General features: G+C 43.9%; 1 protein-coding gene and 1 pseudogene across 1 annotated transcript; one reads left to right on the top strand and one right to left on the bottom strand.

The window, feature by feature from the left end:
• Positions 1–11,492: 11,492 nt before the first annotated feature.
• Positions 11,493–13,520, bottom strand: LOC127343513 (E3 ubiquitin-protein ligase At4g11680). The gene is made up of 3 exons (XM_051369641.2): positions 12,909–13,520; positions 12,462–12,816; positions 11,493–11,961 (listed from the first exon to the last, which is right to left on the bottom strand). Exons 1-3 carry the CDS (start codon positions 13,337–13,339, stop codon positions 11,818–11,820), a joined length of 930 nt encoding a protein of 309 aa, XP_051225601.1. The 5' UTR covers positions 13,340–13,520; the 3' UTR covers positions 11,493–11,817.
• Positions 13,521–17,472: 3,952 nt separating this feature from the next.
• LOC127338551 (IQ domain-containing protein IQM1-like) lies at positions 17,473–32,767 on the top strand (annotated as a pseudogene).
• The last annotated feature ends 39,322 nt before the right edge of the window (positions 32,768–72,089 follow it).

Raw genomic sequence — 72,089 nt, 5'->3', positions numbered from 1 at the left:
GAACCAGATGAAGACCCCGATGCAAGCGAGCCTGGTGGGTAGAGAGGAGGGAGCAAATGAGGAACCGGATGAAGACTACTTTGTATCTCGAAATTGTGAAATTTGTATGAATTAAGAGTTGTATGCAAAACATTTGACACTTGCCACTATATATGTGTTGGGGTTCGTTGCATAGAAAACAAAAAATTTCCTACCGCAAAGACGAATAAATCCAAGATCTAATCTATGGAACACCCAAGATCTAATCTACAAGATCGGAGCAACGAGATTGATATGAGACTAACCCTCGAAGATTTCCAAACCCTACGAGATTAGATCTCGTTGTTGGTGTAGACGATCGTCCCCAGTGCTGCAATCCGGCAGCACTTCCGTACTCGGTCGCGCGTACGGTGTCGATGAAGCCCTTCCTCTCCCCATTCCAGCGTGTAGCAGAGGTGTGGTAGATCCCCTCAGAATCCCAGCAGCACGACGGCGTGGTGGTGGAGGTGGAGGAGAAATTCCTGCAGGGCTTCACCAAGCCTGCGCAGGAAGAAGGAGGAGGGAGAGAGGGGCATCTAGGGCTTGGGGGGATGATGTGCTGCGCCCCAGCCCTCCCCTCCCTCTTATATAGGCGTGGGGGGGCTGCCTTGGCCCCTCCTCCAAGCCCAAGGGTCGGCCAAAACAAGGGGGGGAACTTCCCCCCAAGTTAAGTCCCTATTTTCAAGGGATTTGATCTTATCCACTTGGTACAGCCACATGGGCCATGGGGGGCTGGTGTGCATGGCCCATGTGGGCCTATGCGACCCCTCCGGTCCATGTTGGTCGTCCGGGATAGGTGGGCCCCACTATGGTACCGTCCGGAACCTTCTAGAACCTCCGGTACAATACCGAAAAATCCTGAACTTTTCCGGTAACCCTGAAAATGACTTCCCATATATGAATCTTATTCTCCGGACCATTACGGACCTCCTCGTGATGTCCTGGATCCCATCCGATACTCCGAACAAACTTCAGTTTCCATCTCATATTCCGAATCTACTTATGCGACATCGAACCTTAAGCGTGTCACCCTACGGTTCGCGAACTATGCAGACATGGTCGAGACTCCTCTCCGAGCAATAACCAATAGCGGGATCTGGAGATCCATAATGGCTCCCACATATTCAACGATGACTTAGTGATCGATTGAACCATTTACATACGATGCCAATTCCCTTTGTCACGCGATATTTTACTTGTCCGAGGTTTGATCATCGGTATCTCCATACCTTGTTCAACCTCGTTACCGACAAGTACTCTTTACTCGTACCGTGGTATGTCATCTCTTATGATCCAATCATATGCTTGCAAGCTAATCAGACGACATTCCACCGAGAGGGCCCAGAGTATATCTATCCGCCATCAGGATGGACAAATCCCACTATTGATCCATATGCTTCAACTCACACTTTCCGAATACTTAATCCCATCTTTATAACCACCCATTTACGCAATGGCGTTTGATGTAATCAAAGTACCCTTCCGGTGTAAGTGATTTACATGATCTCATGGTCGAAGGACTTAGGCAACTATGTATCGAAAGCTTATAGCAAATTGAACTTAATGACTTGATCTTATGCTACGCTCATTTGGGTGTGTGTCCATTATATCATTCACCTAATGACATAACCTTGTTATTAATAACATCCAATGTTCATGATCACGAAACCATGATCATCCATTAATCAACAAGCTAGTTATACAAGAGGCTTACTAGGGACTCCTTGTTGTTTACATAACACACATGTATCAATGTTTCGGTTAATACAATTATAGCATGGGATGTAAACATTTATCATGAACACTAAGATATAACAATAACTAATTTATTATTGCCTCTTGGGCATATCTCCAACAGTCTCCCACTTGCACTAGAGTCAATAATCTAGTTTACATTTGAAAAGATATAACACCTTGGCCTTCTGGTGCTTATCATGTTTTGCTCACGGGAGAGGTTTGTAGTCAACGGATCTGACTGTTCAGAAACGTATGTATCTTGCAATTCATTTGCGTCTCTACGCATCACTCATTTTCCAAATGAGTCGGCATTAATTGTATATGCTTAGTCCTCTGGTGGAACCTTAATTCCGTGGTCTGAAAATAAGTCACTAATATTGTCATACACAATATAGCTTCAAAGTTCTGACACTATCGGAACTACACCAAGTTCTCAAAGAACTCCTCGACTTAACATCCCCAGTCATTGTCAAAACAATGACATACTCTGCCTTTGTTTGTAGAATCCGTCACAATATTTAGAACTGATCTAAATCTAGCATAGACTTCTTCTAGCTCATTGTGCTACCTTTTAAACAACATTTAGCCTAATTGAGATTGAAAATTTATTTTTATATGTGATCAAACTAATATCGGTGCAACACCTTACAGTGATTTGTTTGTCATTACCCCATACAAAAACTATATATATATATCCTTGGTTCTTCTAAAGCACTCATGGATATTCTTGCTGTTGTCCAATGATCATTACATGAATCATTCTGGTATATGCTCATAACACTTTAGAGCACAGGACATCTGACTTTGTACATATTATTCGTGATCTAAAGTCACTCATGTGTTTTTACTCATTGAGTGTCAAATACACTCAAGTCTTGTTAAGCCTTCACATGAAAAAGAACACCTTCTTAATATTTTTATATTGAACTACTTCAATATTCATTCTATGTACTTTGACTTAAACTTATTATGTGTTTCAATCTATCTTCATAGGTCTTGACACTAAATATGTTTCAGTCCATATCCTTTCATTGAAGTTAATTCTCAATGAAACCTTTTATTCACATCAAGTATATAATTACATCATTTATAATCAACGATATGTCATCTACATAAAGTATTATAAATATGTCTCAGCGCTCCCACTTAATTTCTTGCAAATGCAAGCATCTTCATCGTTTCTGATGAAATCAAAAACTCTTTGACTATTTCATCCGGTGAAGATTCCAACTCCGCGATACTCACTTCATCCATTTGAAGTTCGTATACCTATCTAGTATTCCACGGACTAGCAAAAACTCTTGGTTGTATCTTGTATACACCTTTAATACACACTTCTGTTAAGTAATGTATTTTTGCCATCCTACTAGCATATCTCATAAAAGAAATATGTAACGATTACTAGAATAATCCACGTAGACTATAAGCATCGCTACGGAAGATCTAATCTTATCGTAGTCAACTCTTTGAACTTTGTCGTAAACAACTTTTCGACAAGTCGAGCTTATTCAAGGATATTCCATCCAAGTTCATCAATTTTATAGATCCATTTACTTTCAAAAAGTATTCATCTATCTTGGATTTCATGGCGCATAGCCATTTTAACGGAGTCAGGGCCCATCATAATTTCTTTTTATGTAGTTGGATTATCATTGTTCAAAATCAATCCTTTGTCCACAAATCATTTATTTGATCATAAAGTAAACCATACCTACAAGGTTCAATAGGTACTTCAATCTCCATGTCTAAAACACTTTGTAGTCATGGGAGCCATGATCGTCGTGGCCGCTTCCGGAACCAATTCCGATGCTGCGCTACTCTGATCATTATGCTCAGGTTCATAAACCTTATCAAGTTCTATTGTCCTCCCACTCAAATACTTTGCTAGAAAACAATTTCTTGGAAATAAGCAAGTAACATTAACAAATACTTTTGTCTTTTACTTCACAGTGGAAAGAAATCCCAATCCATTCTCTTGGGATAACCAACAAAGACATTCATCCGATTTTGGTTGTAAATTCATTTACTTATACCAAAATTTTAAGAAAGGACTATTAGGGTTTATACCCATGCCATAACTTATATGGTGTCATTTCAACGGATCATGATGATGCTCTATTCAGTGTAAAAGCGGTAGTCTCTAAAGCATAATCCATAAAAATATAATGGCATCAATATTTTATCTCATCTTTGATCCAACAAGGTTTGGATACGTATCTCGAATACTTCATCATCACTATGATACTCCAAGAAACGTGAGTTGTAGAACAACTTCATAACTCTCTTAGATGTTCGCTAAAACTCGTAATTCAAATATTTCCACTATGATCCAATCATAGATATTTGACTTTTCTATTACGATGATTTCCACTTCATGCTGAAATTTATTTGAATCCATTCAAATGTTCCAAACTTCTTTCTTATCGAATATATCCACATATATATACTCAATTCATTGTTGGAAGTTTTCATGGAGTAGAAGAATCTCCCGCACACAACTATGCCCAGTGAACCATATACATCACCATGTATGTTTCCACTAAGTTAGTTGCCGTTCAACTCTTGGCCTATGAACGGTATTTAGTCATTCTCTTTAGAAAAGATTTGCAAGCGCCAAACGATTCAAAAATCAAATGACTCCAAAAATCCATTTGCATGGAGTTCCTTCATGCGTTCCTCTCTAACATGACCTAAATGGCGGTTCCACAAATAAGTGGAATTCAAATCATTTGCCTTATGGCATTTTAGCGTCAGTGTTATGTATGTGTGTTTCACCATTAAGATTTATAATAACTTATCCATCGTACATGGAGTAATGTCATAATTTGAACAACTCATTGTTTTCATTTGACCAGAGCAAAATAACATTTATTAAGTTCTTTATTATAAATTCTAAGGGCTAGATAGAATGCCAACGACGTACATAATAACACTTTATTTTTGTTCTAGACGTGCATTCCTATCATATTCCTTGTCAGTCACTTAGGCCATTGTATTCTTCTATTGCGTTGTTTTGTATGACACTTCATACCAACCAATATGGTACAGATACCCAAGAATTTCATTATGTGACCAAGCAAGGAATACATCCATAACATGTATATCATCTATATACACCTGAGCTAGACTTTCTAGTCTTTTTCTTTCTTTCTGCCAAAATATCTTTTGTAGTTTCTCTTTTAGCTTTCCCAATTCTCAGAAAACACTTCACCTTCAATAACTTTTAGGTCCATTGGTCAAATATCAATAACCTCGAGGTTCTTACTTTGAAGTTGATCATCACATGACAAGTGTTCCAGATTTCACTATTAGTTACCTTTTAATGTGATGAACAATTTCACTCATAATTTTATCCATCAAATCATGACGACTTTCCGAGACCATGTCTGTACATGCTAGGCTCGTAAAGTTTAACCTTAGTATTCGCATGTGCAAATCTGGCTTGCACCCGTTGTATGCACACATAGAATCTATAACACCCGATCATCACGTGATGCTTCGAAACGACGAGTCTTAGCAACGGTGCATACTAAGGACGATCACTTCATGGATATGCGAATATCGTTAGTGCCCAACTAGTTGGAGGATCGGGACGCCTAGCGTCTTCAACCTTCGTACATTCCCATAAAACTTATGAGTTTATGTAGTCTCACTAGATTATATTCTATCATCTTGCAATAGGGTCTTAGATATCACACATATCTCATACCTTGCTTATTTCTGAAAACAAAATTTCCAGCTCCTTACTTTTCAAACGGATTTGAACTTCAAGTTTCACGGAGACAAGATGATTTGGTACTAATTGAAACCATTGCTCTTTGAATCATCAATGTGAGGTTTACTAAAAGTTTGCATTAGGACTTAATCATATCTTGATTCTTTAACAATACGGTACCAGTCCGTAAAGTTACTTGTCAGACTTAACAATATTTCTATCTCAATTACAAGACTAGCGCATGGTAGAAAACGGATGCCAATTCTATAAACTTTAATTCAAAATACTATTCAGACTATGTTCATGATAATTAGTTCATGTTTTAATCTAATTACTAATGAACTCCCACTTAATACAACATCCCTCATGGTTGTTAAGTGGTACACGATCCAAATCCACTACACCAAAACCGATCATCACGTGAGATGATGTAGCTTCAATGGTGAACATCAACATGTTGATCATATCATCCATATGACTCGTGTTCAACCTTTCGGTTTCCTGTGTCCCGAGGCCATGTCTGTACATGCTAGGCTCGCCAAGCAAACCCAAGTATTCCGCGTGTGCAAACATGGCTTACACCCGTTGTATGTGAACGTAGAATCTATCACATCCGATCATCACGAGATGCTTCAAAACGATGAACTGTAGCAACGGTGCATACGAGGGGAGAACACTTAATTATCTTGATATTAATGTGAGGGATCATCTTATAATGCTACCGTCGCGATCTAAGCAAGATAAGATGCATAAAGGATTAACATCACATGCAATTCATAATATGTGATATGATATGGCCTTTCTTCTTGTGCTTTTGATCTCCATCTCCAAAGCACATGAGCATGATCTCCATCATCACCAGCATTGCACCAAGGTCCATGGCACCGCTTCATGGTTGTCCATCACTTATAGCTACTATAACAACTACTTTAAATAAAGCTATTACATGATGAATAGACACGCAGGTCTTAACAAATTTAAAGACAACCATTAGGCTCCTGTCGGTTGCCATAATACAATAATGAACATCTCATACATCAAATATAATCATCATCACATCATGGCCATATCACATCACCAAACCCTGCAAAAACAAGTTAGACGCCTCTAATTTGGTTTGCATATTTTACGTGGTTTAGGGTTTTCGAGTAACATCCAATCTACCTACGAACATGAACCACAACGGTGATACTAGTGTTGTCAATAGAAAGAGTAAATTGGATCTTCACTATGGTGGGAGAGACAGACACCCGCAAAGCCACTTATGCAATACAAGTTGCATGTCAAGCGTGGAGCAAGTCTCATGAGACGCGGTCATGTAAAGTTAGCCCGGGCCGCTTCATCCCACCATCCCGCAAGATGCAAAGTACACAAACTAAAGCAACAAAAGCATCAACTCCCACAAAACCATTGTGTTCTACTCGTGCAACAGATCTATGCATAGACATGGCTCTGATACCACTGTTGGGGTTCGTTGCATAGAAAACAAAATTTTTCCTACCGCAAAGACGAATAAATCCAAGATCTAATCTATGGAACACCCAAGATCTAATCTACAAGATCGGAGCAACGAGATTGATATGAGACTAACCCTCGAAGATTTCCAAAGCCTACGAGATTAGATCTCGTTGTTGGTGTAGACGATCGTCGGCAGCACTTCCGTACTCGGTCGCGCGTACGTTGTCGATGAAGCCCTTCCTCTCCCCGTTCCAGCGGGCAGCGGAGGTGTGGTAGATCCCCTCAGAATCCCAGCAGCACGACGGCGTGGTGGTGGAGGTGGAGGAGAAATTCCTGCAGGGCTTCGCCAAGCCTGCGCAGGAAGAAGGAGGAGGGAGAGAGGGGCGTCTAGGGCTTGGGGGGATGATGTGCTGCGCCCCAGCCCTCCCCTCCCTCTTATATAGGCGTGGGGGGGCTGCCTTGGCCCCTCCTCCAAGCCCAAGGGTCGGCCAAAACAAGGGTGGAACTTCCCCCCAAGTTAAGTCCCTATTTTCAAGGGATTTGATCTTATCCACTTGGTACAGCCACATGGGCCTTGGGGGGCTGGTGTGCATGGCCCATGTGGGCCTATGCGACCCCTCCGGTCCATGTTGGTCGTCCGGGATAGGTGGGCCCCACTATGGTACCGTCCGGAACCTTCTAGAACCTCCGGTACAATACCGAAAAATCCTGAACTTTTCCGGTAACCCTGAAAATGACTTCCCATATATGAATCTTATTCTCCGGACCATTCCGGACCTCCTCGTGATGTCCTGGATCCCATCCGAGACTCCGAACAAACTTCGGTTTCCATCTCATATTTCGAATCTACTTATGCGACATCGAACCTTAAGCGCGTCACCCTACGGTTCGCGAACTATGCAGACATGGTCGAGACTCCTCTCCGAGCAATAACCAATAGCGGGATCTGGAGATCCATAATGGCTCCCACATATTCAACGATGACTTAGTGATCGATTGAACCATTTACATACGATGCCAATTCCCTTTGTCACGCGATATTTTACTTGTCCGAGGTTCGATCATCGGTATCTCCATACCTTGTTCAACCTCGTTACCGAGAAGTACTCTTTACTCGTACCGTGGTATGTCATCTCTTATGATCCAATCATATGCTTGCAAGCTAATCAGACGACATTCCACCGAGAGGGCCCAGAGTATATCTATCCGCCATCAGGATGGACAAATCCCACTATTGATCCATATGCTTCAACTCACACTTTCCGAATACTTAATCCCATCTTTATAACCACCCATTTACGCAATGGCGTTTGATGTAATCAAAGTACCCTTCCGGTGTAAGTGATTTACATGATCTCATGGTCGAAGGACTTAGGCAACTATGTATCGAAAGCTTATAGCAAATTGAACTTAATGACTTGATCTTATGCTACGCTCATTTGGGTGTGTGTCCATTATATCATTCACCTAATGACATAACCTTGTTATTAATAACATCCAATGTTCATGATCACGAAACCATGATCATCCATTAATCAACAAGCTAGTTATACGAGAGGCTTACTAGGGACTCCTTGTTGTTTACATAACACACATGTATCAATGTTTCGGTTAATACAATTATAGCATGGGATGTAAACATTTATCATGAACACTAAGATATAACAATAACTAATTTATTATTGCCTCTTGGGCATATCTCCAACAATATGTATCTCGATCGGGCTCTAAGTACTGTGATGATGATGTATAATGTTGCTATGTTATATGTGTACATATTATATCGGTCTATCTGTCTATATTATACCTGTATACTGTGTACAAAACCTGTATAATACACCAGAGAGCACAAAATCGAGTATACCTGTACATTGTTCTGTGGCGCACCAAAATAGAATTCAGTGACACACCTATTTCTGTGGTGCAGCTGGTCCATATGCGCCACAGAACACCTTAATTCTGTGGCGCATGGTTGGGTGCGCCACAGAAACCTTATTTTTGTGGCGAAGTTTCTGTGGCGCACTGCCCATGCGCCACAGAATCATTTTTTCGTGCGCCACTGATGAGGCTTTTCCTACTAGTGATGTCTCGCAACACTTTATAAGCAATGCTCGATAGGATAGGTCGCAAAAGGAAGAGGGGCTACACGGCAATGCAAGTTATACCTAGGTGGTTTGTAGGCGGTGATGATCACACAACTTGCGAAGATGGTGGTGGAGGCAAATGTACGTTTGCTAGTTTGGGGTGCCGAGGTTGTCGTCGCTTGCTTCGGAGCTGCGGGGTAGTGTTACAAACAAAGGCACTCAAACCAGAACAACAAACACAAGTTAAGCGGAGACGAAATTGGGAACGTGCTCTTCTTGCCAGGGGTGGCAGTGCCGGCTCAACTCGACGGTAGTGTCAGTGCTGGCTTCCAGGGGCGGCAATGCAGGTCTCTGGCGGCGGCAGTGCCGGTGCAGGCTTCCAGGAGCGGCAGTGCTGGTCTCTGGCGGCGGCAGTGCCGCTGGCTGACGAACTGGTCTGCTGTTCTTGAGGTGTTCTTGAGCAAAATCGTCCCAAATTCGATGGAAAATAAAAATTTGAGGCTAAAAGTGAGGGAAATAGTAGATCAACACTAGGAACACGAAGTCAATGGACCAAAACCACTCAAACTCAACCAAATCACAGATCCATCAAGAGGCAATTTAGGGCTATTTTTGGGAATTTTCAAATTTCTTCTAGAGATGAAATTGGGGGTGGTGGGGGTCAAAATCGTGGCAACCAAGAGCTGTTGATACCATTTGATGAGACCTTAGGTCTAGGGGTGGCCCAAATCCCACGAATTTGACCAAGTATGTGGATGAAGAGGGATGGGGAAGAGGAAGAACACACACAAATCCAACTCAAACACACACACACCCAACACAAACCAATTATACTCCCTTGGTAGGTTAGACCAAGCCAATAGAATCACTTCTTGGAAAGACCCTTAGGTAGAATCCAAGAGGCGAAAGATTGGTGAAGGGGATCCACACTAGAACTTGAATGAGAGAGGGGTAGCTCTTGAATCATCCATGAAGAGTATGAGATCCTCAAGAGTGCCTTGATACAAAGAACATTGGTTCTAGGGAGACAAAGCTCAAGTCTAATCTCAAATCTTGTCTAACCCTAATCTGGGTGGGTAAAGAGATACATATAGTTCAGATTCGAAGTGAGGGCAAAAGGGTAATTTGGCACACATAAACAGAGCCACCGATGGGCAGATGAACGGTTCAGATCGAGCGTTGACTTGTTGGGGCGGCAGTGCCGAGCTTCACAGGCGGCAGTGCCGGCCTGGGCGTCGAGCCGGGGAGTTGGGCGGTAGTGCCGCTCCCTTGGGCGGCAGTGTCGGTGGCACTGGCGGTTGTACCGGGCTCCAGGGCGGTAGTGCCGCTGAGGCTGGCGGCAGTGCCACTGAAGCGGGCGGCAGTGCCGGTCCTCCTGGCGGTAGTGCCGCTCGGCCTGGGTTGCTGGGCAGGTCCTTTGCATCCTGGAGTAGCAAGGCGTGTTGACGATGTCCTTCTTCCACCTCGTGGTCCGGCCTTTCCTGAGCGCTCTCCCATGTCTTCTCCACGAGGTTTGTACCTTATCACACAAAGAGTTTCGGAATGAAGTAGTAAACCATTCAAGGGTGTTTCAAGGTTGAGTGTAGAGAGGATTGCATTCATCTTGTCATGTAGAGTTTTCACTCAGGCTCGAGTCATTGGTCCACTTGGGGAACTAGTTGGCCTTGGTGTAGTGTCATCCTTGGGCGGGGCTACATCAGGGTCTCAATATGCTTCGTGTTCCCATGGAGCACTGGGTTGTAGGCGATCTTGATAGTGCTCTCGTTGTAACATAGAAGAGGCACTTGCTATAATTGAGTCCATAGTCTTCCAAAGTTTGCCTCATCCACAACACTTGAGCACAACAATTCGCCACGGCAATGTACTCAGCCTCAACGGTAGAGATAGAGACGCAGTTTTGCTTCTTCGACGACAAACACTCCAATGAGCGCCAAAGAAAGTGATATGCACGGGTGGTAGACTTCCTATCAAGTATGCAAGTCTTGCATTGTAAAATATAGGAAAGAATTGAATGATCGTGAATCAGTCAGAGTGCGGGTATTATCTACATCGACGCACGTCGGACATTCCCCCAAATATCTTGTACATGGACCATGACTCCCGTTGACGCACTTTCCTTTGCCTGCAGGTTGCAGCGGCGAATCTAGGGAAATGGTGTTACACGAAACGCATGGTATGATGTGTACACAAAGTTTTGCCTCATGAATGGACTGGAGTCAAAGGGCAATCAATAGTTTTACCAGAAAGTATGTGAGAAATAGGAAATGTGTGTCAATAATGTATATGTGCTAGGTTTTCAGTTGCCTATGTGATCTGCATGTCTAATATGCGTATGCTAGTTAATCTTGGAAATTGCTATGTCATGTTTTATGCTTGTATTAAATTAATGCGAAAACTGCTAATTATTTTAACAATATAGGATAACCTGACACCAATATCTAACAATTCTATTTTGGCATTATACCATTGTTTAGTTGAGGTTCATGAAAATTTGATGATAAGCGTCTGTAACATGGGTTGCTATTCAGAAACTAGACGTGCGGAGTAAAAAATAACAAAAGGAAACAACAATATCTGTACACATTTTCTACCTGCCCAAGATGGCTAATTAACCTATCTCTGGCTTCAACTGCAGTGTATCCATCGCTTGTCAGCGTCTCGAGTTAGTACAGGGTTGGCGAAAGAGGTCAGTAAGGTGTGGTGCATGCATCCGACTGTGCCGCGCCATCCGATCGACGCATCTCTGGCTTAGAATGCAAGCTCCACTGATCAATCACAGTTCCACCGTATATATGCAGAAATCGATCAGCTGAGCTCTTGCTTGCAGAGAGGGCAAGAGGAGATGATCCTCAGCCACCTATCCACGCATTTCAGGTGGAACATGTGTGTGCACGGCAGCTGCCTCACCTCCTCCTTCTCCCTGTATTGCGCCAGGCATATGCAGCATTCCTGCAAGAAGTTGCCGTTGAATCAATCGATTTTAAGAAGAAGATAATAGAGAACATTTTGTTGTTGCTGTGAAGTGTGAACTGGCACAATTTCCAGAGAATGCTACACAATGTATTACTGAACAAGTAGGTATGCCGAATGTTCAGCTAATCTAGGATGAGAGAAAAAAAAAACACTCCATGTTTGCTATGTTGCTAAATAACAGGGAGATGCTTGTGATCTTAGGCACCATACCAAAAGGCAAAGTTAGCACTTCTTATCTTAGTATCGCCCAAAAAGGAAGCATGTACGAGTTGCTCGCGCACGTTTATCACTTTTTGGGATACCATTATAAGTTTAGGTCGCCAATGTTTGGTGAATTCCGGCTACCCTCTTTTACTCCATTTCCCGTCATGCATCACCTAAAATGAACGCTGCTATCTTTGCTTCTACTTATCCAAATCAGGACATGTGCCTGAAAATCTGCAGAGAAAATGTGCGTAAAATTGACATGAACTCACTTGATCGTCGTGCTCGCGATCTCTGGGCGCGTCCATCTCCTTGAACCGCCACCGCGGCAGCTCGTCCAGCTGCTCGTCGGAGGCGCCCCGGCCGACGGAGGCGGAATTCATGTTGTACCCGAGCGCGTACCCGACGGCCGGGACGAAGCAGCAGAGTAGGAGGAAGAGGAGGAATGGGAGCGAGTATACGACGGCGTTCCACGCTAGCAGGCCGATGCAGAGCGCGTACAGCCTCGGCGCGCGGTGGAACGACCCGAGCCGCGCGTCGAACACCCACACGTTGCCCATCACGAACCACATCGCGAAGAAGAGCTCCAGGAACGCCCTAGCCTTGTTCATCAGATACGAGCTGTTCCTGCAATTGGTGCACAAGAATTCGTCAAGAGACTTAAATCTGTACTGTTAAATTTGGGAGCTATGCGGAAAATTAAGGTGTCAAGCCTGAACCTTAGAGCGTCACTGGCACCGTGCATCTCAGGGTCGTCGCCACGGCCGGCGGCAGCCGAGGAATGCCGGTGTCGCCAATAGAGAAGCGGGAGACTAAGCACGTTACCAACGTTGTACGCGGCGACCCAGAGCCTGAGCGGCCACGCGGGGCGCTCCTTGGGGGAGGTGGCCACGATGGCTGTGGTGATGACCATCTGAGCGACGATCACACCGAGCTCGAAGGCGAGCCAGCCGGCGGAGTTGAACGGGTTCGATCCCAGGTCGGACCTCGGGCCGTTCTGGTACTGGTACACCCGCCTCAGGAAGATGAACCACCGCGCCCTCGACATGCGCGCCACCGCCCGCATGGTGAAAGCGGAGACCCTACTGCCGCCGCCGCCACGGCTCGTTCCGGACGTCGCCAACGAGGACGAGGACGAAGTGGACGGCATGATGGTGGTCGGTCGTGGGGAGGAGGGGCATTGGCATGGTTGGTTTCGCGCCTAAATGGGCGGGGAGGGAAGAGCCGAGTTGGGTTCGAGATGGTGACCAATAATCTAACGGCTTTGCTTTGGCGCCAAGAGTGGAGGGGGTGAACGAAGAAAAAACGGTTGGCCTAACCGTCTTCTTCCCGCCATATGCTTCCCCCTGGCTCCTGTGAGGCACTAGCTTGTGTCTGGTTTTGTGTAGGCAGAAAGCAAGCAGAGCAATCTGGTTACGGTGGGTGGATGACTTGGCTCCCTCGACCAAGATTAACTCCTAATTAAATCCTGCAAAAGATATCCTACTTAGTTGACTGTTTTCTTTTTGATAATGATTATATGACTATAGGTCAATCAATTTAGACCCTTCCCAGACCCATCTCGTTCTCAGCGGCACCCCACCCTCCCAGCCCTAACCGCCGCCGCCGGTAGCGCCGCCGGGGCAAAGACCCACGGGGCGTGGCGGCGGCGGGGGCCCTTCCTCGTCGATGCGTGGTGGACGGTGGCCGGATCTCTCCTCCTTGACGCATCGCGGACCGACAGGCGCGAATGGGATGGGCGGCAGCGGCCTGCGCTGCGCCCCTTCTCCCGTCGGTTCTCCCCTGGTGGGCCGGCCAGCGCGGATGGGATGGGCGGCGGCGGCCTGCGCTGCGGTCTCCCTCCTCTCGTCGGCTCTCCGGAGCACTCCGGCAGGGGCTGGTGGTGGTCGGCGGCTAGACCCATGGCCTGCGCCAATTCCCCCCCCCCCCCCCCGCCTCTCGTCGGTGAGTGGAGACGATCTCGGGCTTCACCCGGGACACGAGGTCGCTCGGGGCAGCAGCCTTGGGTACGACGGTGGAGGTGGCCCTCTTCTTCGCCGGAGAGGGTCGGCCTGCGGTTCGTGGTGGTGGATCTATCGATCTATCACCGCGTTCCGGCGGCGAGATGGAGGAGCATGGAAGCCGGCGACAGTGTCGCCGGTGGAGGGGTGGAGTGGCAAGCCCGGGATGGTCGCCGATGTGGGGGTCCGACCTGTATAAAGGCGGTGGTCCTAGGGTCTCTCTTGCGTGAAAAGGAAGACCTACCGGAGGCCTGGACTCGTGATCTGGCCGGACTGTTGAGTTCCGGAAGGCTCCGCCGACGAATGTAACAGTGCTTTTTGCCTGAAGTTTGCTGGATCGGTGGTATTCGACCGTGCGCACCCATGCTTTTATTCCGACCGATTGGTTCTGGAGGGAGCGGCGCGAAGCTCTTTTTCTGTGTTGACATCAAGTGACTATGGATCCATGATGAAAGTCGGAAGAAGAGAAGTTCATGAAGGCCGGAGGGGAGGACTAGCTAAGGGAGGTTCAAGTCTCCGCTCTGTTGAGTGACTTGCTTGGTGTTCCGGGCTTCACAGCAGCGGTATGAAAGTGGGGGCAACAACACATGTGAAGTTCAGAGTCCTACCTTTCAGGGTGAAAACCCAAGGTCCGGCCTTAGCTGGTTGTGCCTGGCAATGACCTTGTTGGAGATATTGTTTTGAGAGCGGGGACTATCTTCAGGGTAAAAACCTAAGATCGTTGATCGGGCGATGACGGTGTTAGAGCACTGTTCCATTCTTGGAGGCGTCATTTTTGGAGAGTCTGTATTTCAGGTGTTGTCTTGGCGGTGGATGTATTGCTGTTGTTAGGCCCGAGATACTGTAGCGGGACTTTGTTTCTTAGTTTTCTTTTCCGTTTTTTGGTTGTGTGCATCCGTAGTGCCATTAGGGTGGTGCGTTGTCGCAGAGGCTGGGTGTAATTGATATCTTTTTAATATTAATATATTCCCTTTATCGAAAAAGGTCAATCCATTTAGCAATATATATTTCTCAGTCAAAATCAGTAAGGTTTCATCAAGTTTTGCTCATCCTTTTGTACCTGTACAGATCCTGGTATTGACCATACATTTATTAGCATTGACTTAGCCAAAACTATTTCTAGACACAACAAAACCATTTCTTTGGGATACTACTACTAGTGGGCTTGTTTCTAAACGTCGAAGTTACTAGGGGTTGTAAGCCGTCAACCGTGGACTCCATCACCTTCTTGCTATCCCTGCTCACACATTTCCTATCGTGCTGCCACCTCACCAATTGTGAGGAAGATTGTACGCACATCCACAATCTTTTGGAGTTTTCTGATACTCCCTCCGTCCGTTAATAGATGTCCAGTGGTTCGTTTAAATTTGGATGTATCTATGCCTACAAAATGTCTAGATACATTCGAATTTAGACAAATTTTTGGCATCTAAAAATGGACAGAGGTAGTATTATTGTTTGGCCTCTAGCTTCAGACTTACGGGTTGGAAAATGATAACACAAGAGTCGAAAGCTGCTACTGCATGAACTGATAATCCGATTTTTTGATTTGTAGTTAAATTATCTATATACAAGTTTGTGCTATTTTGCTGTAAAACATGCCATTCTTTGGTTGGAACCAATGGTTTTATGGATTGGAAGTAGAAATAGGAGGAGTAAAAAGTTATACATCAATAATAGGGAGATACACAATCTTGCAGGCGGTGGTTCTATCGACCCAATTATCGCCGAGGTCCAGACCTTACTACAATACAAATTAGAAGGGTGACTGCACAAATCAGCACTTCTCCGTTTTGATTTTTTTCTTCTAAATGGCTATTTTTCTGATAGTCTGACACTGGCTGCAGAAGATTTCATGGAATTGGCAGTCTCAGAGCCTCTCTTCACGTGAAAACACTGGCTGCACAAGATTTCACTTGTTATGTTTTGGGCCAGGAAATAACCCACATAGTTCAGAAAAATAAACGGCGAATGCTTCGATCAAGTATGCTTTAGAAAATTTCTAGGCCCAAGACGACATTTGGTAGTTGGGATCATTTGTTTGTATAATGGAGAGCCCTCCTTTTACATATTTGGGTCTCCCATTGGGCACCAACAGGCCATCATTCAATGATCTTATGCATATGGTTTCAATATTGGACAAAAGATTTTCTTCTATTTCCTCTCTTATGTCATACACTAGAAGACTGACCCTACTAAACTCTGTTATATCAACACTACCAATCTATGCAATGTGCTCTTTCGAAGTGCCAACACCATCTTTGTTCACTTTGAAAAAAGTGACAGACAATTTTTATGGGCTGGCAAAGAGAAAAATAAGCATGGAAAATGCCTTGCTAGTTGGGTCTAGTTTGTACACCAAAAGAGGAAGGAGGATTAGGTGTATTAAATCTAAGAGTTCAGACCAAAGCTCTCTTAGTGAAAATATCCAAAAATTCTATAATCATCTGAATATTCCTTGGGTCAACTTACTATGGAAGTCTAACTACAATGAGAAAGCACCCCATGCCATATCTCCAAAAGGTTCATTCTGGTGGCGTGACTACCTATGTCTGATCGACACCTATAGAGAAATGATAGATTTCTTTGTTAAAAATGGTAAATCAATTCTTCTCTGGAAAGATTCCAAGGGCAATATAATCTCTACTACTTAAAAAAAAGGAACGTGTTCCCCCTTCTCCCCCTATTTTCGTCGTCATGGTCGATTTTTTTGGTCGCGCCCGTTCGGCCCGCATGCCCGAATGGGCCAAGCCCAGCGAAATGCTAGCCTCATTCTACTTCCTCCTGCTTTGCCCATGACCGTGAGTGCCCCCCAAACCCTATCCCGTGCTCCTCTCCATGATAGTGGCGGCGGCAACAGGCTCACCGGTGGTAGGAGATGGCACAACCAGGAACGGTCGGCGGAGGGCCGGCGGTACATCGTCTTTCCAGACCATCCTCCGCCGTCGCCCAACGTCGCCCCATTGGTCTCTCCCTCAATCATCTACCTCCCCAGCTTCGAGTCCTGCCCTCGATGAACCATCCACTGCGCCGCCGTTCTCCAACGTCTCCCTCGAGGCGTTGTGCGCCGGCGAGCGGCGGCGAGCGTTGTTCCCTTGTGGCCACGCGTTCCACGCCGCCTGCATCGACAATTCACCGCCATGTCGCGCGTGTACCCTGTCTGTAGGGCTCTCGACGCCAGGGTGTTTGCTAACACCTGCATCATTGTTGGTTTCGTCTAGCTATGTGCAGAGTTGTGTGTCATGGAGGAGCACGAAAGGTGTTCGACTGTATGATGCTGAGATATGTGATGTGGAATGTTCTCTGGAGTGTGGTATGAGGTCTGGTAATGTAGGATCATGTATCCATGAGTTTCTTAGAGTGATCAGCAATGAGGTTCGGCCTGACAAGTTCATCTTACCTTTGCAACTGCCAACTACCCTAAATGGTTTAGCTGAGCAGTTTACTGGTCCTAGGCAATGTGGGTACACTACACTCTAGAGAAGTTGGTTTTTGCTCTTCCGTCTCAGTTCTGACCATGTCTCGGGAGCAGAATTGTCTTCAAGGTTTTCAGCGTTTCACTTGACACTGACTTCGTATGTCTGAAATTTTTCAGCACAAGGTTCAGTTTATGGAATTGTATCATCGCGCATGGTTTGAAGTACTTTCCGTAGAGATCTCCAGCCCAGGGACACACGAAATTAACATAGTGAACAAAATCTCTGCTCCTTGGGATGAAAAAGAGAAGAACATCACAGCGAAAGCAATCTCCATGGGCAGGCTGATGCACTCGCTGAGCTTCAAAGAATGGCAAAGAGGAGTGGACGCCACAGGTTCAGTGGAGCTTAAGAGCATGCCGACTGCGATAAGCATTGTCGATGACCGGAGAAATTCAGATCTTTCCATGGCGGTGAGCCCCAATGTTTCATCCAGCCCAAAGTGTGAACTTGATGTTGCGTCTGTGAAGGTTCAAAAGGTTTACAAGAGTTACCGCACTAGGCGACACCTTGCTGATTGCGTGGTCGTCATAGAAGAGCTATGGTACGCGTCTATTTTCTTTAGTTGTTGAACATTGGAACTGTAAGCTAGCCTTGGTGTTGAAAGATTCAGTAACTTTTGTTTCAGAAAAGAAAGAATCAGAAACTAAGTTTTGACTCATTTCAGGTGGAAAGTACTAGACTTTGCATCACTTAAGCACAGCTCGATATCATTCTTCAACAACAAAATATTGTTTACTGATGTTACCTTTATACGTTTGGACATATATATCCGAGGCATCGATATGAGCACAATTTGCATATCTATTATGATGTATGGTTGACAAGGGATTAACTTATCAATGCCTACAGATTGTAGACTAGGGTTTTAGTCGGAAGTAGAGGGCAAGTAGATCACGAAGGTTTCAGCCGAAAAGTACTCGACGATGTGAAAACTAGGGTTGCGTGAGACAATGAATCGATGCTATCTTTGTCCCTCGATCCCCCCTTATATAGGAGGTGGAGTCGAGGGATTCATAATACACAAGTTACAGAGTCCGGGAGGGTTTCCAACCCGTCCCGCAAGATTACAAGTAGTATTTCCTAATACAACTCTAGTTTTTCTTAATAATAAATTGGGCTTCCGAATCTTCTTATTCTTCGAGTCATGGGCCTTCAGTAAATCCCGGGTACCATCTTCGGCATGCCCATTGGGGTTGCCTATGTCAGTAGCCCCCGAGATTTTGCTTGAATCGAAGAATCAGGAAAAATCTCCAACTTTAATCATTCAATAACTCTGTCGAATTTATCACATATCTTTGGATATGCAATTATATATTGTATAGGGATAATGGTAGTTGGGGCTAGTTCATCTGATGGATCAGGTACTAGTTAACTGCTCTAGTGGCAATCCGCAAAAACCTACTTCAAGATCACGTCCCTGGACATGATCTCGGGATACTGGTGTAAATTTCGACAGGTGCCACTTAAGGTCTTACCATTCTGTCGAGTCCCAGTCATATTTTATCGGGTACCTAACGCGTCCGTTAGGATTTTTCTTCGTATCTGTTGATACGGAAAAAAGTAGCAAACCGACGTCAGAGACGGCGCCATGCCGCTCAGAACGGATCTGGGGTCTTACCTTCGCAAAGTTTTGCGGCATTCAGAGATTATTCGCATTTTGGCGCTCTGAGAATATATTGCTGAGTGCTTTTTCGGCTGTTGGAATAGCACATTTTATTGAATCAACGGATGACTTATCTTTCCTTCCCGATGGGAGTATATGCAGAGTTATTTGTATAACTCGAAATATTTCTCATTTCTTTTTTTTTATAATTTTATCGGGCACGCGAACAGCGTTCCTGATGGGAGTAGCCCCCGAGGCTACAGCCAAGGACTTGTACTTGGTTGTAGGCTCAACGCCTTATGTTGCTATATTTTCCTTCTTTCTCGAGGTTTTCATATCTATCGGGTGCGCGACCAGCGCTCCCGATGGGAGTAGCCCCCGAGGCTATGAACAAATGCTTGTATTTGGTCATAGGCTCTCGCCATTTATATTTTGTCATACTCAACTTTTCTTTTTTACAAAGTAGCCCCCGAGCGTTTGGGCAAAAACTTGTATTTGATCAAAGGCTCAATAGTCTTTGTCTGCCGCCAGTTGCAGTAATCTTTATAGCCAAGATTTTTCTTTAAAAAGGTGACATCACTACTGACGATAGCCACGATCCTTGTATTGGGAAGACGCGAGAGCTGTCCGTTCACTGACCTGCGGGCCCAAAATCTGCGTCCTGTTGACACGTTATGCAAGTGGGGGACACACGTCCTCCGTTTTTTCTGCTGCACGCACTGTAGCGCCTGTCCAGTTCCCTCATGGTAAAAGTACCATTGTACCCTTTGATCCACGTGTAAAGCATCAAGTCTATTTGGAGAACATCCAACGGTGCGGCGTTCCGACTGAGCTTACTATAAGTACTCTCCTTCTTCCTCGCGTATTCCCCTTCACCGCACCTGTGCTCATACCTCCTCTGCTCCATATCTTCGGGAGATACAAAAGGTCTCTGAAACCTTGGTCCACTATTTTGCCTGTTATTCCGAGAGTCATCTCTATCGTCGACTCGCTGCTCATTACTCCTCTGATATTCATCTCTATTGTTTCCTCCGGCGCTTCCCCGAAACCCAGCCGATATTTGGCCGGGAGCATCGTAGCTCGAGAATTGCCGAGGAAATCGCCGTCTATTTTGAAAATTTCGACCGCGGTCCTCCTCAGGTGACCTGTGTCGCTTATTATGAACAGCATCTTCTCTGTCTGCCCACCTGTTCGCTATCTCCATCAGTGCTGACACTGTCCTTGGGTTGGTTCTCCCCAAGTCTTCAACAAAATCTCCTCGTCGAATTCCTGCCACGAACGCATCTATCGCTCTCTCGTCAGATATATTCTATGTCGAGTTTTAATGATGAACCACCTCTGGATGTACTTTCTCATTGATTCATCATGCTTTTGTCGACACGATCTTAACTCTTCTAGTGATGCGGGTTTTTTGCAGGTAGATCGGAAATTCTTGACGAACACGTCCTCAAAATTGTCTCAGCTGTCGATGGAACCTGGCGGAAGCTTCTTTATCCAAGATCGCGTGGCTCCACTCAGATGTACTTGAATGCTCTGCATGGCTGCTGCTCTGGTTCCTCCTATCAACTTCACCGTCTCGAGATAATCAACTAGCCAGTCCTCTAGATCTTGCAGGCCGTCAAATTTTTTGAAATTGTCGGGTAACTTAAACCCTGAAGGAACTCGAGTCTTCCGGACCCTCCTTGTGAAGCACGGCAGCCCACACATATCTATCTCTTGCTCCACTTGTTCTCTCAGGCCCTGGCGCTGCTGCGGCAGGTCGTGGACTATTTTTTCTTGCTGATCCTTCGGGAGGCGAAGTTACAAACACCGTTCCCATGGCTCCAACTCCTGCCATGGCCATATTGTACAATGCTTCTCTTGGATCTCCGGGAGGTGACTTGGATGCGAGGATAAAAGCTTGCGTTTCCATATACCCAGCTTCCGGTGTCTTAGGGGTAATATTCCCCCTCGTGTCTATCGACATAAAGGACATGTCGAGATTTTGAACTAGATTTTCTCTGTCAGCCTCAGGTATGTTTTGCAGCCGAGATCTTGCTCTATTTCGAGCTTCTCTGTGACTATCTCCCGAAGTTCCTGAATGTCGGCTTAACTCCGCCCTTCGCCTACTTGACACAGAAGCTGCCTCCCTCCTTCTATTTAGAGCAGCTGTCTGTTTTTCCAATTCTCTTCCAACGCGGCGAGTCTGTATTGGTATGCTTGCAATTCTTCCGACGTAACAGTTGTAGTCATTGGTTCTGTGCCATCCATAGCTCGTGCGGTTCTATCTCACGCTGCTTGTGGAAGTTGGACCCTTAGACGTGGTGCAGACCCGACATATTTAGTTCCTAAACCTCGCCTAAGGTCAGCGGGATCAACGTATGGATTTCCCACATCATCGAAAGCCTCTCATGTCTCCTCCTGATCGCAACTTGGTTCTCCAATGGCATAAATCTGACGATATTTTGGATTCTGAACCTTGCTGGGTTTGGTGACACCATCATAGAGATTGGTGAAGACCTTTCTGAAGGAGATATGCCCTAGAGGAAATAATAAAGTGGTTATTATTTATATCTTTATGTTTATGATAAATGTTTATATATCATGCTAGAATTGTATTAACCGAAACATTAGTACATGTGTGATATGTAGACAAACAAGAAGTCCCTAGTATGCCTCTTAAACTAGCTTGTTGATTAATGGATGATTAGTTTCATAATCATGAACATTGGATGTTATTAATAACAAGGTTATGTCATTGTGTGAATGATATAATGGACACACCCAATTAAGCGTAGCATAAGATCTCGTCATTAAGTTATTTGCTATAAGCTTTCGATACATAGTTACCTAGTCCTTATGACCATGAGATCATGTAAATCACTTATACCGGAAAGGTACTTTGATTACACCAAACACCACTGCGTAAATGGGTGGCTATAAAGGTGGGATTAAGTATCCGGAAAGTATGAGTTGAGGCATATGGATCAACAAAGGATTTGTCCATCCCGATGACGGATAGATATACTGGGGCCCTCTCGGTGGAATGTCGTCTAATGTCTTGCAAGCATATGAATGAGTTCATAAGAGACCACATACCACGGTACGAGTAAAGAGTACTTGTCAGGAGACGAGGTTGAACAAGGTATAGAGTGATACCGAAGATCAAACCTCGGACAAGTAAAATATCGCGAGACAAAGGGAATTGGTAATATATGTGTATGGTTCATTCGATCACTAAAGTCATCGTTGAATATGTGGGAGCCATTATGGATCTCCAGATCCCGCTATTGGTTATTGGTCGGAGTGAGTACTCAACCATGTCCGCATAGTTCTCGAACCGTAGGGTGACACACTTAAAGTTGGATGTTGAAATGGTAGCACTTGAATTATGGAATGGAGTTCGAATATTTGTTCGGAGTCCCGGATGAGATCCCGGACATCACGAGGAGTTCCGGAATGGTCCGGAGAATAAGATTCATATATAGGATGTCATTTTATGTGAAATAAAATGTCGCGGAAGGTTCTATGGAAGGTTCTAGAAGGTTCTAGAAAAGTCCGGAAGAAACCACCAAGGAAGGTGGAGTCCACAAGGGACTCCACCTCCATGGCCGGCCAGCCCTAGATGGGGTGGAGTCCCAAGTGGACTCCACCATAGGGGGCCGGCCACCCCCACATGGGAGGTGGGAATCCCACCTTTGGGTGGGAGTCCTAGTTGGGCTAGGTTTCCCCCTCCTATGGAAGGTTTTGGTTTCGGGTCTTATTCGAAGACTTGGACACCAACACTTGGGATCCACCTATATAATGAGGGGCCAAGGGAGGGGGCCGGCCACCCCAAGACCACAAGCTGGCCGCCCCCCATAGAGTGGCCGGCCACCCTCCCAAACCCTAGCCGCCCCCCTCTCCTCCATATTGCCCGCGTAGCTTAGCGAAGCTCCGCCGGACTTCTTCACCGCCACCGACACCACGCCGTCGTGCTGTCGGATTCAAGAGGAGCTACTACTTCCGCTGCCCGCTGGAACGGGGAGGTGGACGTCGTCTTCATCAACAACCGAACGTGTGACCGAGCACGGAGGTGCTGCCCGTTCGTGGCGCCGGAACCGATCGTGATCAAGATCTTCTACGCGCTTTTGCAAGCGGCAAGTGATCGTCTACCGCAACAACAAGAGCCTCATCTTGTAGGCTTTGGAATCTCTTCAAGGGTGAGACTCGATACCCCCTCGTTGCTACCGTCTTCTAGATTGCATCTTGGCTTGGATTGCGTGTTCGCCGTAGGAAAATTTTTGTTTTCTATGCAACGTTATCCTACAGTGGTATCAGAGCCGTGTCTATGCATAGATGGTTGCACGAGTAGAACACAATGGTTTGTGGGCGTTGATGCTCTTGTTATCTTTAGTTTGAGTACTTTGCATCTTTATGGCATAGTGGGATGAAGCGGCTCGGACTAACTTTACATGACCGCGTTCATGAGACTTGTTCCTCGTTCGACATGCAACTTGTATTGCATAAGAGGCTTTGCGGGTGTCTGTCTCTCCTACTATAGTAAAGATTCAATTTACTCTTCTATTGAAAACATTAGTATCAACGTTGTGGTTCATGTTCGTAGGTAGATTAGAGCTCTCGAAAACCCTAAACCACGTAAAATATGCAAACCAAATTAGAGACGTCTAACTTGTTTTTGCAGGGTTTGGTGATGTGATATGGCCATAATGTGATGATGAATATGTATGAGATGATCATTATTGTATTGTGGCAACCGGCAGAGCCTTATGGTTGTCTTTAAATTTCATGTTGAGTAGTATTTCAAAGTAGTTGTAATAGTTGCTACATGGAGGACAATCATGAAGACGGCGCCATTGACCTTGACGCTACGCCGACGATGATGGAGATCATGCCCGAAGATGATGGAGATCATATCCGTGCTTTGGAGATGAAGATCAAAGGCGCAAGAACAAAAGGGCCATATCATATCACATATGAACTGCATGTGATGTTAATCCTTTTTATGCATCTTATTTTGCTTAGATCGCGACGGTAGCATTATAAGATGATCCCTCACTAAAATCTCAAGATAATAAAGTGTTCATCCTTAGTAGCACCGTTGCCAAGTCTTGTCGTTTCGAAGCACCTCGTGATGATCGGGTGTGATAGATTCAATAAGTACATATAACGGGTGCAAGACAGTTTTGCACATGCGGATACTAAGGTGGCCTTGACGAGCCTAGCATGTACGTACATGGTCTCGGAACACATGATACCGAAAGGTAGAGCATGAATCATATGGTTGATATGATGAACACTTTGAGTGTTCGCCATTAAAATCACACCTTTTCTCGTGATGATCGGGTTTAGGTGCGGTGGATTTGGTTCGTGTGATCACTAAGACAATGCGAGGGATATTGTTTTGAGTGGGAGTTCACTTAGGTTTTTAATTATGTTGAATTAAAATTTGAACTCAATTTGTCATAAACTTAGTCTAAACTATTGCAAATATATGTTGTAGAGATGGCGTCCCCAATCAATTTTAATCAGTTCCTAGAAAAAGAGAAACTTAAGAGCAACGGTAGCAACTTCACCGACTGGTTCCGTCATGTGAGGATCTTCCTCTCTGGCGGAAATCTGCAATTTGTGCTTGATGCACCGCTAGGTGACCCTCCTGCAGAAGATGAATCCGATGAAGTAAAAGCCGTTTACGCGACTCGGAAAACTCGGTACTCTCAAGTTCAGTGTGCCATCCTGTGCAGTCTGGAATCCGATCTTCAAAAACGTTTTGAGCACCATGATCCTCATGAGTTGATGAATGAGCTGAAAGCTATATTCGAGACTCATGCGGCCATGGAATGCTATGAAGCATCGAAACATTTCTTCAGCTGTATGATGGAAGAAGGCAGCTCCGTTAGTGAGCACATGCTCGCCATGACCGGGCATGCGAAGAAACTCAGTGACTTGGGAATAGTGATTCCTAACAGACCGGGATTAATCGTGTCCTTCAATCATCGCCACCAAGTTACAAGAACTTTGTGATGAACTACAATATGCAGAACATGAACAAGGAGTTACCTGAACTTTTTGGCATGCTAAAAGCTGCTGAGATTGAGATCAAGAAAGAGCACCAAGTGTTGATGGTCAACAAGACCACCAGTTTCAAGAAACAGGGCAAGTCTAAGGGAAAATTCAAGAAGGGTGGCAAGAAAGCTGCCACGCCTCCTATGAAACCTAAGAACGGCCCTAAGCCTGATGCTGAGTGCTATTACTGCAAGGAGAAGGGACACTGGAAGCGTAATTGCTCCAAGTATCTCGGCTGATCTGAAGAGCGGCCTTGTCAAGAAGAAGAAAGAAGGTATATTTGATATACATGTTATAGATGTTCATTTCACTGGTTCTCGTTCTAGTACCTGGTATTTGATACTGGTTCGGTTGCTCATATTTGTAACTCGAAACAGAACTAAAGAATAAACGACAACCGCTGAAAGATGAAGTGACGATGCGCGTTGGAAACGGATCCAAGGTCAATGTGATCGCAATCGGCACACTTCCTCTACATCTACCTTCGGGATTAGTTTTAAGCCTAAATAATTGCTATTATGTACTGCGTTGAGCATGAACATTATATCCGGATCTTGTTTAATGCAAGACGGTTATTCATTCAAGTCTCGAGAATAATGGTTGTTCTATTTTTATGAATAATATCTTTTATGGTCGAGCACCACAAAAGAATGGCTTATTTCTATTAGATCTCGATAGTAGTGATACGCATATACATAACATTGATGCTAAGCGAATTAAACTTAATGATAATTCTACTTATATGTGGCACTGTCGTCTTGGTCATATTGGAGTGAAACGCATGAAGAAACTCCATACCGATGGATTACTTGAATCACTTGACTTTGAGTCACTTGATAGATGCGAAGCATGTCTAATGGGTAAAATGACTAAGACTCCATTTTCTGGTATGATGGAGCGAGCTGCGACTTATTGGAAATCATACATACAGATGTATGTGGACCAATGAGCGTAGCATCACGCGGTGGTTATCGTTATGTTCTAACCTTCACAGATGATCTGAGTAGATATGGGTATATCTATTTCATGAAACATAAATCCGAAACTTTCGAGAAGTTTAAGGAATTTCAAAGTGAAGTAGAAAATCAACGTAACAAGAAGATCAAATTTCTACGATCTGATCGTGGAGGTGAATATCTGAGTTATGAGTTTGGCATGCATTTAAAGAAATGCGGAATACTTTCACAATTGACACCGCCGGGAACACCTCAACGAAACGGTGTGTCCGAACGTCGTAATCGAACTCTCTTAGATATGGTTCGTAGTATGATGTCTCTTACTGATTTGCCGTTATCATTTTGGAGTTATGCATTAGAGACAGCCGCATTCACTTTAAATAGAGCACCATCAAAATCCGTAGAAACGACACCGTATGAATTATGGTTTAATAAGAAACCTAAGCTGTCGTTCCTGAAAGTTTGGGGTTGCGAAGCCTATGTAAAGAAGTTACAACCGGACAAGCTAGAACCCAAAGCGGAGAAATGCGTCTTCATAGGATACCCTAAGGAAACTATAGGGTACACTTTCTATCACAAATCCGAAGGCAAAATCTTTGTTGCTAAGAACGGAACCTTTCTTGAGAAAGAATTTCTCACTAAAGAAGTGACTGGAAGAAAAGTAGAACTCGATGAGATTGATGAATCTATACTCGTTGATCGAGTAGCGCGGTACGGAAGTTGTACCTGTACCGCCTACACCGGCAACAGAGGAAGCTAATGATAATGATCATGAAACTTCGAACGAGGAAACTACTGAACCTCGCAGATCGACAAGGGAACGTGCCACTCCTGATTGGTATGATCCTTGTTTAAATGTCATGATTGTAGATAACAATGATGAGGACCCTGCGACGTATGAAGAAGCGATGATGAGCCCAGATTCCAACAAATGGCAAGAAGCCATGAAATCCGAAATGGGATCCATGTATGATAACAAAGTATGGACTTTGGTAGACTTACCAGATAGCCGAAAGGCTGTCGAGAATAAATGGATCTTCAAGAGAAAAACAGATGCTGATGGTAATATTACTGTCTATAAAGCTCGACTTGTCGCAAAGGGTTTCCGACAAATTCAAGGAGTTGACTACGATGAGACTTTCTCACCTGTAGCGAAGCTAAAATCTGTGAGGATTTTGTTAGCAATAGCTGCATTTTTCGATTATGAGATTTGGCAGATGGATGTCAAAACGGCGTTCCTTAATGGAGATATTGAGGAAGAGTTGTATATGGTACAACCCAAAGGTTTTGTCGATCCTAAAAATGCTGACAAAGTATGCAAACTTCAGCGTTCAATCTATGGACTGAAGCAAGCATCAAGAAGTTGGAACCGACGCTTTGATAAGGTGATCAAAGACTTCGGGTTTATACAAAGGTCATGGAGAGGCCTGTATTTACAAGAAAGTGAGTGGGTGCTCTGTAGCATTCCTGATATTATATGTAGATGACATATTATTGATCGGGAATGATATAGAACTATTAAGCGATGTTAAGGGTTATTTGAATAATAGTTTTTCAATGAAAGACCTTGGTGAAGCATCGTATATATTAGGCATCAAGATTTATAGAGATAGATCAAGACGCCTAATAGGGCTATCACAGAGTACATATCTGGACAAGATTCTAAAGAAGTTTAGAATGGACGAAAGTAAGAAAGGGTTCTTACCTATGTTACTGTGCTAGGTATTGAGTAAAACTCAAGGACCGGCTACGGCAGAAGAAAGAGAAAGGATGTGTAACATCCCCTATGCCTCGGCAGTAGGATCTATCAGGTCTGCCATGCTATGTACTAGACCGGATATGGCTGATGCGGTTAGTTTGACTAGCTTGAGATATCAAAGTGATCCAGGAATGGAACACTGGACAGCGATCAAGAATATCCTGAAGTACTTGAAAAGAACTAAGGATATGTTTCTTTGTTATGGAGGTGACCAAGAGCTCGTTGTAAACGGTTACACCGATGCAAGTTGGAACACTGATCCTGATGACTCTAAGTCACAGTCTGGGTACGTGTTTATATTGAATGGTGCTGCAGTAAGCTGGGCAAGCTCGAAGCAGTGCACGGTGGCGAAGTCTTCAACAGAATCAGAGTACATAGCGGCTTTCCGTAGGCTTCATCGGAAGCGGTATGGATGAAGAGGTTCATTGTAGAGCTCGGTGTGGTTCCTAGTGCATTGGACCCATTAATCATTTACTGTGATAACATGGGTGCCATCGCCAATGCACAAGAGCCAAGGTCACACAAGAGGCTGAAGCATATCAAGCTGCGTTACCACTCGATTCGCGAGTACATCGAAGATGGAGAAGTAAAGATTTGCAAAGTACACACTGATCTGAATGTAGCAGATCCGTTGACTAAAGCTCTCCCTAGGGCAAAGCATGACCAACACCAGAATGCCATGGGTGTTAGGTATATTACAATGTAATCTAGATTATTGACTCTAGTGCAAGTGGGAGACTGAAGGAGATATGCCCTAGAGGAAATAATAAAGTGGTTATTATTTATATCTTTATGTTTATGATAAATGTTTATATATCATGCTAGAATTGTATTAACCGAAACATTAGTACATGTGTGATATGTAGACAAACAAGAAGTCCCTAGTATGCCTCTTAAACTAGCTTGTTGATTAATGGATGATTAGTTTCATAATCATGAACATTGGATGTTATTAATAACAAGGTTATGTCATTGTGTGAATGATATAATGGACACACCCAATTAAGCGTAGCATAAGATCTCGTCATTAAGTTATTTGCTATAAGCTTTCGATACATAGTTACCTAGTCCTTATGACCATGAGATCATGTAAATCACTTATACCAGAAAGGTACTTTGATTACACCAAACACCACTGCGTAAATGGGTGGCTATAAAGGTGGGATTAAGTATCCGGAAAGTATGAGTTGAGGCATATGGATCAACAGTGGGATTTGTCCATCCCGATGACGGATAGATATACTCTGGGCCCTCTCGGTGGAATGTCGTCTAATGTCTTGCAAGCATATGAATGAGTTCATAAGAGACCACATACCACGGTACGAGTAAAGAGTACTTGTCAGGAGACGAGGTTGAACAAGGTATAGAGTGATACCGAAGATCAAACCTCGGACAAGTAAAATATCGCGAGACAAAGGGAATTGGTAATATATGTGTATGGTTCATTCGATCACTAAAGTCATCGTTGAATATGTGGGAGCCATTATGGATCTCCAGATCCCGCTATTGGTTATTGGTCGGAGTGAGTACTCAACCATGTCCGCATAGTTCTCGAACCGTAGGGTGACACACTTAAAGTTGGATGTTGAAATGGTAGCACTTGAATTATGGAATGGAGTTCGAATATTTGTTCGGAGTCCCGGATGAGATCCCGGACATCACGAGGAGTTCCGGAATGGTCCGGAGAATAAGATTCATATATAGGATGTCATTTTATGTGAAATAAAATGTCGCGGAAGGTTCTATGGAAGGTTCTAGAAGGTTCTAGAAAAGTCCGGAAGAAACCACCAAGGAAGGTGGAGTCCACAAGGGACTCCACCTCCATGGCCGGCCAGCCCTAGATGGGGTGGAGTCCCAAGTGGACTCCACCATAGGGGGCCGGCCACCCCCCACATGGGAGGTGGGAATCCCACCTTTGGGTGGGAGTCCTAGTTGGGCTAGGTTTCCCCCTCCTATGGAAGGTTTTGGTTTCGGGTCTTATTCGAAGACTTGGACACCAACACTTGGGATCCACCTATATAATGAGGGGCCAAGGGAGGGGGCCGGCCACCCCAAGACCACAAGCTGGCCGCCCCCCATAGAGTGGCCGGCCACCCCTCCCAAACCCTAGCCGCCCCCCTCTCCTCCATATTGCCCGCGTAGCTTAGCGAAGCTCCGCCGGACTTCTTCACCGCCACCGACACCACGCCGTCGTGCTGTCGGATTCAAGAGGAGCTACTACTTCCGCTGCCCGCTGGAACGGGGAGGTGGACGTCGTCTTCATCAACAACCGAACGTGTGACCGAGTACGGAGGTGCTGCCCGTTCGTGGCGCCGGAACCGATCGTGATCAAGATCTTCTACGCGCTTTTGCAAGCGGCAAGTGATCGTCTACCGCAGCAACAAGAGCCTCATCTTGTAGGCTTTGGAATCTCTTCAAGGGTGAGACTCGATACCCCCTCGTTGCTACCGTCTTCTAGATTGCATCTTGGCTTGGATTGCGTGTTCGCCGTAGGAAATTTTTTGTTTTCTATGCAACGTTATCCTACACTTTCCAACAGTAGTGGATCTGTCGATGAAGTTGAAGCTGTCGATGTTTCTCGAGTCATTGCATATATCGGAGTCCGCAGATGACTCGAAAGACATTTCGCTGAAGATCTTGGCGAGTTTTTCACTTGCCCTGGTGCTGATGAAGCGTGGCGACGAAATCTCCTCGTCGCCTGATTCGATTGACGATGCTGAACTCGAAAAATTAGGATCGACCGCTGATAATCCCGACGAGATCAGAATCTCGATACGATATGCTCCTTCTTTCTCGACGCGGAAGTGGAACTTTCCGAACGTCGTCTCCATGGGCTCCTCCAGATACGCATATGCATCCAAACGGGAGGGCGGGTGAGGAACAAAATCAACTAGACCAGTTTTGATCTGTTTACCTCTGTCCATCATGTTGCTTGCAGTTGACGAAGTCGACGATCTTGAACGTGCCATCGAGATAAGATCCTTGACACCTCTAATCCCCACGGTCGGCGCCAATTGATAAGGGATTAACTTATCAATGCCTACAGATTGTAGACTAGGGTTTTAGTCGGAAGTAGAGGGCAAGTAGATCTCGAAGGTTTCAACCGAAAAGTACTAGACGATGTGAAAACTAGGGTTGCGTGAGACAATGAATCGATGCTATCTTTGTCCCTCGACCCCCCTTATATAGGAGGTGGAGTCGAGGGATTCATAATACACAAGTTACAGAGTCCGGGAGGGTTTCCAACCCGTCCCACAAGATTACAAGTAGTATTTCCTAATACAACTCTAGTTTTCCTTAATAATAAATTGGGCTTCCGAATCTTCTTATTCTTCGAGTCATGGGCCTTCAGTAAACCCCGGGTACCATCTTCGGTATGCCCATTGGGGATGCCTATGTCAATGGTCCATGAGTGAGAGTACAGAACCATTTTTCTATTGGTATGTAGAATTGACCTTATTATACCTATTTTATAGGCTTTAAATTAGTGGCAATTTAAGAACCTATAACTAATGATGTGTTATTATCTAACATAATCAACATGTTATACATTGGGGAGAGGCAAAGAAATAAATCTTGAGAAGTGCCCTAGGAGTAAACTTCATAGCTAGTGCATCAAGTACCTTGGACCAGTATGTTCCTCAACTCTAATATGAAAAAAAGAGTTCTTAGCACAAGTTTATTCAAAACATCATCTGATCATTACTTATGTGTCTCCTGTACTGAATTATAGCAAGAAAGGCAACTGTATGAAGTAGTTGTGGAGAGTGGTAAACTTGTCTTCAAACAAACTGACAAGATGACCCCAAGTGGATTTTTGTCCTCAGCACCACCAAGGCATTCTATGTTGGCAGGTAGGATTTTTTTTCTTCTTTTCACTATCCTGGAATCTATAGTACCAACTGGAGAGGGATGCGCATGACGTTTATTGAATGGTCGATACAATTCTCTTCCTTCCTTCTGAAGTTTTCGTGAAGAAAGGATCGTTTCAACACTCCAGTTTTCTAGCTGGTGGAGCAATAACGACTGCTGGAAGATTAATGGTAAAAGACGGAATTTTAAAGGTATGTTCACATCGAGAAAAATAATGCATCTGGTTTTTTATAGTACCATAACAAGCAACATTAGGGTTGGACCGACTTTTGCCAGGTGTAACAGATGCCTGATGTTGTCCTATTTCTTCAGGCAATATGGCCATACAGTGGCCACTACCTTCCGATGGAAGAGAACTTCATAGACTTCGTCCGCTACCTTTAGCAGAACAACGTTGACCTCACTGCTGTCAAGGTAAAATGCAAGACCATGCCCAAGTCACTAGCTACATAGTTCGCCTGGTCGGCCTCTACAACGCCGTCTCCAGTCTCAAGGCCCTGTCTGAGCTGGAGCTGCTCGCCCGCGTCAAGCATCTCCCGGCTGTCTGCACCAAGACAAGGCAGGTCGAGGCTGGACCACCCCTTGCCGGGAGATCAGCTCCCACCTCGCCATGGAGGGCACTCAATCTGGGCCTACAGATTGTTTGGCACCTCGAGTCAGGTAAGAGTATGGTAAAGGGGATGCCCAAGTCAAGACTATCAAAGTGGCGTCCGAGGTTGTCTTGGACCCTTCGGTCTCTGGCACCGTAGACCCCGCTGCGCCGAGGTGCTCTCATTGACCAGCGAGTACCACCAATTCATGGTTTGTCCTTGTGTATCCTCGCAGCTTCTTTGAGAATTTTGTGGAGCACGTATGTTCTGAGGCATCCTTAGGTCCGATAGTCTTTCAAATATGTACATGGAGAAATTCACCAACATGTCAAGGTCTACGCGCCTAACATTGATATTGAGAAGTTGTTGAAAGATGCCGATCTATTCAGTAATTATTTTATACTGCATTCTAAGCTGTTGTTACCATGTTCCAACTGTCAGTGTTGAGGTATCTTTCTTTCTACTAAATCCATCGACTTGATTTTGAGAATTTGACATAGGATACTTTGTCAAAGAGCAGCTTTTGCTTTGGCTTACAGCTATATGATGATTCAATGGTGGATACTATGCAACTCAATCTATCGTAGTTGTGAAGCAAAATCCTAGCTACTCCCGCGAATTTCCTAAGACACTATCTTGTGGAGTTTGGTTGGAGGAAAGTATAGTTAGATAATGTCAGAATGTAATTCTTTTCACTAGATGTGTCTACATGTTATAGAAACATTGTTGCATTTTGTTGCTTTTTATATTTTGGGTTTGAAGAACAGCAAATTTGTTTCTGAAATGATTTTGAACTACATTTGTGTTCTTGTAGATGCTTCAGAAGTAATATAATTGTGACCTCAAATAATTGAGCTTCTTTAACTTATGAGTTCTTATTATTTACCATTTTATATATCTGTAGATATTTTTGTTTAAAAATGTAAGTTCCTCTATCAATGTACACAATTTTTATTATTTTGGAGTTTTTATTCAGGTACATTCACTTTGTGTTGTTTTCAGGTGCCTCTACATGGAAGGACCAGAAGCAAATATAGAATTCCGAAGTAGTTGAACCGGGTGGAAAGGTAATCCTTGTTTCTACGGTGCATCATCTCCGCATCTTTCATTTGTCTGCAATAGGCCATCAAGAAGCAGCATACACCGTTATCTGTAGCAAGGTCAACTATGAAGAATCATTCGAAAAGGGAGCAAAATTAAATTGAAGAGGTATGGCACTTAATCACTACAATCTTGGGTACCTTTGGTATTTCTCAAGTTCAATGCAATATATAATGGATGTTGAGGATTTTAACTATCTTGGATATGACATATGGTGCAATCAATTTTGGAAAATTATACAATGAAGGAAGCTGCTCGTGATGAGGACAGACATGCAGTCATGACATAATTGGGCTGTTTAGGTTGACCATTTGGTTGGGTATGCTTGCCATTAATCAGATTAGTACATGGCCAGTGGAGAAGAACATCACAATGGAGAAAAACTTAGTTCGTTGCTTCTGTACAGTGATGCCAAACAAATAGTGCACAGCTGCTGCTAATTTCTCTTATTATTAACTCAAATCCTCGCAGAATTAGTTCAGATGCAATTGAGAAATCATTATCAGTTTATACTACTGTTCTATTGCCGAAAAACATACTTACTCCACTGCGAGAAATTTTGATGGTCAGTTCTCTTGATATATTGGGTGACGGGACGCCTCGAAGAAGAAGCCGTTCTCTGCATGCCTTAAGCAACTTACGCCATGAAGTTTGTGGGGATATCCAACTCTATGTTCCTAATACCACCTGGCACGAGCTATGCCATGCTATTTCACAATTTATTTCACAATTTTTCTTCATGGATATGTCCTGGATGGATACGGATGGGTTGTACCTGTGTTTTTACTGATTGGTTATTCATAGATATGTATTGGTTGTGAATGGATGCATGACGTGCTGCAACTCAACTGAATCCAACACCTCCTCATTTTCTTCTTCTGAACTTCTGAATTTCCCCCTACTTCTGATTGTGATCCATTTTCTGAACGAATTACTAAAAAATTCCCAGAATTGCACATACTTCTAAAAAAATCCCCCTTTTCTTTGTAAAGATATGAAATTAAGCTAAATACAGTTGTAGTTATCCCTCTTACTTGTTACCAGAAAAGATTTCCTTATTGTATTTAGATATTTAAAGAAGGGTGCTGAGCATATGGTCGGCGGAGGCAGCGACTACTTGTATCAAGGGGGCGTAGAGAGGAGGCTTCGTCTGGGGAACGTGTGAACGTGATTATATGTTTTGGGTGATGCATTCTCAGAATTGCCCCGATGATGGTAAATTGGCTTGGAATTTCTGAACTTTGGTATTGATTGATGTTCGAGTAGTGCTCGAAAGAAAGCGATAAATTGTATGGAACCACGTGGAGGGCAAAAATTATTGTATGGAACCACATGGAGGACAAAAGTTTATTGACTTATACATATGATTATCGTTCTTTTTTCTCTCGAATAGATCAAAGTTATTTTTATTATTTTTATAGTGAGTTCTGAATTATATATGTGCGAAATGAAATTTGAGAACCCGAGTTAGAGAAGAAGTCTACCCGCACCTTCATTCCTTCTCAAAGGATGAACACATCAATGTGGAGAAAGCTACACAATATTCAACAACTGATATCTATTCAATGGTCAACTTACCTTTATTCGACTATTGCACATTAGGAACTTCATCAAATGCAAGCTGAATTATTTGCCTTTGAGATGACTGGGGAATATGACACATGGAACATCCTCAACAACACCAAATACTATACCAAAACGTTATACAGTGAACTCATGGCAAGGCGCCAAAGCCAATCCTGGAAATATGGAAATCATGTTGTATACCTAGACACAAAGTTCTTTGCATGGCTACTTCTGTACAACCGACTCAATACCAAGGAAATGATGAAAAAGAAGAATTTTTATCTGGAATACAATGACTGCATCCTTTGTGACACATGCCATGAGGAAACCATGACACACCTTTTCTTTGAATATAGTTTCAGCCAAAGCTTCTGGTGGGGTATTGGAATGGAATGGAATTCTGATTATGACATATATAATATGATCCTAGCACTAGTAGAAAAAGGGGTCTTTCGTCCAACCCTTTAGTACCGGTTTCCTTACGAACCGGTACTAAAGGGTGCATTAGTACCGGTTGCACTGCACAGACCTTTAATACCGGTTCGTGACAGGAACCGGTACTAAAGGGTCCCTGCTGCCCACGCACCTCCACACCCCCCCCCCCCCCGTGGATCGCCTTTTTTTGCTTTGTAAAATACAAATGAAAATGATAGAAAATTCAAAAAAATAAAATGTTTTCAGATTCTTGTATGTTATGCAACCTAGTATTGGGGAAAATTAACAAATTTGAATTTTCACTTTTTTTGCAAAAAAGTTTTGGAAAATGGTAAAACCGCAAGAACTTTTGCGTACGACGTCGAAAAAAAAACGTATAATATATCAAAATCATCGTGGGAAAAAGTTACATCCGAATTCACCCGGGTTTACCCGGTTAGCCAAATTTTAGATTCTCAAAATTCCAAATCAAAATATGAAAGCAGGAAGATTTTAGGTTTTTTCCAAAACTTTTATATATTTTTAATTTTTTAAAAATTAAAATTAATAATTATAAGATTTTTTGATTCCCAGAATAACTATTACTTTTATCAAATTATAAGATTTTCAAATTTTCAGGTTTAAAGTTTGGCAAAAAAATATTAAAAGTTTAAAAAATATATAAAAATAATACAAATTAAAAAGTTAATTTTATTTATTTATTCAACATTATTATTACATCATTACTTTTGTTTATTAAAGAAATTATTTGCAATACAAATAATAAATAAGTGTCACATTGACCAACATGTTAATAGGATTGATATGATACTACTATCAACAACATGCGCGCAAAGCACTTGGAAGTGGGACGGAAAGGAACCCGGAAGTTAAGCGTGCTAGTGTTGGAGTAGTGTGAGGATGGGTGACCGACCGGGAAGTTTGACCAAGGGTAAGTAATTGACTAGAGATTAAGTGTAGTTAGAGACTAACGGAAATATTAGAAATTATGAAAAAAAGGGAGTGAAAAATAATTAGAAAAAAAATGGATAAAAAAAATTAAACGAAATAGCCTTTTTGTGAAAAAAAAATAAAAAAAAGATCTCCAGCCCCGCGGGCACCTTTAGTACCGGTTCGTAAGGAACCGGTACTAAAGGATGGAGGCCTTTAGTGCCGGATCTTTAGTACCGGTTCCAAAACCGGTACTAAAGGCCCTTTCAAACCGGTACAAAAGGGGGGTTTCTCTACTAGTGTAGATGCTAAACATAGGTATTTGTGTCCATTCCATATGGAGATTCGTATCACTAGTTATTGGAGGTTATGGGGTATCAGAGGTGACTTCTGGCTGCCATTGACCGCCATCGACGATGAAATGGGTGGGATGCGATGGCGTAGAGGGTCTAGTGTGAAGGAGGGGAATGTGGGATTTTTGCAAAGGGAGAGGAAAGTGACTCACTTTTTGGTCCGTGGCAGTCAAATTTGAGGTAGGACCATTGCAAATCCTAGTGTGACTAGAGAAAACCTTGCAGGAACACCGAAAACCATGGTGGGACCCTCGTATACAAGCTTTGCAGCGCATTTAGTCACCAAAAATGACAAGATGGTGGCGATTTACGAAGCGTCATCCTTGTTCGGCGCGGGGAATGCTCATCTGCCGGACAACTTTTTTTTGGCATGCGACTACAACTTGTGCCATCCAAAAAGTCCGTCGGATAAGGGGAGATTTTTGTTAGTGTCATGAAGAGTTGCTTGATGGAGGGATCGGCATATCTACCGGTTCTTCAGAAGCGAGTTCAACCTCAAAATCCTTCGCGGCAGCGTTATATTATTATTCTTTGACTGGTTCGCTATTCGAGTCACCGCGCCCTAAGAATAGATTCGCTCCTGTGTTCGATGGAGCCGGATCCCGAACAAGATCCAACGTAGCAAACCATGTGGAACCTATGTGTCTCTAACACTAGGGAAACTCAAGCGGATATGCATGAGTCTTCCATCGTTATGTCCTGCACTGGAGCAGTTTGGGTGTGCCTTGTTTCCAGGAGATCTAAGCTAGAAAAGACATCAAAGAGATCTTGCTCAGATCGGTCTCCTATGATCGTGTCCATCCCTAAGCCGCGCTCCGTGTATGTCTATTTTTAGGGAACACTCCGTGTAGGTCTTGACTTCAAGCCGGGATGTCGTGGGTCAGATCCCGTGCCGGTTGCTTGCGAAGGCGGATCGCACCCAGATCCGCGCTCCAGGCTCCTCAGGCCCCACGGTAGGCGCCAACTGTAGTTGTATTGTGGATGAATACACCACGAGGGGCACCTCATAACGTGGGGGGACAGAGAGTAAGGCGTGTGGCGGGGAGCCACCGAGAAGGGAAGGCACAAGTTACGTAGTTCAGACCTCACAACGCCGACGAGATCCTATTTCCTGCTATAAATATCTATAAGGGCAGCAAGTGTGTGAGTACAGTGATGTTATTACGATGCACTAAAGTCTCATGTAGGCCACCTTATAAAGGCACTCGGGCATAGGGTTACATGGGAGAATCCAAGTTGGATCTAACACAAAGATTTAGACTAGCACAACGACACATTGTCTTGTTTTTCAAGGAACTTCCTTGCCTAAGGCGGTTTGAATACCGCCTGGCATATTCCATGTTGGACTTCCACCTTGGTCTAGAATCAACTGGGCTGCCTGTTTGTGCCATGGGGCTGATCACCATCTATGGACCACCCCAACTTGCTAGTATAGGATTGTATTGTCGATATACCTATTTTGTATATGCATAACAGGTGATAAGAACACATGTGAGTTTCAAACGGGAGAAATACTAGACTACTCGAATAGACGCCGCATGTTTTTATTTATTTTCTATTTTCTACTATTTCCTCTTTTTTTTGGTTACTCTAGTTTAGTTTTCTTAATGTATTCCTTGTTTCGTCGCATTATTTTTTCAGATTTATTTTTTACCTTTTGTTTCTGTTTTTTGTTTTCTATTTTCCTTCCTTTCTTTCATCATCTATGCATTTCAGTGATATATACTCATAACCTGTTTTTTAATACGCGTGAACATTGTTTTTCATTGTATGGCCATTATGTTATATGTACATGAAATTATTAATACGATATACGAACATTTTTGTGATATGTAGGAAATGTTAGTATTATAACATATGAACTTTTTGACACACGTATAAACGTTTACTCATATTGAAAAAAAAAAATTGACATAGGTGACCTTTCTTACTCTTACAACTTACCTTTTTATTTATCAAGCCAACTTATTAAAAAGTAAAATAGGTTGACATGATTGTATTCTCTCTTTTCTTTCTAAAAATAATGTCTTAGATTTATTTAAATTTGGAAAATCTAAATGAGACAAGTCTAAGACATCTTTTATAGCTCGGAAAAAATATAAAAATTAGATCGAAGACGTAACGTATCTGCAAATGGGCCGCGCACCAGGATTATGCTCTAAATCCAGCACAACGCACACGTGCAGATTCCTCTTAAAAAGATTGTCGTGAATCAATAGAGGCCCATAGAACAAGCCAGATATATGGGCCAATTAATACTTGGGCGACACTGCGACTAGTGCCACTGTTCAATTGGTTATGGGCTGTTTTTTAGAAAAAGTTATAGACTACTCAGAAGCTTTACCTGCAAATCGCTTCCACACATTTCAAAGTAGAACGTAACAAAATGTTGGAACAGTTCGGGTCTGGGCGTGTGGCAAAGGCAACTAGCATGTTCCCTGATTGATCAGAATCTCATGCGGGTAGAAAGATCACATGATACCGATGGATTTTGAAACAATTAATACTTGCGTCTTATCAGGAAAACAGTTTGTTAACTGGAAGTAACTTGTTGAATTGCAAAGCTAGGATGACCCCGGTGACGTAGATTTTTGTTTTGGCTGGCAAGAAAATTAAGGAGACTACAAAGGAACCAAGACAGTGAGAGGGAAGGGAGAAAACGGGATCCTGTACGTGCATTTTTCTCCCGTGGACAAGGGAACATACTCTAGGCCCCAAGAAAACGACCGTGAAAAATAGGTTTGTGGCATGAAGATAATAGAGATCCTGTTGGATACTGGCATGTTGCAAAAGAGAACAAGGGCACGGTACGTCGTCAATTGTCAATACTCTGACATTTTTAGCTACTTGCCGCTCTGGGTACTGACCAGCTGGATGTAACGATCGAGACACTTGCAAGACAAGTAAAAATATTAAAATGTTTTTTTAGAGATAACTTTTTTTTTGCGAACTCACGCATACGTACATACACTTATCCATATGCACACATGCACATCCTACCTCGATGAGCACCTCCGAGAGATTGCATCCAAGAAACTGATCCGGTGGGTCTTGAGATTGACAAAATCACCATAGGCGCCTCACTGTTGATGGAAACGTCGCCTCCCACTTAAGAAATATTCCATCTTGATGAGACACCAAAGTGTCAAATTTGGGATTTAAGCTCTGGTGGGCTGGGGGTGCCACTGCCCTTCTAACCATCCAACCACATGCTGGTTCTCCGGAGATGACAACTTGATTACCCTTAGTTGTGGCTATTATGCATTTTTGTGGGCTTCCTTCCAAAAACTACGAACTCTCGCACAAAATCAGAATCAATGGTTTTTTTCATTCGAAAACATAGTCGTAGTACTAGGTCATTTCGAGTTACTTTGAGTAGCATTAACCTTTCCTTCAAACCCAAGATAATTGTCGTAATAAATCAATATTACAAGTTTTTACCGTGTTTGATATTTTTGGAAACCGTCCATCCACCTTGATCTAACGGTGATAGGAACCAAACTGACGGAACCAAAAGTGTGGGACCGGAACCAAAACCATATGGGACCGATACCTCTAATATATTTTACGAAAATCGTAAAAAATGAGCGACCTTTCGATCAGCCAACACCATCGGATTAGCCTGCACAACAATTGGGCATATCCTCTCTCTCACTACTAATTAGGGATCAATTAGGGATCTGGTTCTTCGATTCTGATCCCATCGGAGGCCGATGCTTCGGTTTGAGCATTAACACGATCAAGCACCGTCGTTAATTGGGCTACACAGGAACCTGATTGCGGATGTAGACTTGGGAGTGTACATCAGCACATTGCATGTTAACGATCGGACGCGCAGCGAAAGAGTGTAATTTCAATTTTGTTGGAGAGTCTTACTTTTTCGTGTTGGCTGACGGGGCAGCCAGCTTTTATTTTTAATTTTTATCTTTTAAAAAATAAATATGCATGCTTCGCATCATCAAGGTTTGTAGATGGCTGATAGTGCTTGCCGCACGATACTGGGCAGCCAGCTAGTAGCCCTTTTTTGGGCAGACATGTTAATCTGTGCTGTTTGACAAAGGCGACCAAAGCGAGTGAAAATCTGATCGGCCGACACACGTAGCTCTCTGTCATGCAGGCAAGAGCAACTGCGGCCGTGAGTCGGGACGGCGGAGAAAGATCGCGCTACATCATTGGCCGGAGACATACTGAATAGATAATCCTCATCCGAGTCAATGGACGTCGGCCGGCTCTATCGGTGAAGCCAGCTGCAACGTCGCAAGCTGCTAACTGCTAGGCTAAGCTAGCGGCATTTCCTTTCATCTTTGTGGGGGAAAGTGGAGCGAATTTATGCGCGCGCGATACGGTGGGCCGAATCCATCATTCCAGCCGGAACCTCCCGTGCCGACACTCCAACGCCGCCGGGCAGGCCGGCCCATCGGTCAAACCCAGTGAGTGCGCCATGCGAGGACAGCGCCGCGACACGTCGAAATTAGGATCGTCCACCATGGAATTACTTCCATGCATATATAATCCTCAAAAAAGAAAAAACTTCCATGCATATATAATCGAAAAATCCTGGCCTAGCCTATCTTAGAGCATCTTCAGCGTCCCCAAAACGTCCCCAAAACGATGTGGAGCGCGCCGGACAAAAAAAGGCCCCAACCGCGTTCCTCAAAGCCGCTTTTTGTCCGACGCGCCTGATACGGTGTCCGCCGGCTCGAGCCCGTCCCCGACCCACAGGGGACGCACCGGGGACGCCGGACGCACCGAAAAGCGAGGCGGGGAGTGGCGGGGCTGACCCGTTAGCGGCACATTGAATTTTAACCAAACCGTCGCCTACCTCGCGACGGAAGTTATTGGCGCGCAGCAACGGAAGTTATTGGTGCGCAGAGACGCGGCGAAGCGTTTCATCGCGCCTAGCTCTGCGTGTCGGCGTTAATGAGCGCCACCGCTCCCCCGCCTCCCTCCGGCCTATATAAAAGGGCTGCCTCTCATCGTCCCTCTCACACACAAACCCTAGCGCCCCTCTCCCCAACCCTAGCCGCCATCTCAAGAGTCGACGCCATGGCTGGTAGAGGCGGAGGCCGAGCTCGCGGCCGTGGTCGTGGTCGTGGCCGCGGCAGAGCTGCACGCTCGCCGTCGCCTGCAACGTCGTCGTCGTCCTCATCGTCGGACAGGCAGGACGAGGAGGGGTCTGTGCTGTTCGAGTTCATCGTCGACCTCAAGGGCGACCCAAACGACATCCAGAGGCTGCTGGACGACTTCGTCGCCGACGACGAGCGCCCGGGCTCGCTGCAACTGCGGGAGGATGGCTACCGCTGCTGTCGGTGGATCGCCGACGTGATGTACGACGCGTGCGGTAAGATGTACCTCCACATCGGCTGGGAGAAGTTCGCGCGCTACCACCGCCACGAAGCCGGCGAGACAGGGACATGAGCGTCAAGGTGTTCGACGAGACGCGTTTCCACCGGAACTACCACGGCGACAACGCCGAGGAGGACGACGAGTGAAGAGCGTTGTTTCTTCGCAGTGAAAAAATGCACGAAGGTTTCTGGATGTTCTTCCTTGGAAGAACCAACAGGGGGACCCTCACCAACTGGATTTTCCAGTTTGGGTGACTGGGTGTGCCCTCGAGTGTTCTTTCTTAGCAGCGAACACACGAAACCTTCGATGCCCGACCTAGTTAGGTTTAGTTTTTTTGCAATGTTTTATATTTGTGACAAGCAAGGTTCAAACTATGTATTAGTTTGTGGAAAACCATGTTCCAAACTATATCTTCATGTAAACCACGATTCCAAATTATGCATTAGTTTGTGGAATATTTCTTTTCTTTATTGAAACAAAAAATGCAGAAAAAAGAGTATTTTAATGTTTGGGGGCGGCGTTTGGGGGACGGGACTGGGGAGCGACGTCCCCCAAACGCGGCACGAACGAAACACATCCCCCAAACGCTTAATCCAGCATCGTTTGGGGACGGTTTATGGAACGCGACTGGAGATGCTCTTAGCCGGAATATCACACAACGCACAACTCGCATCCTCGTTCGTTCCCCAAAAGATAAAAAAGCATCGTCGTTTGCAAAAAGTGTCTTTGGCTCATGGGCTCCACTGCTGTGTAAAAAAATTCGAAAATCATACATATTTGTTTCAAAAAAATCTAAAAATAAATCTAGACATAATAAATGACGTAACCTACAAGCGTGTAAAATTTTGATATGAAATTCTTTATATTGTAGACTACACAAAAAAGACAAAAACTGTTAAAATTTGGAAATTTGAAATATGCACACCTAGATTAACACGTTTGTTATTTTTGTGTAGCCCAAAAATTTTGTATTTGAAATTTAAATTTTGCACGTTTATGGAACAATTCATTGGCTACACCATGTTTTTTTTCTATAATTTTTTTGAAACACATAAATATAATTTTTATTTTTTCTAAAATAGCAGGAGCACTGGTACCCAGGAGCACCAAATCTCTGCCCCGTCATTTGTCACGCTCCACCTGCACCTTAAAAAAAAACCCACGGTCAACGCTAGTTGTGGGTTGCTGCCGAACAGAACCGCCAAATGCAAACGGTAATTTGGTTTTACCATCTGCGTTTGTCGGATATCTTCGGCAGTCTTCGCGGCACCGTAAAAAAATCTGTAAAGGTGATTTTCTTAAGTTTTAAACAACCAATTCAACAATAGGTGACGATAGGCAATAGTTTTAAACAACTAAAATGATCGATAATGTGCGCAATAATCCAAAACATGCCGAACAATGCAAGATCAAACTTCACGTCCCCTCCAAGCATGTCGTAGGCATCACCACCGCCAGCACCACCACTAACCGGAACACCACCACCTAGCTCTTGCCTTGTTCCTTGCAAGATGTCTATCCTTGTCAAATCTCACCATCTCTTTTGTAGGCGTTCTTGGTAGTTGAATCCATCATTATTGTCTTGTTCTTCTCCATAATGAGCTCCGCCAAGGCCTTGTTCTCTTTGGCACGGGATTTCCTCTCGTCCAAGACTGCCTTGCGCGTCCCATCTTCCCGCAGTGCTTCTCCACCGCTTGCTTCTTCTTCTCGGTCATGAGCATTTTTTTTGGCTTCCAATGTTTTGTTCATCAACATCTCCTTTGATTTCACCATGTCATAAATTTTGTCCCTCGAGCTTGATGCCCTGGCTTGCTTCCTTAGCTCCTTCTTTGCCTTCTTATTTCCAACAGGCTTACCCTTGCATCTTTCTCCGCCGGACAAATCACTATCATCATCATACAATTGGATCAATTACCTTTTTCGGTGGAGATTCTTGCTCCCAAACTTCCGTGTCTCGCTATGCTCAAGCGGTTTCCAACAATCTTATAGCATAAATGACTTTCTTTTTGAAACATGGCATTTGCTTGTACCTTTCCATCGCAATGATATCCTACATACAAATACCATACAATGCAAAAATTATTTCAAATGCAACATTATACAAGTATTTCAAATGAATGGAACAATGAACAAAATAAATGGAACAATGCACACAAAAATCACATAGTCATCAATTGTGATTTCACACCACTTGGTGGTGAATTCCTAATTTTCTCCAAACATCCACTCCATGGCTACAAGCCGATTTTTTATCACATCCCAACGACCTTTGGGTGATCTATAGGTTTGTGGCAGTGTGTAAGGCAAGCCAATGCATGAATTGAACAAAAGTTGTCCTCAATCCTTCGCCAATGCCTATTCCCGGTTTGATTGTTGTCGGACACGGTATCGAGTGGCACACTCTCCGATGCCCTCACCAAGAAAGCATCTTCCACGTAGGTGTAATTCATAGTTCTCTGGTGTCGGATAGGTTGCGAGAAAACGAACACACTCTTCTCTATCTCCTCCACCTCTTAAACTACATCCCCTCCTCACCAACACCCTCCTCGCCATAACCCTCGTCCACGGTGTTTGCTCAAGGTCAACTGCATTATCGTTCAAACAAATCACAAACAAAGTTGGCATCTCATGCAAATTGGAGCAAGAAGACGAAAAATCCAAAATACCTATGCGAAGTGGTCAGAATTCAAACCATTCGGAGTGAGATAAAAAATGCATACCTTTCCGGCGTTTGGAAAAACACTTGGTGGCGCCGTTGGCGTTGGGGGTGGAGGGACATCATGGCCACAGAATGGACCGCCGTCTTTGGCACCACCAACTACCTCAGCTTGCCTCTCCCCCTGGTCTTTGGCTCCACCTGCTTCTTCTTCATCGACGGCGCGAGAGCTACCATGGTCGGATCTTCGGGCCGAGTCCCCATGGCGGTAGAGGAACCGCCGCAATGGATGGCGTGGGTTTCCCTGCCGCTTTTGCACGCTATCGGATGTTTTAGTGGGCACAAGCATGAGCGGGCCGTCGGTGGGAAAGACACGCAAGCTTTGGGAGGGGGTGAGGTCGATTGGGTTGGCACGATTTTAGATAGTGACGAGCGGCGGCTAGGAGGTGTCCATGACTCCACTACGGGTCCGCCGGCGAGGCCGGATGGAGCTGGGGTAGATCTCCGCCAGAGGCGATTGTGGCCAGCACGGAAATGTCCCTCTCGCCAAATCAATCGCGTTTATACATGTCAGTTTTGCCGCAAAACCCTTGTATCTATGGGTTGGGGAGATTGATTCTCCAACCCCTTCAAAAAATTTAAAGGTCGCGTGTCTTTATAGTGCTTGCTTGGAATTTTTTTACTCTGTATTCAAAATCGAAAAGAAGCGGTTATTCTAAGCGTATGCGGGATATAAGGGACATGCTAGAGAGATGCTCTTAGGCCTCAAGACTCCGGACGGGTTTCAGAGAGCACTATAGTTTCAATCAGCCGTCGCACACCCAGCTAACAGTGAATGGAGCCTCTGGATCCTGTGGCTAGCCAAAGCTGACTACTTCCTCCGTCTCAGTTTAACAAACGCGCACAAAATTGCTTTGATCATCATTTTAGTCAATAAAATATAAAATATATATTTAACAAATTATACCATTCGAATTTTTTGAATACGAATTTAATCGTAAAAATTTTACAAACATACAATTTATATTTTATTGACTAAATTAATGGTCAAACTTTTTCTTACTTTACGTGTGTGCCTGTTAACCTGAGATGGAGGGAGTAGTGATGTTGTGCCTCAAGTGCTGAATCATGCCTCTCGCTCTTAAATTTTCAGATTTTCTTGTGTGTGAAGGCTGAAGAATCGACAGCGCCGGCTCGAAGCTATAGCTAGGTCAGCATCAAAGGAGGATTCCTTTTCCTCAACAAATCTTCCCTGGGAAGCAGGTGGCATGCAAGAATTACGACGTCCTTGCACTACTATATTGCACCTGTTGTACGAAAAGATGTGACTGATTAGGTTATTCACGGTGGTTAGGTCATCCTGTCCTGGCAGTTGCGCTTTTTCCACTCCGGTAACAATATCACCGGTTGGCATGATGGAGGCTTGGATTTCAGGGTGACATCTTTCGATCATAGGCCCACACAAAAAAAAGAATGTCACGTCGTTTGGAAAACGAGAGCACCAAGAGGGAAGGCCAGACATTGAGCTCTGAGCCGGAGTTTTTTTTTTTACCTGAGTGGCCCTTTCTCGGACTCTAAAACACTTATTGGCTCTTTTAAAACTTTAAATTCCTATGCTCTTTGTAGTCATGTCAGGTTGTGATGAGGACATCCATACCTCACTACTACCTCCGTCATTGCAAGTTGAAGATGATCCTGCTGTGAAGGTCAAGGCCAATGAAGTTAGGATTGGACCAATGACACGAGCTCGTGCGAAGCTACTTAAACAACAGGTGAACTTGTTTCTAAACGATATTTTGATTGATGAAAACTTTATGCTGCCTAAGTGCTATTACTTATGTATGATCAGGTATGAGGAGGGAGCAAGCATCGCACGAGGAGGAGAGGAGCAGCTGGACCAAAAGATGGACGTGAAGCTGGACATGGAGCTGGACATGAAGACATCCCATGGACACACGAGGGAGGAGCGGGAGGCATGCGCGAGAGGAGGAGATGTTCCATCCGGCGCCAGGACCGGTCAACCGGCCGCACCGCCGGGCCGCCCGGTCCCAGGGCCGGTCCAACCGGCTTCCACGCCGGAGTCACCCGGTTTCAACCGGGTTTTGCACTTGTGCCATCCGGGCAGTATCCAGTAAGCCCGGAAGGTTCACCCGGTTGGCGCCAGGCGCCAGACCCGGTCCAAACCGGACCGGCCGGTCCCAGGCCGGTCGACCGGCCTCCAGACCGGTCGTGTCCAAGTCTGTCTCGACCAGATCTATTCTGGGTCGGTTATTTTCGTACTTTTTCGACCTGAGGTCGTCCTGGACGCCTATATAAGTCCATAGGACGCCCCCAAAGTTGATTTAGACCACGTTTAAGATAAACCCTAGTTCTTAGTTGTTTGCTCTGCAAAACTATTGAATTCCCTACACCATATTGCTTGATATTGTGTAGATCCTGATAAAGTCTTGTGTGATCTGCTGTTCCATTGGGAATTAGACGGTTGCAACTTACCGCTTCATGGTCGGCGGCTACATGCGCAAGTGTGTGGAGTTGCGAATATCTTGCAGGGTTGAGAGTTGTTGCATTGGCGACAGTGACCAATCGAGAGATCTCGTTGCGTCATACAAGTTATCATCCACTACATCGTCCTGTTTCTCCGCTGCTATCACCCCGTGATCCTCATCACCACCGTTGCTTACTGAGAAGATCGGGCCACCCCTTATCATCTTGGTATCAGATTTCCAGTTTTCCTGGGTAAGCCATCCACAATCCTCCCCATAGTTGAGTTGTGAGTGTTTTCCTATCCAGAAAAAGCCAAAAATATTAGGGTTAGGGTTTGCCATAGCCTTAGATTGCACTAATTTCAAGTTCTTGTTGCTTTTCGTAGTTGTTTTTGCGTATCTTTTCTTACATCTAGTATTGTTAGGGTTTGAGTTTCCGTTATCATCTAGTTGTCAGTTTTTGTTTCTCCGAGTCCACATAGCATACAGTGTGCTTGTTCCCAACCATAGACACAACCTTTCGATATACAGTGACTAGGAACTTCCCCAGAAGAGACTAGTTTTACCGCTCGACAGGCTGCTCGTTAGGTTATCGGTGCTTTGCATATCTAGTTGGCCGTGTTATCAAGGAGTGTGTCACAAAATAAAAAAAAACAGAAAATTGAAAAGAAGCAAAAAGAGCTACATAGCTGCGTTACTAAAGAAAAATCCATAAAGAAAAAGTGAAGTGCTAGAAGAGTCAAGTGAAGGCCTAAGTTTACTTTACTGCACCCGTAATTGAGCAATCTTGTGCCTGTCTCGTTGAGCTTTGCTAGCGTCTCTCTAGTGCATTGCAACCTTTTCTACATATAGTTGCATTGCCACATTTATCGCCTTGTGTGAGTATCATTGGTTGTCTACGGTCAGCGCTAGAGCTTGTTATTGGTGCAAATAGGTAGCCTACCTACAGCCCCACATATATCCTGCTTTGCCGTGTGATTTGTTCTTATACCCTTGATATTCGCTTCGCTACATCCGTGCACTAGTTGTTACTACAAGTGGTAAGCAACACTAATTCACTTTGGAGCGGTAAGATTTCCTTTTCTTATCAGTTTTTAGTGAGTTGTGAGAGTACCACCATATATATTTTTGATTTAGTGCACTAATCTACTAACGATGTCTGCTAGTGATCATAAACTTGTTAACCAGGAAAATAAGATTGCTGCAGATATCATCACATGGAGGGAGTATGAGGCTCTTCGTAATGAGATGCGACGTGAATTCCGCGCTCAGGATGAGGTGCTTAAGGGGACGATCCAAGAGATCTCCCAAAAGCTGGATGCTACTCATGTGACCGTCACTACAATGCAAGATCAAATGACGGATGTACAGCGCAGTCTTGCTGATTTGCGCTTAGCTGTTGAGAATTTGACCGCGCAACAACAACAAGAAGATGACGAAGATCCTGAGCTTCAAGATGATGCACACAATGCTCGTGGTGCGCCACGTGGTAATCGTCCTCGCGGTTGGGCTCCACTTGGCCGCAATGGTCGTGGACAAGATGAGGAAGATGGATTGGGTAAGCCCAAGTTTTCTATACCCAAGTTTGAAGGAGGAGCTGATGTTGAAGAATACCTCACTTGGGAGCTCAAGATTGAGAAATTATGGAGCTTACATCCACATTATACTGAAGATCGGAAGATCAAGCTTGCTTCTTCCGAATTTGATGGCTATGCATTGCGTTGGTGGGATGCTTTTGTTCGTAACCGAGAAGAGGATGGTGAGCAACCTATACGCACATGGCGTGCTATGAAGGCGGCGATGACTTCTCGCTTTGTGCCTACAAATTACTTGCGGAATATATTTGATAATTTGACTCTTTTGAGGCAAGGTGTGAAGAATGTGGATGAATACTACATGGAGATGGAGATGCTTATGCAGCGTGGCCGTGTCCGTGAGTCTCTCGAGATGACAATGCAACGTTTTCTCAACGGTTTGAAGTATGATATAAAAGGCATTGTTCGTCACTACAGTTACACTAATATGAATCAATTGTTACATCATGCAAGAGAAGCTGAATCACAATTGGCTGACGAAGCAAAGGTCAAAGTTCGTACTACGGGAGCTAGGCGTTTTACACCCCGCGCGCCCCCATCTACAACGCCAGCGCCATCGACGCGCTCTACACCTTTCTCTACTCTGCCTAGCAAGCCGGTCTCCAATGTGTCTAACACAAAGAAGTCCGAATCTGCTGCAAGTACGAGTGGCTCTAACATGTCAACTGCGCGCAACCGTGATATGCTTTGTCATACATGTGGTGGCAAGGGTCACTTCAAGAGAGATTGTCCTAACCGCAAAGTCATGATTATCAATGAGGACAATGAGTACGAGACTGGAGATGATGTTGATCCTAATGCTCCAGAAGATGATGACTATGACACTGATGGTGAAGATGCATATCCGTTTGATGCTCGCACCATTGTTGTGTCGCAGCGTGCTCTTAATGTGTTACCTAGTGCATCTACTCAGCGCTGCAATTTGTTCCAAACAAAGGCTTTAGTTGGTCCTGACAAGGCTTGCAAGGTCATTATTGATGGCGGAAGTTGCCGCAATTTAGCAAGCAAGGAGTTGTGCACCAAGCTAAAGTTTAAGTATCTACCGCACCCACATCCATATTATATTCAGTGGTTGAGCGACAATGGTGAGATGAAGGTAAACCACATGGTGCGTGTTGAATTTGTTATTGGACCGTGTAAGTATTGCATTGATTTTGATGTGGTTCCTATGACGGTGTGTCACCTACTATTGGGTCGGCCTTGGCTCTATGACCGTTCTGCGCAACACAATGACCGTGCCAATACTTATCACTTGGAGTTTAAGGGCAAGAAAATCAACTTAGAGCCTATGTCACCACAGCAAATTGTCAATGAATCTCGTCAGAAAGTTGAAGTAAACTTGGAGGATGCTTCTTTAGATAGGCGAGAGAATTGTAATGTCGTGAGTGTTATAACGAAAAGTGAGAGAGTGAATTCCTTAGTCTGATTAGCCACCAAAGTAGACATGAGACAATTTAGTGAGGATCCTTCGGCCATGCCTCTTGTGCTTTTGTACAGGGGTACGGTTTTGGTTTCTAATGACATGACCCCTCTTCCTCTTGGTGTTTCTAATGTTTTGCAGGAATTTGGCGACGTGTTTCCGGATGAGGTACCCACAGGACTTCCACCATTGCGAGGTATTGAGCATCAAATTGACTTGATTCCCGGAGCTTCGCTACCCAATCGGGCACCATATAGAACAAACCCCGAAGAGACGAAGGAGATACAGAAGCAAGTACAAGCGCTACTCGACAAAGGTTATATCCGCATAAGCCTTAGTCCTTGTGCTGTTCCTGTTATTCTAGTTCCTAAGAAAGATGGTACATGGCGTATGTGCGTAGATTGTAGAGCTATAAACAATATCACTATTCGATATCGTCACCCTATTCCCCGTTTAGAGGATATGCTAGATGAATTGAGTGGTGCTGCTGTGTTCTCTAAAATTGATTTGCGTAGTGGTTATCATCAAATTAGGATGAACTAAGGGGATGAGTGGAAAATAGCCTTTAAAACAAAATTTGGTTTATATGAGTTGTTAGTAATGCCTTTTGGTTTGACTACTGCACCTAGCACTTTCATGAGACTGATGAACCATATTTTGCGTGAATTTATTGGCAAGTTTGTGGTTGTGTATTTTGATGACATATTAATCTACAGCCGCAATGAATCTGATCATACTATACATATTCGACATGTTTTGCAAGTGTTGCGTGATAATAAACTCTATGGTAATCTTGAGAAGTGTACATTTTGCAAAGATAAGGTCATATTTCTGGGTTATGTTGTCTCTAAGCATGGAGTAGAAGTAGATGTGTCTAAAATTGAAGCTATTCAAAATTGGCCTACTCCCATGAATGTGGGTCAAGTAAAAAGTTTGCATGGTCTAGCTGGGTTTTATAGAAGATTTGTGCCTAACATTAGTACTATTGCTGCACCTTTGAATGACTTGACTAAAAAGGGTGTTGTTTTTGAGTGGGGCGCAGCCCAAGATCATGCTTTTGATGAACTTAAGAGATTGTTAACTTCTGCACCGTTGCTTGCACTTCCTGATTTCAATAAGAAATTTGAGATTGAATGTGATGCTAGTGGTATTGGAATTGGTGGTGTGTTGATGCAAGAGGGTCACCCAATTGCATATTTTTCTGAGAAACTGTCTGGTGCTAAGTTGAACTATCCTATCTATGATAAAGAATTGTATGCTTTAATTAGAGTTCTTGAGGTTTGGCAACATTACTTGTGGCCAAAAGAATTTATCATACATTCTGATCATGAAGCTTTAAAATACCTGAAAGCTCAATCTACTTTGCATAAGCGTCTTGCTAAGTGGGTTGAGTTCATTGAGTCTTTTTCATACATTACTAAGCATAAGAAGGGAAAAGATAATATTGTTGTTGATGCTCTATCTAGGAAGAATATGCTCTTAACTCAACTTGATGTTAAAATTCCTGGATTAGAAGTACTATGTGATTTGTATGGTACTGATCATGATTTTGCTGAACCATATCGCTTGTGTGCTATTGGTAAAGCATGGGAAAAATATCACATACATGATGGGTTCTTGTTTAGAGCTAACAAACTATGTGTTCCAGAATCATCTGTGCGTTTGCTCTTATTGCAGGAATCACATGCTGGAGGTTTGATGGGTCACTTTGGGTGTGAGAAAACGCTACTCATGCTAGCTGACCACTTTTATTGGCCAAAGATGAGGCGGGATGTGGACAGGTATGTGAAGAGGTGCATTACTTGCAATAAGTCCAAGTCCAAGCTGAAGCCTCACGATTTGTATACTCCTTTACCGGCACCTACTACACCTTGGGAGGATATTAGTATGGATTTTGTGTTGGGTTTCCCGCGTACTAAGAGAGGCCATGATTCTATATTTGTGGAAGTGGACAGATTTTCTAAGATGTCACACTTTATTGCCTACCACAAAAGCGATGATGCGTCGCATATTGCTAACCTGTTTTTCAGGGATACGTCTCAGACGTATCGATAATTTCTTATGTTCCATGCTTGTTTTATGACAATACCTACATGTTTTATACATACTTTATGATGTTTTTATGCGTTTTCCGGAACTAACCTATTGACAAGATGCCGAAGTGCCAGTTCCTGTTTTCTGCTGTTTTTTGTTTCAGAAATCCTAGTAAGGAAATATTCTCGGAATTGGACGAAATCAACGCCCAGCATCTTAGAATCCCACGAAGCTTCCAGAACACCCGAGAGCCACCAGAGGGGAGCCCTAGGGGCCCCACACACCAGGCTGGCGCGGCCAGGGTGTGGGCCGTGCCCCCCTATGGTGTCACCGCCTCGTCGACCTTCCGACTCCGCCTCTTCGCCTATATAAAGGTCCCTGACCTAAATCTTCGATACGGAAAAGCCACGGTACGAGAAACCTTCCAGAGCCGCCGCCATCGCGAAGCCAAGATCTGGGGGATAGGAGTCTCTGTTCCGGCACGCCGCCGGGACGGGGAAGTGCCCCCGGAAGGCTTCTCCATCGACACCGCTGCCATCTCCACCGCCATCTTCATCAACTCTGTTGTCTCCCATGAGGAGGGAGTAGTTCTCCCTCGAGGCTAAGGGCTGTACCGGTAGCTATGTGGTTAATCTCTCTCCTATGTACTTCAATACAATGATCTCATGAGCTGCCTTACATGATTGAGATTCATATGAGTTTTATATCACAATTCATCTATGTGCTACTCTAGTGATGTTATTAAAGTAGTCTATTCCTCTTGCACGGTGTAATGGTGACAGTGTGTGCATCGTGTAGTACTTGGCGTAGGTTATGATTGTAATCTCTTGTAGATTATGAAGTTAATTATTGCTATGATAGTATTGATGTGATCTATGCCTCCTTCATAATGAGATGGTGACAGTGTGCATGCTATGTTAGTACTTGGTTTAGTTGTGTTGATCTATCATGCACTCTAAGGTTATTTAAACATGAATATCGAATATTGTGGAGCTTGTTAACTCCGGCATTGAGGGTTCGTGTAATCCTACACAATTAGTGGTGTTCATCATCCAACAAGAGAGTGTAGAGTATAGCATTTATTTATTCTGTTATGTGATCAATGTTGAGAGTGTCCACTAGTGAAAGTATAATCCCTAGGCCTTGTTCCTAAATACTGCAATCACTGCTTGTTTACTGTTTTACTGCATCTGTACTGCCTGCAATATTACCACCATCAACCACACGCCAGTTGTAGCATCAAGCTATTTTCTGGTGCCGTTACTGCTGCTCATATATTCATACCACCTGTATTTCACTATCTCTTCGCTGAACTAGTGCACCTATACATCTGACAAGTGTATTAGGTGTGTTGGGGACACAAGAGACTTCTTGCTTTGTGGTTGCAGGGTTGCTTGAGAGGGATATCTTTGACCTCTTCCTCCCTGAGTTCGATAAACCTTGGGTGATCCACTTAAGGGAAACTTGCTGCTGTTCAACAAACCTTTGCTCTTGGAGGCCCAACACTGTCTACAAGAATAGAAGCACCCGTAGACATCAAGCACTTCTCTGGCGCCGTTGCCGGGAACGAAAAGCTACACAACAGAGATTTCCTCCCTCGTCAACCACGCGCCAGTCCTGGACAGCAAGCACTTTTCTGGCGCCGTTGCCGGGGAGGAAAGGTAAAAGGCACTCACACTCTAGATCTCGGCTACTAAGCTATTTTCGGGCACCGTTGTATGTACTCGAAGCTATTTCCTTTAGATCCTGCAATTGCATCTTTTTGTTTCTTGTTTTACACTAGTTTGGCATAATGGAAAGCAACATGGAGCTTTTTATTCTTTTTCCTGAGTTAAGACATGGATGGTTTGATGCGAAAATTAAAAAACCCATGGAACATATTAGTATGAATACTTTGAACACCATTGTTGCTAATGATATGGAAAATTCTAAGCTTGGGGAAGCTGGTTTTGATGAGCATGATATTTTTAGTCCCCCAAGCATTGAGGAGAAAATTTACTTTGATGATACTTTGCCTCCTATTTATGATGATTATAATGATAGTGGTCTTTTGGTGCCACCTACTATGGAGGATAAATTTGATTATGATTACAATATGCCTCCTATATTTGATGATAGCTACTTTGTTGAATTTGCTCCCACTACAATTAATAAGAATGATTATGCTTATGTGGAGAGTAATAATTTTATGCATGAGACTCATGATAAGAATGCTTTATGTGATAGTTATATTGTTGAGTTTTCTCATGATGCTACTGAAAATCTTTATGAGAGAGGAAAATATAGTTGTAGAAATTTTCATGTTACTAAAACACCTCTTTTTTTGCTGAAAATCTTGAAGCCGCACTTGTTTTATCCTTCTATGCTTGTTGCATTATGCTTCATGAATTTGTTTATTTACAAGATTCCTTTTCATAGAAAGCATGTTAGGCTTAAATGTGTTTTGAATTTGCTTCTTGATGCTCTCTTTTGCTTCAACTACTATTTCTTGCGAGTGCATCATTAAAACTGCTGAGCCCATCTTAATGGCTATAAAGAAAGCACTTCTTGGGAGATAACCCATGTGTTTATTTTACTACAGTAATTTTGTTATATATTTGTGTCTTGGAAGTTGTTACTACTGTAGCAACCTCTCCTTATCTTATTTTGTTGCATTGTTGTGCCAAGTAAAGTCTTTGATAGTAAGGTTCATAATAGATTTGGATTACTGCGCAGAAACAGATTTCTTGCTGTCACGAATCTGGGTCTAATTCTCTGTAGGTAACTCAGAAAATTATGCCAATTTACGTGAGTGATCCTCAGATATGTACGCAACTTTCATTCAATTTGAGCATTTTCATTTGAGCAAGTCTGGTGCCTCAATAAAATTAGTCTTTACGGACTGTTCTGTTTTGACAGATTCTGCCTTTTATTTCGCATTGCCTCTTTTGTTGTGTTGGATGGATTTCTTTATTCCATTGACTTCCAGTAACTTTGGGCAATATCAAGAAGTATTAAGAATGATTGTGTCACCTCTAAACATGTGAATTTTTGATTATGCACTAACCCTCTAATGAGTTTGTTTTGAGTTTGGTGTGGAGGAAGTTTTCAAGGGTCAATAGAGGAGGATGATACAATATGATCAAGAAGAGTGAAAGCTCAAAGCTTGGGGATGCCCCGGTGGTTCATCCCTGCATATTTCACGAAGACTCAAGCATCTAAGCTTGGGGATTCCCAAGGCATCCCCTTCTTCATCGACAACATTATCAGGTTCCTCTAGTGAAACTATATTTTTATTCCATCACATCTTATGTACTTTGCTTGGAGCGTCTGTATGTTTCTTGTTTTTGTTTTTGTTTGAATAAATGCTTGTGTGGGAGAGAGACACGCTCCGTTGGTTCATATGAACACATGTTTTCTTAGCTTTTAATATTCATGGCGAAGGTTGAAACTGCTTCGTTCAAATTGTTATATGGTTGGAAACGGAAAATGCTATATGTAGTAATTGGTAGAATGTCTTGAATAATGTGATACTTGGAAATTGTTGTGCTCATGTTTAAGCTCTTGCATCATATACTTTGCACCTATTAGTGAAGAAATACATAGAGCTTGCTAAAATTTGGTTTGCATGATTGGTCTCTCTAAGGTCTAGATATTTTCTAGTAAAGTGTTTGAACAACAAGGAAGACAATGTATAGTCTTATAATGCTTGCAATATGTTCTTATGTGAGTTTTGTTGTACCGGTTCATACTTGTGTTTGTTTCAAATAGCCTTGCTAGCCTAAGCCTTGTATTGAGAGGGAATACTTCTCGTGCATCCAAATCCTTGAGCCAAACACTATGCCATTTGTGTCCACCATACCTACCTACTACATGGTATTTCTCCGCCATTCCAAAGTAAATTGCTTGAGTGCTATCTTTAAACACTTCAAAAGTTATTACCTCTTATTTGTGTCAATGTTTTATAGCTCATGAGGAAGTATGTGGTGTTTATCTTTCAATCTTGTTGGGCAACTTTCACCAATGGACTAGTGGCTTCATCCGCTTATCCAATAATTTTGCAAAAAGAGCTGGCAATGGGATTCCCAGTCCCAAATTAATTAACCTTAATAGACACTCCTCCATGGTATGTGATTGTTGGACAGCACCCGAGGATTCGGTTAGCCATGGCTTGAGAAAGCAAAGGTGGGAAGGAGTGTCATCATAATAAAACTAAAATAAAAAGGCACTCCTTCATGGTATGAGATTGTTGGCAGGCACCCGAGGATTCGGTTAGCCATGGTTTGTGAAAGTAAAGGTTGGAAGGAGTGCCACCCAAAAATAAAAATAATTCATGGGAGCCGCTCTTTGAAGGTTTGTCTGGCAAGGGGGTTAGAGTGCCCACTACCATTCGTTGACAACAACAAACACCTCTCAAAACTTTACTTTTATTCTCTCTTTATGTTTTCAAAACCAAAGCTCTAGCACAAATATAGCAATCAATGCTTCCCTCCGCGAAGGGCCTTTCTTTTACTTTTATGTTGAGTCAGTTCACCTATCTGTATCCACCTCAAGAAGCAAACACTTGTGTGAACTGTGCATTGATTCCTACATACTTGCATATTGCACTTGTTATATTACTTTACATTGACAATATTCATGAGATATACATGTTACAAGTTGAAAGCAACCGCTGAAACTTAATCTTCCTTTGTGTTGCTTCAATGCCTTTACTATGAATTTATTGCTTTATGAGTTAACTCTTATGCAAGACTTATTGATGCTTGTCTTGAAAGTACTATTCATGAAAAGTCTTTGCTATATGATTCAATTGTTTAACTATTGTATTTACCATTGCTTTGAATCGCTGCATTCATCTCATATGCTTTACAATAGTATGATTAAGATCATGTTGGTAGCATGTCACTTCAGAAATTATCTTTGTTATCGTTTACCTACTCGAGGACGAGTAGGAACTAAGCTTGGGGATGTTGATACGTCTCAGACGTATCGATAATTTCTTATGTTCCATGCTTGTTTTATGACAATACCTACATGCTTTATACATACTTTATGATGTTTTTATGCGTTTTCTGGAACTAACCTATTGACGAGATGCCGAAGTGCCAGTTCCTGTTTTCTGCTGTTTTTGGTTTCAGAAATACTAGTAAGGAAATATTCTCGGAATTGGACGAAATCAACGCCCAGCATCTTAGAATCCCACGAAGCTTCCAAAACACCCGAGAGCCACCAGAGGGGAGCCCTGGGGCCCCACACACCAGGCTGGCGCGGCCAGGGTGTGGGCCGTGCCCCCCTATGGTGTCACCGCCTCGTCGACCTTCCGACTCCGCCTCTTCGCCTATATAAAGGTCCCTGACCTAAATCTTCGATACGGAAAAGCCACGGTACGAGAAACCTTCCAGAGCCGCCACCATCGCGAAGCCAAGATCCGGGGACAGAGTCTGTTCCGGCACGCCGCCGGGACGGGGAAGTGCCCCCGGAAGGCTTCTCCATCGACACCACTGCCATCTCCACCGCCATCTTCATCAACGCTGTTGTCTCCCATGAGGAGGGAGTAGTTCTCCCTCGAGGCTAAGGGCTGTACCGGTAGCTATGTGGTTAATCTCTCTCCTATGTACTTCAATACAATGATCTCATGAGCTGCCTTACATGATTGAGATTCATATGAGTTTTATATCACAATTCATCTATGTGCTACTCTAGTGATGTTATTAAAGTAGTCTATTCCTCCTGCACGGTGTAATGGTGACAGTGTGTGCATCGTGTAGTACTTGGCGTAGGTTATGATTGTAATCTCTTGTAGATTATGAAGTTAATTATTGCTATGATAGTATTGATGTGATCTATGCCTCCTTCATAGTGTGATGGTGACAGTGTGCATGCTATGTTAGTACTTGGTTTAGTTGTGTTGATCTATCATGCACTCTAAGGTTATTTAAACATGAATATCGAATATTGTGGAGCTTGTTAACTCCGGCATTGAGGGTTCGTGTAATCCTACACAATTAGTGGTGTTCATCATCCAACAAGAGAGTGTAGAGTATAGCATTTATCTATTCTGTTATGTGATCAATGTTGAGAGTGTCCACTAGTGAAAGAATAATCCCTAGGCCTTGTTCCTAAATACTGCAATCACTGCTTGTTTATTGTTTTACTGCATCTGTACTGCCTGCAATATTACCACCATCAACCACACGCCAGTTGTAGCATCAAGCTATTTTCTGGTGCCGTTACTGCTGCTCATATATTCATACCACCTGTATTTCACTATCTCTTCGCTGAACTAGTGCACCTATACATCTGACAAGTGTATTAGGTGTGTTGGGGACACAAGAGACTTCTTGCTTTGTGGTTGCAGGGTTGCTTGAGAGGGATATCTTTGACCTCTTCCACCCTGAGTTCGATAAACCTTGGGTGATCCACTTAAGGGAAACTTGCTGCTGTTCTACAAACCTCTGCTCTTGGAGGCCCAACACTGTCTACAAGGATAGAAGCACCCGTAGACATCAGAGGTTGTACGACTACATGGAGTCCCGAAGACTATTGTTTCTGATCGTGACGTGAAGTTTATGAGCTACTTCTGGAAGACGCTGTGGAGAAAGCTGGGGACGAAGCTGCTTTTCAGCACTACTTGTCATCCTCAAACTGACGGTCAAACTGAAGTGGTGAATAGAACATTGTCACAACTGTTGAGATCCATGATCAAGAAGAACCTGAAGGAGTGGGAAGAGTGTTTGCCGCATGTGGAGTTTGCATACAAGAGGGCGGTACATTCTACCACGGAGTTGTGTCCTTTTGAGGTGGTGTATGGTTTCAAACCCATTACTCCACTTGACTTGTTGCCTTTGCCCATACACGAGAGAGTTAATATGGAGGCATCCAAGAGGGCAGATTTTGTACGGAAGATACATGTGAAGACTAAAGAGTTGATTGAGAAGAAGGGCAAGAGCAATGCTGCAAGGATGAATAAGAAGCATAAGGAGATGTTGTTCAAGCCTGGTGATATGGTCTGGTTACATTTTCGCAAGGATAGGTTCCCGAAGCTACGAAAGTCTAAGTTGAAGCCTCGTGGTGCTGGTCCTTACAAAGTGCTTGCCAAGATCAATGATAATGTATACTCAATAGATCTTCCAGCTGATGAATTTGGTGTCAGTAATTCTTCCAATGTTGCTGATTTGACACCATATGACGGAGAAGACCTTGGAGCGTCGGGGTCGACGCCTTTTGAAGGGGGGGAGATGATGAGGACATCCCTGCTGTTGACGCGTAAAACACACGCCCGTTGGGAACCCCAAGTGGAAGGTGTGATGCGTACAACAGCAAGTTTCCCTCAGTAAGAAACCAAGGTTTATCGAACCAGTAGGAGTCAAGGGCCACGTGAAGGTTGTTGGTGGAGGAGTGTAGTGCGGCGCAACACCAGGGATTCCGGCGCCAACGTGGAACCTGCACAACGCAATCAAAATACTTTGCCCCAACTTAACATTGAGGTTGTCAATCTCACCGGCTTGCTGTAAACAAAGGATTAAACGTATGGTGTGGAAAATGATGTTTTTTTGCAATGAGCAGCAGAGAACAATGATTGCAGTAGATTGTATTCAGATGTAAAAGAATGGACCGGGGTCCACAGTTCACTAGTGGTGTCTCTCCAATAAGAAATAGCATGTTGGGTGAACAAATTACAGTTGGGCAATTGACAAAGAGAGAGGGCATAACAATGCACATACATATCATGATGACTAATATGAGATTTACTTAGGGCATTACGACAAAGTACATAGACCGCTATCCAGCATGCATCTATGCCTAAAAAGTCCACCTTCGGGTTAGCATCCGCACCCCTTCCAGTATTAAGTTGCAAACAACAGGCAATTGCATTAAGTATGGTGCGTAATGTAATCAACACAAATATCCTTAGACAAAGCATTGATGTTTTATCCCTAGTGGCAACAACACATCCACAACCTTAGAACTTTCTGTCACTGTCCCAGATTCAATGGAGGCATGAACCCACTATCGAGCATAAATACTCCCTCTTGGAGTCACAAGTATCAACTTGGCCAGAGCCTCTACTAGCAACGGGGAGCATGCAAGACCATAAACAACACATATATGATAGATTGACAATCAACTTGACATAGTATTCCATATTCATCGGATGCCAACAAACACAACATGTAGCATTACAAATAGATGATCTTGATCATGATAGGCAGCTCACAAGATCTAACATGATAGCACAATGAGGAGAAGACAACCATCTAGCTACTGCCATGGACCCATAGTCTAAGGATGAACTACTCACACATCAGTCCGGAGGCGATCATGGTGATGTAGAGTCCTCCGGGAGATGATTCCCCTCTCCGGCAGGGTGCTGGAGGCGATCTCCTGAATCCCCCGAGATGGAATTGGCGGCGGTGTCTCTGGAACTTTTTCCGTATCGTGGCTCTCGGTAATAGGGTTTTCGCGACAGAGAGTATAAGTAGGCGGAAGGGCAGAGTCGGAGGAGGCACGGGGGCCCCACACCATAGGGCGGCGCGGCCCCCCTTGGCCGCGTGGCCCTGTGGTGTCGGCGCCTCGTGGCCCCACTTCGTATCCTCTTCGGTCTTCTGGAAGCTCCATGGAAAAATAAGATCCTGGGCGTTTGTTTTGTCCAATTCCGAGAATACTTCCTGTGTAGGATTTCTGAAACCAAAAATAGCACAAAACAGGAACTGGCGCTTCGGCATCTCGTCAATAGGTTAGTGCCGGAAAATGCATATAAATGATGTAAAGTGTATATAAAACATGTGAGTATTGTCATAAAACTAGCATGGAACATAAGAAATTGTAGATACGTTTGAGACGTATCAAGCATCCCCAAGCTTAGTTCCTACTCGCCCTCGAGTAGGTAAACGATAACAAGGATAATTTCTGAAGTGACATGCTATCATAATCTTGATCAATACTATTGTAAAGCATATGTGATGAATGAAGTGATTCGAAGCAATGGTAAAGATAATGACTAAACAACTGAATCATATAGCAAATACTTTTCATGAATAGTACTTTCCAGACAAGCATCAATAAGTCTTGCATAGGAGTTAACTCACAAAGCAATAAATTCTTAGTAGAAAGTTTCGAAGCAACACAAAGGAAGATATAAGTTTCAGCAGTTGCTTTCAACTTCAACATGTATATCTCATGGATAATTGTCAACACAAAGTAATATGATGAATGCAAATAAGCAAGTATGTAGGAATCAATGCACACAGTTGACACAAGTGTTTGCTTCTAAGATAGGAAGAAGTAGGTAAACCGACTCAACATAAAGTAAAAGAAAGGCCCTTCGCAGAGGGAAGCATGGATTACTATTTTGTGCTAGAGCTTTTTATTTTGAAAACATAGAAACAATTTTGTCAACGGTAGTAATAATTCATGTGTGTTATGCATAAGACATCCTATAAGTTGCAAGCCTCATGCATAGAATACCAATAGTGCTCGCACCTTGTCCTAATTAGCTTGGATTTACATGGATTATCATTGCATAACATATGTTTCAACCAAGTGTCACAAAGGGGTACCTCTATGCCGCCTGTACAAAGGTCCAAGGAGATAGATCGCATTTGATTTCTCGTTTTTGATACATCTCAACTAAGGACATCCATACCGGGACAACATAGAAAATAGATAATGGACTCCTCTTTAATGCATAAGCATTCAACAACAGATAATATTCTCATAAGAGATTGAGGATTAATGTCCAAACTGAAACTTCCACCATGATTCATGGCTTTAGTTAGCGGCCCAATGTTCTTCTCTAACAATATGCATACTCAAACCATTTGATCATGACAAATCACCCTTACTTCAGACAAGACGAACATGCATAGCAACTCACATGATATTCAACAAAGGTGTAATAGTTGATGGCGTCCCCAGAAACATGATTACCGCTCAACAAGCAACTTATAAGAAATAAGATACATAAGCTACATATTCTTTACCACAATAGTTTTTAAGCTATTTTCCCATGAGCTATATATTGCAAAGACAAGGAATGACATTTTAAAGGTAGCACTCAAGCAATTTACTTTGGAATGGCAGAGAAATATCACATAGTAGGTAGGTATGGTGGACATAAATGGCATAGGTTTTGGCTCAAGGATTTGGATGCACGAGAAGAATTCCCTCTCAGTACAAGGCTTTGGATAGCAAGGTTGTTTGAAGCAAACACAAGTACGAACCGGTACAGTAAAACTTACATAAGAACATATTGCAAGCATTATAAGACTCTACACCGTCTTTCTTGTTGTTCAAACATTTCACCAGAAAATATCTAGACTTTTAGAGAGACCAATCATGCAAACCAAATTTCAACAAGCTCTACAGTAGTTCTTCATTAATAGGTGCAATCTACATGATGCAAGAGCTTAAACATGATCTATTTGAGCAAAACAATTGCCAAGTATCAAATTATTCAAGACAATACACCAATTACCACATGAAGCATTTTCTGTTTCCAACCATATAACAATGAACAAAGCAGTTTTCAACCTTCGTCATGAATACTAAAAGTAAAGCTAAGAACACCAGTGTTCATATGAACGAGCGGAGCGTGTCTCTCTCCCACACAAAGAATGCTAGGATCCGATTTATTCAAACAAAAACAAAAATAAAAACATAGAGACGCTCCAAGTAAAGCACATAAGATGTGACGGAATAAAAATATAGTTTCACTAGAGGTGACCTGATAAGTTGTCGATGAAGAAGGGGATGCCTTGGGCATCCCCAAGCTTAGATGCTTGAGTCTTCTTGAAATATGCAGGGATGAACCACGGGGGCATCCCCAAGCTTAGACTTTTCACTCTTCTTGATTATATTGTATCATCCTCCTCTCTTGATCCTTGAAAACTTCCTCCACACCAAACTCAAAACAAACTCATTAGAGGGTTAGTGCATAATCAAAAATTCACATATTCAGAGGTGACATAATCATTATTAACACTTCTGGACATTGCACAAAGCTACTGAAAGTTAACGGAACAAAGAAATACATTCAACATAGCAAAAAAGGCAATACGAAATAAAAGGCAGAATCTCTCAAAACAGAACAGTCCGTAAAGACGAATTTTTTAGAGGCACTTAACTTGCTCAGATGAAAATGCTCAAATTGAATGAAAGTTGCGTACATATCTGAGGATCACTCATGTAAACTGGCAGATTTTTCTGAGTTACCTACAGAGAATTATACTCAAATTCGTGACAGCAAAAAATCCGTTTCTATGCAGTAATCCAAATCTAGTATCAACCTTACTATCAAAGACTTTACTTGGCACAACATTGCAATAAAATAAAGATAAGGAGAGGTTTCTACAGTAGTAACAACTTCCAAGATTTAAATATAAAACAAAATTGCTGTTGTAAAATAATGGGTTGTCTCCCATAAGCGCTTTTCTTTAACGCCTTTCAGCTAGGCGCAGAAAGTGTAAATCAAGTATTATCAAGAGATGAAGCATCAACATCATAATTTTCACAACTTGTCACAATAGGTATCTTAGATGCTCCATTATCTAAATTTCCCATAGTGGTGCTAAGGGCTTTGTCAATTTTAGGCTTATAATAGTTCTTGGGCTTAGGCACCTTAGAGACATACCTGAACTTTTGCTCCTTACCCACATAAGCTTTCTCCTTAAACTTAAGAGAAGAAAAAGTTGAACCCAAGGTTCCCATAGCTTCTTCAAGTTCACTAATCCTATGGGTTTGATTATCATGAGTAGCACAAGTTTCCAAGACGACAATTCTCTCATTAATTCCACCTAGAGATTTATCAAGTTTATCAGTGTTATCAAGTAATATTCCCAATTTAGTCTCAACACTTGGAAGATTTTGCTCTATGGCCTCCAACTTTTTCATGACATCTTCAAGAGAGATTACAATTTTAGCTTCATAAACAGGCGGTATTCCAACTAGACTCTCAATAATGCAACTAGCTTCTAAAGCAGGAGTGCCTATGAAATTACCTCCCGCAAGAGTATCAAGAACATACCTATTCCAGCTAGAGATACCAACATAAAAGCTCCTAAGTAGGATAATAGTGGAGTGTTTCTTAGTGCACCTATGATGAGCATCACCAATTCTATACCAAGCATTTTTAAAACATTCTTCCCCTTGTTGCTTAAAAGAACGAACTTCAACTTCAGGATTACTCATTTTAGCAGTAGTAAATAAAGCAAACTAAATTAAGTAAAGTAAGTAACTAATTTTTTTGTGTTTTTGCTATAGAGAACGCAAACAAGACAGTAAATAAAGTAAAGCAAGTAACTATTTTTTTTGTATTTTTAATATAGAGAAAGCAAACAAAGCAGTAAATAAAATAAAGTAAAGCAAGACAAAAACAAAGTAAAGAGATTGGATGTGAGAGACTCCCCTTGCAGCGTGTCTCGATCTCCCCGACAACGGCGCCAGAAATTTAGCTTGTTGACGCGTAAAGCACACGCCCATTGGGAACCCCAAGTGGAAGGTGTGATGCGTACAGCAGCAAGTTTCCCTCAGTAAGAAACCAAGGTTTATCGAACCAGTAGGAGTCAAGGGCCACGTGAAGGTTGTTGGTGGAGGCGTGTAGTGCGGCGCAACACCAGAGATTACGGCGCCAACGTGGAACCTGCACAACGCAATCAAAATACTTTGCCCCAACTTAACAGTGAGGTTGTCAATCTCACCGGCTTGCTGTAAACAAAGGATTAAACGTATGGTGTGGAAAATGATGTTTGTTTGCAATGAGCAGCAGAGAACAATGATTGCAGTAGATTGTATTCAGATGTAAAAGAATGGACCGGGGTCCACAGTTCACTAGTGGTGTCTCTCCAATAAGAAATAGCATGTTGGGTGAACAAATTACAGTTGGGCAATTGACAAAGAGAGAGGGCATAACAATGCACATACATATCATGATGACTAATATGAGATTTACTTAGGGCATTACGACAAAGTACATAGACCGCTATCCAGCATGCATCTATGCCTAAAAAGTCCACCTTCGGGTTAGCATCTGCACCCCTTCCAGTATTACACTACTAGGGAAAAGCCTATAGGTGGAGGCAAGTGGTGCTGGCGCACCACCATATGCATGCACCGGTGGAACTTGTTGCCGGCGCACCAAATATGCGCCGCGCCGGCGATGCCTGCCCACTACCGGCGCACCAATTGATTCGACGCGCCGGCGCTATTTCCTGCCATTGCCTCGCCCAATTCGGGCCAGGCCCACGAAGCATTGCCGGCGTACCAGCCCAGGAGCGCGCCGGCGGTAATTTTCTATTGCCGGCGCGCTCCTGGGCTAGTGCGCCGGCAATGCTTCGTGGGCCTGGTCTGGAGCAGATATAGCCGGATGGGCTATATACTGCCGGCGCACCCAGGTCCTGGTGCGCCGGCAGTAACCTGGGACTTATTACAGCCACCAACCAGCACTCACAAGCCACTACACTCACTCCTCCACACAACCCGACCCTTCTCCCAACCCACCTAATTTTTGCCCATTTCTACCCCAACTTTTGCCAATTTGACCAAACAAAATCATATTTTTTGAGCAAATCTTCCCTTCCTACATGCATCTCCCACATCCCTATGTAGATCTAGATCTATCTATTGCGCATTGACCGCTCAATCGAGATCTAGTTCTAGATCTAGAAAGTCGGCTTCCATACGCCATTGTCGCGATGCGTCGTCTCGATCTCATCGACGAATATATCAAACAAATAGGTGATTAATGAACAAATTGAGGAATGAAATCGACGTATGTTGGACATTTGAAGCAAAGCTCTCGTGTGTGGAATATATATATGTTGTTTTTGTGCTTGTGTGTGTTGGCGTTGAAAATGAGTTGCCAACGTTGCGCCGAAATGTTGATTCTTTAAGTTTCCGTTTCGGCACATTTCTGGCGCTCCTATGTCCTACCGTGTAGGAAGGTCATGCCGAAATTTTCCGTGAAAACTACCGACGGATGGATGGTTCTAATCAATTATATAATATTACCGTGCAGGCAATAATGGTTATCGAGATGAGTGAAAGCGTCGTGATGAGATATCTGAAACACGCGATCATCGACATGTATGAAAATAACCGCACGGAGGTATTGTGTCCGTGCTGAAGATGCTAACGAGTGAAATGGTTTGACCCCTATTCAGGCAAATTGCAGGGGCACCTGCTCACTAATGGTTTCAGGCATGGACACATTCAATGGATGAGTGATGATGGCGCGGAGGTCAATGGGGCGACGGCAGCAGGTGGTAATGGCCGGCAAGAAGGAGGGCATCATGATATTGATGACGATGAAGAGTTTGTCGCAAAGGACGATAACCTTGACGACGACAGTAACCTTGACGATGACAGTAACCTTGACGACGACGAAGAGGTGCCGCTAGCTTCAGTCGTGCGGGACCCTCATCTTCAAGATCTGCTTCTCGAAAAGACGAAAGGCGCCAAGCGGAAATCAAAGCTTGAGCAACTGGAGATAGACTCGAATACTCCGTTGTACGACTCAGGTCGCGGGTTGGGGGAGTCCCGCTTGAGAGTAGTGCTCGATGTGCTTCAGATGAAGGCGAAACACGGATGGACGGACACAAGCGTCGATGACATTCTGGAATACGTGAAAGATCTCCTTCCTGCCCGGAACACATGTCCTGGTAGTCTAGCTGAGGCCAAGAGAATCGTGTGCCCTCTCAACTTACCCCACGAAAAGTATCACGCCTGCATCAATGATTGTATCATGTATCGCAAGGAGCATCTGGACAAGACCAAATGTCCTGTGTGTGACGCTGAACGGTACAAGAAAGGGAAGAAGAAAGCTCCTCGGAAAGTTGTGTGGTACTTCCCGCTCGCCCCCCGGCTTCAACGGTTCTACGCGGACCGCAAGGAAGCAAAGCTCATGCGCTGGCACGCTGAAAGAAAGGTGGCAATGTTGAATGATGAAGAGCGGATTGAGCACCCAGTGCTGACGCACCCTTCGGATGCAAGCCAGTGGAAAGCATTAGACAATGAATTCGGAAGTTTTGGGGTAGATCCCAGAAACATCAAGTTGGGTGCGAGCACAGACGGATTCAATCCGTTCGGAAACCAGAGCAGCACACATAGCACATGGCCCGTATTTGTATGGATCTACAACCTCCCGCCCTGGCTGTGCATGAAGAGGAAGTACATACAGATGAGTATGCTAATTCAAGGGCCGACACAGCCAGGAAACGATATCAACATGTATCTCGAATTATTAAAGGAGGAGCTTGAAACGTTGTGGGCGGAGGAAGGGGTAGATACATGGGACGCCGTCTCTGAAGAATATTTCCCTTTGAGAGCTGCGTTGATCACGACGGTGCAGGACTACCTCAGATACGGTTATATTTCGTGTCAGGTGTGCCATGGACACAAGGCATGTGTCAGGTGCATGGAAGAGACGATGTTTTTGCAGCTTGGTAAGGATCCCGGCTCTTCGAAAACAGTTTACATGGGGCATCGAAGGTGGCTACACAAGACTGACCCATGGATAAAGCGTGGAGATCTGTTCGATGGTACAAATGAACCTCGAGGACCTCCACGTAAGAAGAGCGGCGAAGAGATCGATACATTACTGAAAGGTTGGAAGGAGTGCCCTGCGCCAGGAAAGATTCGTCAATAGCCTGGAGAGAAGAAGAAAAAGGAAACGACGCCGCTCATTGGTGTATGGAAAAGGAGGTCCGTGTTTTGGGACTTGCCATACTGGAAAATTCTCGATACACCTCACTGCCTTGATGTCATGCATATTACAAAGAACGTGTGCGAGAGCTTGCTTGGCACTCTTCTCAACATGCCGGACCGGAACAAAGATGGGCCGAAAGCAAGACACGACCTGAAAGTTTTGGGCATCAGGGAAGAGCTTCAGATCCCGGCGGCCCAAGAGGGACAGTTGGAGGAGGAGGCGGACGGCGGTCAGAAGCGCAAAAGGATTAAGCAGCCAGACTATTAATGTCCCCCTCCTGCTTCACTTTTAGTCCGGCTGAGGTCGATCAGTTTTTCAATTTCCTTCTAGGAGTCAAAGTGCCCTTCGGTTACTCCGGGATAATAAGCAGATACATGGACCCCAAGAAACGAAACTTCAGCGGCATGAAGTCTCATGACTGTCACGTGATGATGATGCAGATTCTTCCGGTTGCAATCCGAGGTATAATGGATGACCATGTCCGTGCAACGCTGACTGGGCTCTGTAACTTTTTCGACATCATAACTCGGAAGTCGATAAGCGTGAAGAAACTCGCAAGGCTCCAGGAAGAGATCGTGGTAATCCTATGTGAGCTTGAGATGTCCTTCCCGCCTGCATTCTTTGACGTGATGGTCCATCTGTTGGTCCATATCATGGATGATATCATCAGTCTAGGGCCGGCATTCTTACACAACATGATGCCGTTTGAAAGAATGAATGGGGTCATTAAAGGATACGTTCGTAACAGGTCACATCCGGATGGAAGCATCGTCTAGGGCTGGCTCACCAAAGAGTGCATCTCTTTCTGCACGAATTATCTAGACATCGAGGACCCTGTTGGTTTGCCTCAAAACAAGCACCTCCGCGGGTTCGAGGGAGTAGGCCACAAAAATGGAAGGAAGGAACTGCACGTGCACATGTCTGGTCGGACTTCCGACTTTGACAGGGCCAACTTAGTAGCACTACAACACATTGACTTGATCGATCCTTGGTTGAAAGAGCACAAAACCATGATAGAGAACAGTGGCAAGCCGATGATGACGGAAGCAGAAATATACAGAGAGCACAACTCCTCTTTCGCGCACTGGTTCAAAGACCACATTGATGCTAATCCCCCACCAATGGATTCTGACAAGGATAAACTAGTATTAGCCTTGTCACATGGCCCCGCGCCAAACATCATGACTTACCAAGCGTATGATATCAACGGGTACACATTCTACACGGAAGAAAAAGACAAGAACAGTGTTTACCAGAACTCAGGGGTAACGATGGATTCCTGGACGGGTGACGTAAAGACTAGATACTACGGAAGAATCGAGGAAATCTGGGAGCTTAGCTACGCTGGGGAGAAAGTGCGGATGTTCCGTATCAGATGGGCTAAGAGCGTCACAAAAGAAGACCGGTATTTCACCACCATGTTTCTACCCGAAGCCAACAAATCAAAGTCCACGAACGCCACCGCGCAGAATGAGCCATGGGTACTGGCAGAACACGTGCACCAATGCTTCTTCATAACCGACCCATCCAGGGCTAGCCGTGTTATCGTGAGGAGAGGCAAGAGGACCATCGTCGGAATGGATGGAGTCGCCAACAAGGAAGACTTCGAAGGACAAGTCGGACACCCAATGATGGAAGAATCCGAGGATGAAGACACAACATACACCACAAGAAGAAGCATGACCACGCTACCGAGGTCAGGTCGACCCTTCAAAAGAAGAAGTCACGACACGGGGCTAAATTATTCAACGACGAGCAAGAAAAGCAAGAAGAAAGTGAAACACTCTTCTCAATCGATGATGTAAAACTTTATTTGCAATCTATAACTCATATTTTGTGTAATTCATAACTACTCATATGGTCATGGCCAATATTTTATGTATGACTAATTAATATTGTGTTGGTCAATATTTTGTGTATGTATATATTTTGTGAAACACTCTTCATGTTTTTTTACATAACTCATGCATATTGCTTTGTTATTATCTTGAAAAGATAAGAAAAAATAAAATATTATAGCATTAGGGGTAAAAGAAAATAAACATACAATAAAGAGAAAAGAAAGAAAGAAATAAAAACAGTATAGGATTTTGTAATGCAAATGTATACGTACTGCTAATTAAACATGTCCCAGGTTATAGCTGTGCTAGGGTTATTGCCGGCGCACCACGTCCTTGCTTCGCCGGGGGTATACTTATCCCCGGCGAACCAGGGACCTGGTGCGCCGGCAATAACCCTGGCATAGCTATAACCTGGACTTAACCGTTTTCTCCTTTCCTTCTCCCCAGCCACATCTCGATCCCCCCTCTCGCGTACATCGAGAACCGCCGGCCGGAGCTCTGCCGCCACCCTAACCGTTCCATCATCCCCTCGCCTTAACCGCTCCGCCGCCGCCCATCCCCACAACCTTCCCGCACCCGTGCCCATCGCCAAAGCCGAAGCAAGTCACCGCTGCCACTCGGGGGAGCAGGAGGGCGCCGCCGCACATCAAGGAGAAGGAGGCCGCCGCACATCAAGGAGCAGGAGGCGCCACCGTTGGATAAGAAGTCGCCAGCCACGGTGAGCTTCCCTCTCCCTTCCCTCCCCCTTCCCTCCCCCTTCCCTCTCCCCTTCTGTTAGGGTTCTTCCTCGTACGTTGCTAGGGTTCTTCCCTCTGATTCTTGCATTAGGTTAGTTGTTTAACTGTTGGGTAAAGAAAAATGTTGTTTTGATAATGATGGGTGCAGCTTAATGTGCATTAGGTTAGTATGTTGAGGGATTGGATAGCCTAAAGCTGAATTAGTGCAAGTCAATATAATCCCTTGGATTTCTGCTTGGATTAACAATGAAGAAAGTTCTATTTGTGATAAATGAAAATGAAATATTCCAGTAGCAGTAGCAGTATTGTTTGCTTCTCAATTTAAATTTGTGTTTCCTTCTCAATTTACTGGAATATTCCAGTAGCAGTAACAATGAAGAAAGTTTCCTTCTCAATTTAAATTTGTGTTTGCTGCTGCATTATGCTTCTGGCTGAGATGGAAATGAAAATGAAGCTAGCAGTAGCAGTAGCAGTAGCCACCATACATGTTCAGATGGATATTCCCCGAGGCTGCTCTTTTGTAGTTACCCAAGTGATACGTCTCCAACGTATCTATAATTTCTTATGTTCCATGCTACTTTTATGATGATACACACATGTTTTATACACACTTTATGTCATTATTATGCATTCTCCGGAACTAACCTATTGAGAAGATGCCGAAGTGCCAGTTCCTGTTTTCTGCTGTTTTTGGTTTCAGAAATCCTAGTAAGGAAATATTCTCGGAATTGGACGAAATCAACGCCCAGTATCTTATTTTTCCACGAAGCTTCCAGAACACCGGAGAGAGACCAGAGGGGAGCCAGGGGGCCCCACACACCAGGACGGCGCGGCCAAGGGGTGGGGCGCGCCCCCTATTGTGTGGCCCCACCAGGGCCCCTCCGAGGCTGCCCTTCCGCCTACTTAAGGACTCCGTCGCGAAAACCCTAAACGAATAAGCCACGGTACGAGAAACCTTCCAGAGCCGCCGCCATCGCGAAGCCAAGATCTGGGGGACAGGAGTCTCTGTTCCGGCACGCCGCCGGGACGGGGAAGTGCCCCCGGAAGACATCTCCATCGACACCACCGCCATCTTCATCACCGCTGCTGTCTCCCATGAGGAGGGAGTAGTTCTCCATCGAGGCTAAGGGCTGTACCGGTAGCTATGTGGTTAATCTCTCTCTCCCATGTACTTCAATACAATGATCTCATGAACTGCCTTACATGATTGAGATTCATATGATGAGCTTTGTAATCTAGATGTCGTTATGCTATTCAAGTGGATTTTACTTATGTGATCTCCGGAGACTCCTTGTCCCACGTGTGTAAAGGTGACAGTGTGTGCACCGTGTGGGTCTCTTAGGCTATATTTCACAGAATACTTATTCACTGAGTTATGATTTGAGTTGGATGTCTCTATGAAATTGTGGTGTGTTA

The sequence above is a fragment of the Lolium perenne genome, chromosome 3, assembly GCF_019359855.2.
Source record: "Lolium perenne isolate Kyuss_39 chromosome 3, Kyuss_2.0, whole genome shotgun sequence".
In the NCBI taxonomy this organism is placed as follows: domain Eukaryota; kingdom Viridiplantae; phylum Streptophyta; class Magnoliopsida; order Poales; family Poaceae; genus Lolium; species Lolium perenne.
The sequence above is the reverse complement of the archived record's forward strand: the minus strand, read 5'-3'. Positions and strand labels throughout refer to the sequence as shown.

Bases quoted from the DNA above. Each gene is read 5' to 3' on its own strand.
- LOC127343513 (XM_051369641.2), bottom strand. From the start codon at position 13,339: ATGCCGTCCACTTCGTCCTCGTCCTCGTTGGCGACGTCCGGAACGAGC. The intron at 12,817-12,908 runs GTTCAGGCTTGA...CACCAATTGCAG, and splicing joins GGTGCCAGTGACGCTCTAAG to GAACAGCTCGTATCTGATGA. The intron at 11,962-12,461 runs GTGAGTTCATGT...AACTTCTTGCAG, and splicing joins ATCGCGAGCACGACGATCAA to GAATGCTGCATATGCCTGGC.